The 72,089-nt window shown below is 42.6% G+C and overlaps 1 protein-coding gene, 1 long non-coding RNA gene and 1 other non-coding gene across 10 annotated transcripts; 1 reads left to right on the top strand and 2 right to left on the bottom strand.

The window, feature by feature from the left end:
* Positions 1–1,646: 1,646 nt before the first annotated feature.
* LOC111096109 lies at positions 1,647–3,780 on the top strand. The gene is made up of 3 exons (XR_005358881.1): positions 1,647–1,707; positions 3,240–3,297; positions 3,374–3,780. It is a non-coding gene; the product is annotated as an uncharacterized LOC111096109 (long non-coding RNA).
* Positions 3,781–23,352: 19,572 nt separating this feature from the next.
* On the bottom strand, positions 23,353–44,399 carry ZNF287 (zinc finger protein 287). 8 transcript variants are annotated; one of them, XM_038536994.1, is made up of 8 exons: positions 43,606–43,997; positions 43,150–43,251; positions 42,446–43,046; positions 41,708–41,808; positions 39,804–39,930; positions 39,241–39,327; positions 27,971–29,518; positions 23,353–26,195 (listed from the first exon to the last, which is right to left on the bottom strand). In XM_038536994.1, exons 3-8 carry the CDS (start codon positions 42,846–42,848, stop codon positions 26,185–26,187), a joined length of 2,277 nt encoding a protein of 758 aa, XP_038392922.1. In that variant the 5' UTR covers positions 42,849–43,046; positions 43,150–43,251; positions 43,606–43,997; the 3' UTR covers positions 23,353–26,184. The 8 variants fall into 8 exon arrangements, with proteins under 8 accessions (XP_038392922.1, XP_038392916.1, XP_038392920.1 ...); XM_038536988.1 differs by lacking the exon at positions 43,606–43,997 and adding an exon at positions 44,306–44,399 and having other exon boundaries at positions 23,353–29,518; XM_038536992.1 differs by lacking the exon at positions 43,606–43,997 and adding an exon at positions 44,306–44,380 and having other exon boundaries at positions 23,353–29,518; positions 43,150–43,196.
* Positions 44,400–69,324: 24,925 nt separating this feature from the next.
* Positions 69,325–69,396, bottom strand: TRNAW-CCA. The gene has a single exon. It is a non-coding gene; the product is annotated as a tRNA-Trp (tRNA).
* Positions 69,397–72,089: the final 2,693 nt, after the last annotated feature.

The following is a 72,089-nucleotide window of genomic DNA, read 5'->3' as shown; positions in this document are numbered from 1 at the left end:
CATGAACAAAATAAAGTAGGATGAGCCAGTAGAAATTGGAGAGGAATTAATTGAGATACATGGTAGTTGGTTTATCTTGCTGAAAAATTTCCAACTTTAGCATACAGATTTCAGGAGCCATCATGTTTTATGATTTATCACATCTTACACAGAGAATTTTCTCCTGTCACATTTTGGACAACCCTTGCTGCCAATGGTAGGATTTGTGGGGGAACGGGTTGAGGGAACAGAATTCTCTGAAATGCTCACACCCTGAGGCTGCACCCTGATTCCCTGGCTCAGAGCAGCAGGGATCCGAGGCAAGATGGGCCACTGGGAAGACTTCAACTTAATAGAATGTTCATCTGGCTACGGTATCCTTCAGAGCAACACCCATTACTCACTTCTGATAACATTCTGCTCCAGCCATGGCAGGAATGCTCCACCCAAATCCCTCCTGGGAGTTTTTCAAACTGGAGGCAGGGAGGGCCCTTCTTCTCTGGCCTGGCAGCTGTAAGGATATGAATTCAAGGATGGTGGTACCTCTTTCCTTTTGTGTGAAGCTTAACTGCGGAAAAAGAGAATGAAGCCAACAGTGGAGGTAAGAGGTAGAAAAAGAGTCCTGCTGTCCTGGTAGCCAGGTCTACCATGCTACTCCTGATTTGGTTACTTGAGGCTCTTTTTTTCTTTTCCTTTTCTTTTTTATCTTTTTGCTAAAGCTGCTTCCCATTGAGGTTCCAGCTGATGTACCAAAGTCACACAGAGCTGGGATCATAACACAATTTACTCCTAGAGTCAATGCTACACCAAGCAAAGCAGGGGTCCCTCAACAGTGGGCTTTGACACATACAGCCCTACTAGTTAGAGGAAGTGGAAGCCCAAGCTAACCTTAGAGGCAAAGATCCCCACCATGTTTGCCCCATGCAGAGGTCTCAGCTCCCCAAGGCATGTAGGGCCAAAATGAATTTTTGGGAAATGGCTGTTTATTAGCTGGGATGAGCTAAGTGACCATGACCCAAAGACCCAAAGATATGTATCGGCTCAAATACAAGAAAAGTTTATTTCTCATTCACATACCAGATTGCAGTGAATGTTCTTAGTTGAATGTTCTTAGTGGCTTTTTCCCATATGGTGACTCAGGGACCCAGGATCCAATAAGTGGTTCCAACACAGTCTAGTTGTCATCTACCTTTCACCAGCAGAAGGGGAAAGACAATTCTTGGAAGCCTCAGCGGGCAGTCTCTTCAAGTCACATTCTATTGGTGAGAACTAGTCACATGGTCATAATAGACCGCAAAGGAGGCTGGGAAGTGCAGTCTAACCTTGCACTTTGCTATCACCCCCTTGACTACAAAGAGGAATGATTTTGGTGGGCAGAAAAGTTTGACTGATTTCTTCTTCTTTCTTTTATCTTTATTTCTTCTTTATTTATTTAGTGGGTTTGATATTTTTTGGTTTTTATTTAGTTTATTTATGATTTGAGTTGTCGTTGGATTTTTCTTCTTGTTTTTTCACTTCCTTCCTTCCTTCCTTCCTTCCTTCCTTCCTTCCTTCCTTCTTTCCTTCCTTCCTTCTTTCCAATTTTATTTATATATTTGACAGAGAAAGGGAACATAAGCAAGAACAACCGAGGGAGAGGGAGAAGCAGGCTGATGCAGGGCTCGGTCTCGGGACCCTGGGATCATAATTTGAGCCGAAGGGAGAGGCTTAACCAACTGAGCCACCAAGGTACCCTGAAAGGTTTGATTCTCTGAGAGGACTAAATACTAGGCACTCCAATGTTTGGATTCTAATTCTAGACTAAAATTTCTTAATCTTGACACTACTGACATTTTAGACTATATAATTCTTTGGGGATGGGAGGGAGGCTGCCTTGTAACATTCTATGATGTTTAGCAGCATCCCTGGCCTCTCCCCACCTGATGCCAGTAGCACCCCTACCCTCACTTCCCCCAGCCCCATCATGATATCAAAAATGTCTCCAGACATTACCAAATATCTCTGGGGGTACAAAATCACCCCCAGGTGAAAATCATTGTTCTAGACAATGAAAGCAGGGTCAGAACCTTCTGTCAGTGAGGGATGAAACACAGTGAAATAACCTGCCCACACTTTGTCACATGGAAAGCTCACGAAGTTGCTGCTAGTTTTTGCTTACAAAATTGCTTAGGTGAGGTGCTGACTTCAAGTTGCAGAGGGCACTGAGTGATACAAACCCCAGCCCTCAGACTCTACAGGTCCTGGATGAGAATCACAGCGGAGAGCCTGCAGGTGCTCATCACAGTTAGAGAAGTGCTTAGAGACACGCTCTGTTAATTCTTTTCACTTCACTCAATACAAATCTCAAAACCATAGCAGCTTGTTTGCAAGAACACATTTTCTGGGTTATTTGATGCAGAGTCTCTGAAATCTCTGTGAGAAATAAGGGTTGTTTTTGTTTGCTTGTTTTAGATCTTGCCTAACATGAGACAGTATGTATAAGCATCTGGCAAGTTCTTGTTCTTTATGGACATGGCAAACAAAAGGGGGTTGCCTAAGAAGTATATTTGTTTTCAGAAATGGGCTGTCCTGGAAAACTGGTGAAACTTCCTTGTAGTACAGGAAGTAGTACTACCATCCAGCAAAGCATTAGGATGCCAGTAGTTTGCTTTATCTTCTAGAAACCCAACAATGATGTTCTGACTTCTTGGGAAACAGCTCTTCTGGCTAAGCTGACAGCTATTCCTTCACATTCCATAGAGATCTTTGGGATGAGCCTCAGAGTTTGGGCTGTAGTCCCAGACAATGAACTCTAGGTCTGCGTGTAGCTGGCAGCATGAAGTATTCATTTCCCAATTCATTGGCAGTGGGGCAAGGTTCTTGAACACTATTTGAAGATGGTTATGTCTTTTTAATTTTAAAGCTACTTAAAGAACTAGAGATACAAGGAGATACAAGGTCATAATCAATATAGCCCAGTTTGAAACACCGTGAGGAAAAGGAGTAGAGAAATGTTCTCTGGTGCCAGAGTGGTGCAAAGTAACAGGTTTGTGTCAGACTGAGATTTGTGTGCAAATAGCTAAGTATTCCTTCCGATTATGAGCAATTTGGGTCTGAGTAAGCATTTGAAGATTCACAGACTCACGTGTATCATTCTTTCTAAGCAGGCCTGACAACACCAGACTTTTGGCTATTTACCAGTTGCTATGTAGTCTGGAAACAACAATGAACAAATAAAAGATCACTGATCTTATGTTGCCTCCTGATTGTTCTCATTCCAGTGTAACCGAGTCTGTCCCCTGCTCAACATCTCTCATCGTCTACTTCCCAGTGTCTACAGTGAGTGTCCAAATGCCTCACCAGGCCCAGAAACCCTCTGCGGCTCCATTTTGAGCCTTATTTCCTGCTGTTCCAGGTCTCCTCTGCCACCCAGAACCAGCAGAGCCAAGTGCACCAGGACACGGCAGGCCCCCAGCATTGCTCAGATCTCTCCCTCTTGAACCCCAAAGCTTGATGGCTACTTTTTCAGGGTGTCAGGATTCAGGTCACATTTTATACTTTCTGGAAAGCCTTCCTGGCTTTCACTGTGGCCACCTGAGAGGAACTGGCCATTCGCCCCCTGTGCCCCTCAGGTCATTGATAAATAAGCCTTTATCACCCAGAACTCTGTTTGCACTTTATTTCACACATCCTTTAGATGTCTGACTCGCCCCTGCTCTGAGGGCAGGGCCAATGTCTAACTAGCTCTTCTGGGAAGCAATAGTGCCTAACAGTAGATCTGGAGAATGTTTGTTCAATAGAAGTTTATCGAACAGCAATTTCTGTCATGCGCCTTTTCTTTTTTTTTTAATTGTGGCAAAATACACATAACATAAAATTCACAACATCTTAATCACTTTATTTACTTATTCATTTTCATCTTTTTTAAATTTTTATTTTTTATTATTTTTTACTTGTCATCTTAATCATTTTCTTATTTATTTATTTATTTATTTATTCATTCATTCATTCATTCATTCATTCATGAGAGACAGGCAGAGGGAGAAACAGGCTCCCTGCAGGGAGCCCGATGCGGGACTCTATCCCCGGACCCGGGATCACGCCCTGAGCCAAAGGCAGACACTCAACCGCTGAGCCACCCGGGCGTCCCTCATCTTAATCATTTCCAAGTGTACGGTTCAAGAGTGTCAAGTACATCCACACTGTTGTGCAACCATTACCACCATCCCCTGCAGAACTCTTCTCATCTTGTAAAACCAAAACTCTGCACCTCTTACACACTAACTCCTCATTATTCTCCGCTTTCAGCTTCTGGCAACCACTTTTCTACTGTTTGTCTCTGAATCTGACAGATCCATATTCTAGGTACCTCATATAAGTGGAATCATAGGGGCTCCTGGGTGGCTCCGCTGGTTAAGCATCTGCATTCGGCTCAGGTCATGACCCCAGGGTCCTGGGATCGAGTCCCACATCAGTTTCACTGCTCAGCGGGGAGCCTGCTTCTCCCTCTCCCCTTGCCTGCTGCTTCTTCTGCTATGCTCTCTCTCTTTTCTCGGTCAAATAAATAAATAAAATCTTAAAAAAAAAATAAGTGGAATCTTATCTCTTGTGAGTGGCTTATTTCACTGAGCATAATGTCCCCAAGGCTCATCTGTGTTGTAGCATGTGTCAGAATTTCCTTCCTTTTGAAGGCTACTACTGCATTGTGTGTATATACTACATTTTGTTTATCTGGTCATATATCGGGGGATGCTTGGGTTGCTTCCACTTTTTGACTATTGTGGATAATGCTGCTGTAAACATAAATGTCCAAATACCTGTTCAAGTGTCTGCTTTTGGTTTTATTAGGTGTATACCTAGACATAGGATCAATCTGTGTTTATTAATGTATTAAAGGAACAGACATATTGTTGCAGGCCAGCAGTTTCCACACAGGATTTCACTGAATACCCATGGTAATTCTAGGAGGCACAACAGTTACAATTCCTTTCTCAAGAGATAAGAAAACTGAAAGCAATTGCCCAGTTTCATAAAGCCAACCAGTTGCAGAGTTGGATTGTGACTCACACACTTAGATCCCCAGATCCATGCTTTTGAGTTCTGTGACATATTTGCCTTTCTTCAGAGGGTTGGTGGTCTCCCTCACTGGTGGGTGAAGGTTCTGCCTTGGGTTAGGGAAAAGGGACTTCCTGAATAAGAGGCATCCTACTTAGGGGACGCCTGGGTGGCTCAGTGGTTGAGCGTCTGTCTTCAGCTCAGGTTGTGATCCCAGGATCCAGGATCGAGTCCCATGTCGGGCTCCCTGCAGGGAGCCTGCTTCTCCCTCTGCCTGTGTCTCTGCGTTCTCTCTCTTTGTCTCTCATGAATAAATAAATAAATCTTAAAAGAAAAAAAAAAAGCATCCTGCTTAGGTGCCAAGATTACCAAGGTTAGCTATTAGTGACTAGCTTTACCCTAGTCCTTCAGAGTCTTGGATATTCTGCAGTGAGGCTGTAACATGCTTCTCAGTGTTCTGTATCCTAGGACAACATGACCTAATAAACTCATAATCAAGTTCGGTGATTACAAAATCACTCAAAAACAACTGGGTTGCTGTGCATTCCTCTGAAGTAATGAATGTGGGAGATCATTTAAATCTGGTTGAAAAAAAAAAATAAATAAATCTGGTTGAGATCGCTCAATTTTATTACAAAGATTTCTTGGTGTTTTTTTCCATGAAAGAGAGAGTGGGTTCCTAATCTAATAAGTCACTCAGAAATAATCTACCTATGAGAAGCCTTACCTATTCATCTCGTCAAAGATTTGGCAGTTCATTGAACTATCTGGTAAATGGTGGGTTATCACCTCACACCTAGATATACCACTGTGTCCCTAGAGTCAAAACTGCCTCTGCACAGTAGCCACTGGACATGAAAACCCAGGGCAGAGAAGAAAGGCAAGGGATAAGACAGAGAACTTATGCTTTTTTTTTTTTTTTAAGATTTTTAAAATTTATTCATGAGAGACATAAAGTGAGAGGCAGAGATACAGGCAGAGGGAGAAGTGGGTTCCCCACAGGGAGTCCAATGTGGGACTCAATCCCAGGACCCCGGGATCACGCCCTGAGCCGAAGCAGACAGTCAACCACTGAGCCACCCAGGTGCCCCAGAACTCATACTTTGATGTACCTTCTCTGCTCCAAACATTCAGCAGTGACACATAAAATATTGAAGCAGAAAACCCCAAATACCTGAATAAACTAAAAAATAAGATGAATACTTGAAGATGGAAAAGATCAAGCAGGAAAGAGATGAAATATTCCAAGAGTGGAAATGTAAAGCAGAGAGCACATCAGAGCCCCGGGTTTGTTGTGCTCTGGTTGGAAGTCAGTGGAAATGACTGGGAGCTTGAATCCTATGGGATGAAGAGAACTATAAATGTTCCACACAAGGCTCACTGCTGGAAGTGGAGGGCAGAACAGGTCATGAAAGGAAGTTGGGAAAAAATAAACAACTATGGGTGACCGCCACCTGGGGAGATGGCATTTCATAAGCTGCAGGACTGGGGAGGTAGGAAGTCAGAGAGGAGCTTCACAACCAAGTCACCAGATGGCGCATTACCTTATTTTGCTTAACTCTAAGACCACAATGGGGCAGGAGATCATAAAATGTCATTGTAAGACAATGGCCTCGCCAGGGGGCAGGTGGAAGCAACTGCAAAACCACTAGCTGGGTGGAGGCTTGAGGACAGAGTAAGAGAGAAAGAAAAACAAAAACGTCCAAGGAAATTAAACATCGGAATATGGAACCACTCTACATTCATACTGTGGAACAGACTGACAAAGACTACAAAATAAATATATGTGGCATGCTCAGAGATACAAAAAGGAGTAACTTCTGTTTTAAAAAAGAGCAAGGAGGGATCCCTGGGTGGCGCAGCGGTTTAGCGCCTGCCTTTGGCCCAGGGCGTGATCCTGGAGACCCGGGATCGAGTCCCACGTCGGGCTCCCGGTGCATGGAGCCTGCTTCTCCCTCTGCCTATGTCTCTGCCTCTCTCTCTCTCACTGTGTGGCTATCATAAATAAATAAAAATTAAAAAAATAAAAAAATAAAAAAAAAATAAAAAAGAGCAAGGAATTATTTAAAAAGCAAACAGAGGGGCTCCTGGCTGGCTCAGTTGGTAGAGCATGTGACTCTTGATCTCAGGGTTATGAGTTCAAGCCCCACATTGGGTGTAGAGGTTACTTAAAAATAAAATCTTAAAAAAAGCAAGTCTTTAAAAAAAAAGCAATCAGAAAGAGAGCAGGAACAGGTGACGGTAAAAAGGAACGAACTGAAATCTTCAAATCTTGGAAAAGAAATAGTTATTAAAATTTTAGAAATTATATACAGGGTAAACTTGACATTTGGCAGACAAAGAAAGAAGAGTGGTGAATTGAAAAAGAGAAAAAAAGTGGACAAGAAGATTAATTGCTAGTACCTTTTGAGAAAAATAGACAAGCTCACATTATCTGGATTTTCACAATCCCTGTAGATGACTACAGTTATTTATCCCTGTTTATCCCTGGCTTGGGCCATCGCATGTCACGGTCAGCAGTCCTGCCCACTTCTTAGTGGGAGCTTCTCAGGGCTTAGGACCTTCTCTGGGCTTAGGATCACCAGCCTTTCGACAGAACAATTTCCCTTGGATTCATGCCAGTTTCCTGGACAAGCCAAGGCCTGCAGGAGACCTCAAGAGGTGCAGATATGCAATGATGAATGCACTTGGGACATCTGTGACACCTTTGCTCAGATTCATCCTTTTTTTTTTTTAAGATTTATTTATTTATTTTAGAGACAGAGTGTATGAGCAGGGGGAGGGGCAGAAGGAGAGGCAGAGAGAGAATCTCAAGCAGATTCCATGCCTAGTGCGGAGTGTGACTCGAGGCTCGATCTCACTATCCTGAGAGCATGACTTAAGCTGAAACCAATAGTTGAACACTTAATTGACTGAGCCACCCAGGTGCCCTGATCAGATTTATCTTCTGTGTGGGTCTGAGCACACAGCTTAACTCACTACTAGTATTTTTTATATTTACACATTATGAAGCTTTATTAGTCTTTCTCTGAACTTATTGATTCAACATTATATCTGGAGTAGCCTACAAATTTTTCAAATTCATTTCAGTGAGAGAAAACCCTCCAAATATATGGGTGAAAAAATAAGGTAATTTCCAGTTCCTTCCTGCTCTTGGGCTCTCCCTCTTGTATCAGCAGACATGGAAGAAGGAGCATTGTGCATATTCTAGATTCCCCTTGAGGGTCAAAGGGTGGAAACAGGTATGAGTGCATGACTGTATCCTGTAATAGAATCTATATATACTACAAATACTATATACTATATATACACACTACATATAGAAGGTGAGTGCTCAGGAATTATTTTTGTTAGTAGAAATTTCTGCTCAAAAAGTCTTAAGACCACTTCTCTAAACATTGGTCTAGGGATGCTTGGGTGGCTCAGTGGTTGAGCATCTGCCTTCAGCTCAGGGCCTGATCCCAGGATCTGGGATTGGGCTCCCTGTGAGGAGCCTACTTCTCCCTCTACCTGTGTCTCTGCCTCTCTCTTTCTGTGTCTCTCATGAGTAAATAAATCTTTTAAAAATAAAAAATAAAAAAATAACATTGGACTAATGTAGAAGCTATGCATTTGCTGGCTGTGTATGAACCATTGCATCCAACTGGAAAATGCCCTCTTATCCTGATCTTCTTTGGTTTCTCTTCCTCCAACTCAACACGGAATGCATGACTCCACACCATGAAATCTGTTTCTGGGAGGAAGTGGAAGCTGCAGGGAGCTGTGGGACAGCCATGAGCTACACCTTCAGGTAGTTTGTTCCCCCATGATGTGCGTGTGCAAATCCTATTGCGAAAATAAATCTCTACAATAGAGTAATGCTTTATTACATTATAGATGTTTAATTCTATTCAAGTTTTTGCCTGCATTTCAACCTAGAAAAAGTTGAATCCAAATGACTAGGTTCTTTAAAAGCCCATGAGCTTTATTAGCACCATCTCTTTTTTTTTTTTTAAAGATTTTGTTTATTTATTTATAGAGGCACAGAGAGAGAATGAGAGGCAGAGACACAGGCAGAGGGAGAAGCAGGCTCCATGCAGAGAGCCTGACACGGGACTCCATCCAGGGTCTCCAGTATCACGCCCTAGGCTGCAGGCGGCGCCAAACCGCTGTGCCACCGGGGCTGCCCAGCACCGTCTCTTTAATATATTTTTTAAGACTTTATTTGAGAGAGAGAGAGATATAGCGATAGAGAGCATGAGCGGGGAGGAGAGGGAGAAGCAGGCTCCCCTCTGAGCAGGGAGCCCCATGCGGGGCTCAATGTGGGGCTCGATCTCAGGACCCTGGGATCATGACCTGAACTAAAGGCAGATGCTTAACTGACTGAGCCATCCAGGCAGGCATCCCTATTAGCACCATCTGTAACAACACAGTTTTGCAGTAACATTGACATGTGTTCCTAAAACTCACTGTGCTGTAGAACATTGTGCGCAGTAAGATGGGTTGGGAGACTGTGCTCTGAAACTTAGTTGGTGACATATACAAAGGTGGATAGGAATCCAATAACAACCATGGTAGCACAGTTTTCCATGTGTTAAATGGTTAGGAAACATGTAAACACTACAATAAATGGTTTTACCTTGCAAAAGTTTGCTTGTGGAAGTGGGCATCCAAAAGGCGCATGCAGTTTTTGATTTTTTTGTAAAGTGGTGGAAAGAGGGTTATCTGAATTTGGATGGACAATTGTCGTATCAAGAATGGATGGGCAGGTGATGTTTCAGATGCATGTGCGTGCTGTTGTGCTATACCCAGGATGGCCTGGTTATCCTGGGTGTGTTCTTTTGCATTCACCTAGTGTTTTTTTTATGAATGAAATCACACACAAAAAAACTGTTTGTTTTATGTTCAAATTGTTTCCCATATAGCAATTGTCATAGAACAAAACTGTGCTTTCAAAACAAACATTATAAAAGAACAGACTGTATTGAAAACATTGAAATGTTAAGCAATTCCAGAATTTTCCACTAGTTTCTTCTTCTTCTTTTTTTTTTTTTTTTTTTTTTTTCTTTTCTTTTTTTTCAAGGCTGGTCAAGTGAAACAGCAGGAGTGGAGAAAGAGCTAGGAAATCTGTAACTGGCAGTGATCAATTAATTGCAAATTAATCTCTTATTTAACATTTTAAAAAAGATTTTATTTATTTATTCATGAGAGAAATGGAAAGAGAGGCAGAGACAGAGGCAGAGGGAGAAGCAGGCTCCTCGAGGGAAGCCGGATGCGGGACTTGATCCTCAGACTCCAGGAACACGACCTGAGCTGAAGGCAGATGCTCAACCGCTGAGCCACCCAGGTGTCCTTTATTTAACATTTTGATGAACGTACCCAAAAAGAGGATTTCGTGAGCAATGTATATGATATAATCTAGGAGATTTAGACATTAGGATAAAAAAGTGATTATACAACTTTAACGGACACCAAAAAAAGTTCTGAATGGTGATCCAGGAATTCTTTACAAATTTCCCAGATTCTATGCCCACATTAAAAAAAAAAAAAAAATCAGGGCGCCTGGCTGGCTCGGTTGGTAAAGTATGCAACTCTTGAGCTCAGGGTCATGAGTTCAAGCCCCATGTTGGACCCAGAGATTACTTTTTTAAAAAATGACTAACTTAATGTTGGAGAACAAAGAGGAAATAGATAAAAATTTAGACTACTATATTTTGGGTCAAACACAAGTTCAAAACTTACCAGGAAATTAAAGGCTATTTATTTCTTCAATGGAATAAAAATTTTTATTTTTATTTTTAAGTATTTTATTTATTTGCTTATAAGAGACAGAGAGAGAGAGAGGCAGAGACACAGGCAGGGGGAGAAGCAGGCTCCCTGCAGGGAGCACGGTATGGGACTTGATCCCAGGACCCTGGATCATGACCTGAGCCAGAGGCAAACACTCAACCACTGCGTCAGCCAGGTGCCCAGAATAAAAAATTTTAGTAATTAGATCAAGATGATATAATATTAGTAATGTGGTTATAGGTTAATGTGTGTGTGTATACTTTTTTGCACTAAATATTATTTTTAAGTTTAAGGTCATTAAACAATATTATAATTTTAGTTTTAGCAAATACATTTCTGATTTTATTTTATTTTTATTTTTTATTTTTTTTTAAGATTTTATTTATTTATTCGTGAGAGAGACACAGAGAGAGAAGAAGAGAGAGAGGCAGAGGGAGAAGCAGAGGGAGAAGCAGGCTCCATGCAGGGAGCCCAATATGAGACCCGATCCCGGGACTCCAGGATCACGCCCTGAGCCAAAGGCAGGCGCCAAACCACTGAGCCACCCAGGGATCCCACATTTCTGATTTTATAGGAAGTGTGTATTTTCATGATGGTATGTTATAAAATAGTCCCTCTCTCTCTGATGTATTCAACTTTACCTGGGAGCATGCTATAGAGGAGGAAAATCTTTAAGGATTTCTCACATTTGAAACTATTTTATTTTATTTAAGATTTTATTTAATTTTTTAAAGATGTATTTATTTGAGAGAGAGAGGGAGTGTGAGCTGGGGAAGGGTCAGAGGGAAAGAATCTCAAGCAGATGCCCCATTGATATGTGCAGCCCTACTCAGGACTCGGCCCACAATCCTGAGATCATGACCTGAGCAGAAATCAAGAGTTGAATGCTTAACTGCTTAACCGAGTGAGCCACCCAGGCATCTCTAAAGATTTTATTTTTAAAAAAATATTTTATTTATTTATTCATAAGAGACACACAGAGAGGCAGAGACACACACAGGCAGAGGGAGAAGCAGGCTCCCTGAAGGGAGCCCAATGCAGAGCTGGATCCCAGGACTCTGGGATCGTGACCTGAGTCGAAGGCAGAGGTTCAACCACTGAGCCACCCACGTGCCCCTAATTAATCGTTATTGATATAAAGTTGATCAGCTAATGACATTTCAATACTTAGAGTAAAATCTCTGGAGCCTCATGGTCCCTGAGATTTATTTTCTTTCTTTATCTGAGAAATTTCTCTGCCTCACCACAAGCGGAATTTCTAAGTTCTCATTTACCTCTAATTCCCTTCATTTCATATCAATTATTAAAAGCAAAAAAACCCTTGAAATCATGTGAGTAGGTTAGAAAAGGAAAAGTAGGGGGGGAAATTCCTAAAAATAAACACTCATCTACTTGGAAGCATAAATATCTCTTGTGAATGGAAATGCATAAACCAAACAATTTTCTCCATGGCATTTAGAGTCTCTGGAAGGTTTCATGATCGACGATAGAAAATTTTATTCCAAGATTAATTGTAGCCCATTTATTTGATGAAATAATTGGCAGTAATGTGAAAATCACACATTCTGGTTCTTTTCCTCAAAAGATTGTATTTATTTGAATATTTGTTGAGTTGGCAGTTATAAGATGCCTGGCGTCTGTAAGTTAGAAACATACCAGTTGCTCAGGAGGACAGCTCTCTCTGGCTCGAGCTTACCGGAAATGTCTCTTTGGGGAGCCCTCAAAAAGACACTGATAAATAACACAGAAGAACATCGTTTCAATAAAAACAACAGTCATTTCCTACGACTGCTACTTCTTGCCTGCCTGGATGCTTCCCGAGGGCATGATGCCAAATGCAGTTCAGTAGGAGCGATCCCACAAAGGGGTCAAAGCAGTTTGGTCAAAGAATGTAAGTGTCTGGTAGACTGTCAAATATCAGCAAAAATCAGAGAAGTAGATAGAATGCACATCCTCTGGGTGCTGCTCTCCAAATATTTCTGGAGAGAAAAATCTATGATAAGAGTCAGGCAGCTGAGAAGGAAGAGAGAGGCAGCTATAAACAGAGAGTGGAGTGTGTGGGTGAACCTCACAGCTGGTGGCAGTCCTAGTTGTGGGCGTCGCTGTCATTTTGCTGGAGGTGTTACAGAGGCAGCAGCTGGGAGTGAGAGGGGAAAAGAAATTGTGAGATTTTTCTTTACTATGAATTTCTGATTGTTTAGTAAGGTTATGTGTAGTTTGGGCAAAAGATTTCCTCATAGTTTTGACGTTGGTAAGATCTTTTTCTAGTGTGATTCTTTGATCACAGAATGTTGCATTAGTTTCAGGTGTACAACACAGTGAATCGACAACTCGTATCCTGTGCGGTGCTCACAGGTGTAGGTCATGGTACGATACTATGATAATACCGTTGACTACACGCCCCATGCTGTGCCTTTCGTGCCCGCGGCTTATTCAGTCGGTAGCTGGGAGCCTGAACCTCCCACTCCCTTTCACCCTTTGGCCCATCCCCCTCTGGCAACCACCACTTTGTTCTCTGCATTTATGGGTTTCTTTCTGCTTTTTTTGTTTGTTGATTTGTTTTGTTGATTCTACATATAAGTGAAATCATATGGTATTCATCTTTCTCTGTCACACTTATTTCATTCAGCATAATACCTTCTAGTTCACTTATGTTGTTGCAAATGGCAAGTTTTTTTCTTTTTCATGGCTGTGTGGTATTCCATTATATATGGAATGTATACACACACACACATATATATATAGATCACATCTTCATCCATTCCTATATTTTTTAAGAAGATTTTATTTGTTATTTATTTGAGAGAGAGAGAGAATATGTATGTGAGTGTGGGGGTGCAGAGAGAGAGGGAGAGAGAGAATCTCAAGCAGACTCTCTGCTGAGCATAGAGCCCGATTCAGGGCTCAATCTCCGAGACCATGATCTGAGCTGAAATCAAGAATCAGATGCTTAACCAACTGAGCCACCAGGTGCCTCTATCCATTCCTCTATTGATGGACACTTGGGTTGGTTCCGTATCTTCGCTATTATTAATAATGCTATAATAAACATACGGGTGCATATATCTTTTTAGATTAGCATTTTCCCTTTCTTTCAGTAAATCTCCAGTAGTGCAATTCCTGGGTCGTATGGTATTCCTATTTTTAATTTTTTGAGGAATCTCCATACTGTTTCTATGTGGCCACACTGTCTCTGATCTGATCTTTAATAAGATGTCTACTTTGACAACTATTCCACATTCGGGATATCTATAAGGTTTTCCTTCCATAATAGGACTCCTCTGCCAGCAATAAGGGAAGAGCTATGATTAAGGCTTTTCACAGTTATTACAGCTAGAAGGTTTTTCTCTGGTATGAGCACTCAAACATAGAATAAATTCAATGCCCTAAGTGAAGGCTGTCTCACATATAATGCATTCATAAGGTTTTCCCCATTATAAATTTCCTAATGTTCAAATAAGATTTTGTAAACATGGAGAGACTTCTTAGATTCATGATGATATCCAGAGTTTTCTCCTAGATTGGATTCTCTGATGGAAAGTAAGAGATGATGTTTTACACCACCCCCTGCATTTAGTACACAGATAGCCTCTCTCCATATAAATTCTCTGTTAGTGTAAGGGATGATCTAGGGTTGAGGCATTCCCACAATTCTTTTTTTTTTTTTAAGTTTTATTTATTTATTTGAGAGAGAGAGCAGGGGGAGGGGCAGAGGGAGGAGAAAGAGAATCTCAAGCAGACTCCCTACTGAGCTGGAGCCCAACCCTGAGATCACGACCTGAGCTAAAATCAAGAGTTGGACACTTAACTGACTGAGCCACCATGTACCCCCATTCCCACAATTCTTATACTTGTTTTAGGGTCATATATCCCAGTATGAATTTCCTGATAATTTATGAGAGATGAGCTTTGGCTGAAAGCATTCCTTTATTCCTTATATTTAAAAGGATCCTTGCAGGGCACCTGGGTGGCTCAGTCAGTTAAGCATCTGCATTTAGCTCAAGTCATGATCCCAGGGTCCTGGGATCGAGCCCAGTATTGGGCTCCCTGCTCAGCAGGGAGTCTGCTTCTGCCTCTGCTCTCCTCTGCTTGTGCTCTCTCAAATAAATAAATAAAATCTTTTTTTTTTTTTTTTTTTTAAAGAATCCTTGCCTGTTTGATTCCTGTGATTTGGAATAAGGTATGTATTTTGCTTGAAAGATTTCTGCAGGGATCCCTGGGTGGTGCAGCGGTTTAGCGCATGCCTTTGGCCCAGGGCGCGATCCTGGAGACCTGGGATCAAATCCCACGTCGGGCTCCCGGTGTATGAAGCCTGCTTCTCCCTCCGCCTATGTCTCTGCCTTTCTCTATCTAATTTGTGACTATCATAAATAAATAAAAATTTAAAAAATATTTCTGCATATTTTGTACTGAAAAGATTTTCCTCCAGAGTAGATTTTCTGATGTTGAACAAAATATGAATACAAGTAATTTCCACATTCATTACAATAATAGGATTTGATAATTTGCTAGAACGGCTCATAGAAACTCAGGGAAACATTTACTTATGTTTACTGGTTTATTATGCCACTCAGGAACAACCAAATGGAAGAGATAGATGCATGGGACAAGGTATGTCGATGGGGCACAGAGCTTCCATGCCCTCCCCAGGCACACCACTCTCCCAGCACCTCAGTATTGGGGATCTCTGAGCCCCTATTGTTTAGGGTTTTTATGGAGGCTTCACAGGATTGACTTAATCATTGGCCATTGGTGATTAAGTCAACTTCCAGGGCCTCTCTCCTCCCTAGAGCTCTGGAGGTGAAGCTGAATTAGTTCTTCTGGCAACCAGCACCCCCTTCCTTAGTGGCTTTCCAAAAGCCACCTCATTAACATAAACTCTGGTGTTATTATGAATAACAAAAGACCCTCTTTTTACCTTTGTAGCTCATAAAAAGCAAATATTATAACAAAAGATGCTCCTATATGGCTCTTAACACTTAGGAAATTACAAGGGTTTTAGGAGCTCTGGCCAGGAGCTCGGAATGAAGCCCAAGTATTTCTAATTATCTCCCAATACCACAGACACCATTTGTATTTAAGTTTGTATTGTTGCATCTGGCCAAGAGGCCAGCCGGAGCAATGACATCCCGGGCCACTGTGGACAGACTCATCGCCAGGTCCCTGAGGGCAGGAAATGAACGGCCACCACCATAAGAAGTGTGAAGGTGTTCCATTTGGGGGCTGGACTGTTCCAGTGGAAGTGGTATTCACAAAACTTGGAAATGAGGCTAAATTAAATTTCCAAATCAACAATAAAATTAACTGTATTCCCTATTCTCTTGTATAATTTGGCAGCAGCAGTCATTAGTTGTCAACTCTTTACCCACTCAATGTCAAGTCTTGAACACAGGGATGCCTGGGTGGCTCAGTGGTTGAGTGCCTGCCTTCAGCCCAGGGTGAGATCCTGGAGTCTCAGGATCGAGTCCCACATTGGGCTCCTTGCATGGAGCCTGCCTGTGTCTCTGCCTCTCTCTCTCTCTGTGTCTCTCATGAATAAACAAACAAAATCTTTAAGGAAAAAAAAAAAAGGAAAAGTCTTGAACACATCCACTTCTTCTGAACACTGCTGATTCTTATTTGCTTTGACTTTTTAAAGTTATCAGACATTTCCCCAGAATGTCCTATACTTGGTAAAAAAGATTTTTACAGACTTAACGCTATGCTTTTCTCTTAAAAATATTTCCACCTTGGGGTGCTTCTTGGGTGGCTCAGTAGGTTTGGTTGAGCATCAGACTCTTGGTTTTGGCTCAGCTCATGATCTCAGAGTCCCGAGGTTGAGCCCTGCATCAGGCTCTGCATTCAGTGGGCAGAGTCTGCTTGAGATTCTTTCCCTCTCCCTTCCTCTCTGCTCTCCCCTCTGCCCTTTCACCTGCTCATGCACTCTCTCTCAAAAAAATAAATAACATCTTTTAAAAAATGTTGAGTGATGAGGAACGTGGCTAGCTCAGTTGGCTCTCGATCTCAGGGTTGTGAGTTCAAGCCCCATGTTGGGAGAAGAGATTACTTTAAAAAACTCGAATTATGTGTTGCATAAAAAAATTAAAAATTAAAACAATGTTGGGGGAAGAAAACGCTAGGTTTTCTCTCTCAGAATAGTGAGGGCTGGGAGAGCTGAACAAGAGGGAGAAATTGGGAGGTGCAGAGGAAATACTGAATTCCTTATTTCACTAGAAGGGGTGTTAAAAGTTAATAACTTTGTACTTTTCATTTTAGAATAATTTATATGCATTTTTTTCAAAGCTTTTGCTTTTATGAAAGAAATACATTTCTATGGAGGTAAAAATTCAAACAGTTTAGAAGAGTTTAAATGAAATAGCAAGTTATGCAATTGTAGTAGTATAATTTTATTTTTATTATTTTTTTAAAGATTTTATTTATTTATTCATGAGACACACAGAGAGAGAGAGAGAGAGAGAGAGAGAGAGAGAGAGGCAGAGACACAGGCAGAGGGAGAAGCAGGCTCCCTTCAGGGAGCCCGATGTGGGACTCGATCCAGGTCTCCAGGATCATACCCTGGGCCGAAGGCAGGCACTTAACCGCTGAGCCACCCAGGGATTCCCTAATCATATTTTTTAAATTGTCTATATTATTAGTGAGTTTTTTATCTGCTTATTTTACCAGCTCCTTAGATTCATGTTATGACGCATTATGACTGAGAATTTGTTTCTATCATTGTCTATCATTAAGGGGCTAGTTGAATGCATTATGGTACATCCAAACAATGGAGTATATGCAACTCTAGAAGGAATAAAGAGAACTATCTCTGTGATCTCCAGGAGATATCTATCTATCTATCTCTCTCTCTCTCTCTCTCTCTCTCTCAGAGATAGATGGCCACCCATGTGCCCCAGGATATATTTTGATATAGAAGAGGTGGTGAGACATGTATAGTATGCTACAGTTTGTTGTAAAAAGGGTGTGTGTGTGGGAATATGAATATATATGCACACATTTCCTTATATTAAAATAGTGAGAGAATAAATCATAAACTTTTTAAATGGATAGCTTTTGGGGAGGGAGGAAATTGAGTAGAGGGCATGGGAATAGAAGTTGGATTTCTCTGGGGTGCCTGGGTGGCTCAGTCGGTTATGCTTCCGATTCTTGATTTCAGCTCAGGTCATAATCCCAAGATCATGGGCTCTGGCTCTGGGCTCAGTGTGGAGTCTGCTTCAGATTCTTTCTCCCTTATCCTCTGCCCCTCCTTAGGTAAATAAATAAAATCTTAAAAAAAAAAAAAGTTGATTTCTCTGGGGAGAAGATCTGTTTTGTAGATTTAACTTTGATACCAGCGGAAAAAAAAAAACTACCTAATTATAATACAAAAATACAGTAAAGAGCAATCCCTGAGTTTTGAAAGCAAAATGAAACAAATGAACCTGTAGGTATTAGTTTCCTAGGACCACTGTAATAAATCACCACAAACTTGGTAGCTTAAAACAACAGAAATTTAGTCTCTCATAGTTCTGAAGGCCAGATGTCCAAAATCAGTTTCTGTGGGCCCAAATCAAGGTGTCAACAGGGCTATATTCTCTCCAGAAGCTCTAGGAGGAAACTCCCTTCCTGCCTCTTCCCACTCCTGGTGACTGCTGGCATTGCTTGGCTTGTGACAGCATCACTCCAACCTCTGTCTCTATGGTCACATTTTCTTCTCTTCCGTTGAATCTTCCTCTTATCAGGCATTCGTGACTGCATAAAAGGGTCCAATAATCCAGGATAATAATCCCATCTCATGGTCCTTAATTATTCATGTCTGAAAACTCCACTTGCCTTATATCGTAACAATCAAAAGCTCAAGGGATTAGTACTTGGATATCTTCGGGGGCATTATTTAGCCTACCATACTGTGTATCAAGTTGGTGCTATAACACCCAGAGAGGAATTATTCCAAGTTATTTTAAAACACATTAATTTGACTGTATATCCCTACTAAGGTATACTCTAAGATATTTTTAATCTTAAATTTTTCAACAATATTGTTTGTGGCAGCGTTATGATTATGGTTGTTCTGGACTTGTTTATGCATCATTTGATAAAGCAAATTAGTATTTATATTGGTATAATTGAGAATTTAGATTTTCAGTATGAGAGAGTAGAGATACAGATGGAAGACTCAGGAATTAAGTAAAAATCCTGTTGTCTTAAATTTAAATTGGAAGTATCAATTTGAATTGTAGCTCTATTTGGAAAAGGTGTAGAAACACCACTGTTCACACTAGTGATGAACACTCCCTAGTACCCAGATTGTGGTCTCTAAATACCAGCTCCCACTAAAAGGAATCAAGGCTCCTTGAAGAAACGGTTAAATCCAGGTCTGGGGCAGGAAGTGCGCAAGATGAACCTGGGACACCTTATCATTTCAGAAAACAGAGCAGTATCAAAGATAACCAGTTATGTTAAAGGGCTCAGGCACCAACCTATAAAGACTTTACAGGAACAACCTATAAAGGTCAAAGGTGGGACAATTTGAACATTGGTAACTATACCCACTGTAATAAATTTGAAACACATTAAACAGTTTAAATGCATGAACCCAATGACAGAGAGCAAGCAAACAAACTAAATAAACAAAAACCTCATTGGTGACCTGTGGAGTATCCTAGAGAACACACCATACCCCAGGGGAGCCCAGTAGTTGATGGGAAGTTTCTTTTTATAGGAATAATCCATTTTATAAATGAAAGAATTACTGATTTCAGAACATTACTCTTTTGCAACTCCTAATGAATAGATCCAGGTAATGATGATCAGTAGCTGCTTACATCATAAAAAGAGAAATCCAGACATTATATGCCTTCTGATAGTAGACACAAACCCCCTACAAAGTATTTTTGCCAAAAAACTGAACTTTGAATGAGGTCAAGGTTCTTGTGTTACCAGTTTATAGGAAACACATGAAAGCAGAACATTAAACTAGCTCCCCAGCTAACAAGCAAAATCTGGATTGTAGGAAACTTTACAGGACAAAAGACCCAGTTTCTCCAAGAAACATATTGAAAGAAATAAAAGAGAAATGTCAGGGGGATTTATAGATTGAAAAAGGGACTTTGGGTGACATACCAATTAACTTCAAAGTGTACAACTTGGATCTTGACTCAAACTGTAAAACATGCAAAAAAAAAAAAATTACATCATGCGGGGAAATCTCAACAATTCCTTTGATTTTTCATATTAGGACCAATGGGAAGGCAGCCGCGTTCCTGGAGGGAGATGACGGCAGCTGCCATGAAGGCAGTCCCCGGGGAAGCCTGAGGAAACCGCGTGCACGAGTCCCTGCGTCCCTGCGTCCCTGCGTCCCTGCGGGCGGAGCTTCCTCACGCAGCTCCGGGGAGGCGGCCTGTGGTGCGCCTCAGCCCCCGACCTCCGCTCCCACAGCCGCCTCTGCTCCTCTCCAGGGGAGGGCGCTCACGTGCGCGTTCAGCTACTATGGGCGGAGCCACTGTGACGGGGTGGTGCGCGTGCGCCACGGAGGCTGCGGACCACAATTCCCAGGAACGCTGGCGTGCCTGGCCCCGCCCAGTGCCCCAGAATCCCTTTCAAGCCCGGCGCCGGTGCTGCGTGGGCGTAGCGTGGGCCGCGGAGCTGTGTGGCGCGAGCTCCCGGATCTTGGCTCAGGCGGGGCCGCTCTTGCGCCGAAGGCCGTGTGGGATGAGTTTTAGGTCCGAGCCTAAACTCGGAGGGGAGTGTGATCCTTTGGCTCTCAGGTCCCACTCAGCCAGAGGCGGGCCGTCCCCACCCCGCCGCCGGGGTACTCGCAGCCTTTTGGACGCCGAGGAGGAGGAGGGGGTCGAGGCATTTGCAAGAGGAGTCATTTCCGGGAAGCTTCCCTCCCTGCAGTCCTGTTGCATTGAGTGAGCGGCCGAAGTCAGGGAGAGGAGACGGATGCCCGAGTTACACGGCGGTGGCTCGAACCCACGGTCCCTTGAGCAAGACTGGGAAGCGAGTGCACGAACACTGGCGACTCGGATAAGGAAGGGGAGACCCTCCCCCTTGGGGCCGCTTAGATAAACGTCTGGACTCGCTCGCCCCACCTTCCGGGGGTCTCCGCGGACCGAAGACCGAGGGCTCCAGGCGCGCCGGCGCGGCGCGGCCAGCAGGGGGCGCGTGGCTCGTCCGCCCGCTTCCCCAGCCCCGGGGTTCTGCCCACATGCCTGGGGCGCCCACTCTCCTGCCGCGCGTCCGGAGGACGCTCCTCATTATTTTGCCTGGTGTTGGGCTAAGGCAGTAGACCTCACCCCCAGCCCAAGGTGTAGACACAGTTGGCTGACTTGTTCTGTAGGCTCAGGAAATATTTCAGGCTTTGTGGTCTCTTTCACAACTTTGCGGCTGTAGCAGGAAAGCAGCCAAAGACCATACTAAATGCATGTGGTGGTGTTCCAATGAAACTGTTGACTGAAATTTGAATTTCATGTATCAGGAAATATTTTTTTCCGACCATTTAAATGCAATGTGTTCTACTCCAGTGTCCGATATGAATGAATATAGTATCCCAGGTGTAGTTTTTTCAAGATTTTATTTATTCATGAGAGACACAGAGAGAGGCAGAGGGAGAAGCAGGCTCCTTGAAGGGAGCCTGATAGAGTCAGTCCCAGGACTCCAGGGTCACGACCTGAACCGAAGGCCGACGCTCAACTATTGAGCCACCCAGGCGCCCCCCAGGTGTAGGCTTTAATCAGTGTACAGTGGAGTGAGATTATTACTTTTCAATTTCTGGGTATAGATCAGATTTAGAATGACCTGAGATTTTTCTTCAGGAAAAGATCTCTAAACAACTTGGAACAGGAACTTTATTTGGATGTTTCTGTCTTCTCTATGGGTAAGCCACAAAGGCCCACAAATTTTTGGTGGGATATTTCCAGTCTTCTACACTGGGAAGGACAATTATTAGAGAAGCGATATGCCAAGGGCCCTGAGCATCCCTCCAGTTCCTGCTGGGTATGCCAAGAATGCAGTCTTCATTGTCTCTACCTGGGCCATTTCTCAGCCTTGTGTGTATAGCAAGCAAATATGCAGGGTGGGGGCACCTGGGGGTGAGGAGACAAAGAGCACGTTTCCTCACAATTCACTGTAAAGGTAGTGATTCCCCCAGGCTTTCCTATAACAGTCCACTGTTGCTGCTGGAATCCAGGGCCCACCTGTGTCACCCTCTTGCAATTTGGGGTGGGCGTGCAAGTCAAGAATAATTGGCTTAGATGTGAAGTCTGGCTGCTTTTGCCAGGAGTAAGAAAGTGCTTTGTCTATGACCCAGGAGTCTCATGTCTTCTGTGTCTATGAAATAGTGACAGGCTAGTTTATCAACCCCTGCGAGGTAAAATTCCAGGGCCTTTAAAGTCCTGGACATGTATTTTTCTGAGAATGGAATCTTCTTGATGTGCAGAAATTCCTGCAGAGTTGCACTCATTTACTGAGGGGCCTATTTACCATGTGCAAGGTGCTGTACTTGGTATAGGAGACACAGAAATGAGTAGAATAGCCTCTCCTTTGTTAGGAGCATATTCTCTAGAAGGAAAGATGGCCATTCTTCTGAAGGTCTTAACTTTTATTTTTTAAACTAAGCTCTACTCACGATGTGGGGTTCAAACTCGCAACTCTGAGATTAAGAGCTACATGCTCTCCCAACTGAGCCACCCACATGCCCCTACTCAGTATTCTTGTTTCTCTAACATCCCAATCTAAATCCTTAGTGAGTCCTATACTCTACCTTCAAAACATACTCAGCATCAGGTCATTTCTCACCACCTGTGCTGCAACAACCACTATTTCTCCTCTGAATCTCTGTAATAGCTTCCTGCTTCTGCCCTTGTTGCATTTTAGAATCACCTGCGGAACTGAAGAAATACTGATGCCCAGTCTCCATCCCACGTGAAATAAATCTGCATCCCTTGAGGTGAGGCCCCAACACTGGTAATTTTAAAAGCTCCCAGGTTCATTCCAATGTGCAGCTGAGAGTGAGATCCACTGCTGTTGACAATGAGAAGACACTGTAAGGTTTCAAGCAGATAGTAACCTCGTTGAATGCACTACTCCACCTGTAGAGCTGTGGCGGCCTTAAATGTTTTCACAGGACTTCAGCAAAAGTGTTGGAAGATACATTGAAAGGGGTGAGATTGGGGCAGGGTGAACACTTACTCGTTATGAAATGATCTTAACAAGGGTTGATTAAAAGCCTGAAATGAGGTAGTGGCAGTGGGGATCGAGAAGAGATGGAACTGGAATATATGGCAATAGGCTGTAACTACAGGTAAAGAACAGCGCAGCTTCTAACTTTCCTGCAGTTACTGTGAATTAAAAAAAAAAAAAGATTTTGGGGTGAAAGTTGTTTTAGATTAAATCCCCGAAGGTACTTCTGAGTTACTTCCAGGCAAGAACATTGACTAACCTGGTTCTGAAACTTGGGAAAGATCTGGGTGGGAGACCAAAATTGAAATGGGAGTAGAGAGGAGTGCATTCTTTGTTGGGCTATTCTCATTTTTAAAATGTCAATTTAAGAAACTGTATAGGAAGGGAGACAAAAACAAACTTCCAATGCTCTAATCTCAACAAAATACGTAATTTTATAAAATCATAGGTACATACTGTTTGTGCTCTGAATTTCCATTAGCATTAATCTTACAGGAAGAATTCAACTAAGTGCCAGAACCATGTGTTCCAACTCTTATTGTCACTGTATGACTATAGGACCTCAGGCAAGACACTTCAGCATCATGGGTATCACTTTCCCCATCCATCCAGAGGACTCCGTGTTGCTTGCAAGCTCACACATATATTTATACATATCACTATAGTGCACATGCTCACCAATTTTAATGGCTATAGTGTTCTAAGGGGCTAATAATTGTAGTGAAATATAGCCATGAAGAGAATAACAGAAATAGAGGACTAAGTACATTTACAGGCACATGCAAGTGAATCGATACCAGAAGATATAGTTGAAGAATGAAATCTAACACTCTTAAAGCTGTGAAAACCAAATAAAAGTTTAGCAAGAAAAACAAGCACGTAAATTTGCATGAAACAGATCCTCAGGATTCAAAGCTACATCTTACCAGAAACCTGCTTTGAAGAATGCGATGGGAAAGATGAGATTAGCTTATAAATATGTAAATTATCAGGACATATAACAGTTAAAACATACTAGGTATATTTTAAGTTGTTGTCTTAACTGCTAATTAACCAGAGAACTGACAAGCTCCCTTAAAATCTGCTGGCCTTGGCACAAGACCTCATGTGGTTACACTTGATGCCTTCTAATATACAAACACTTCTGTCCTCTCCAATTTAGCTGTATGCTTCCCAGTTTGTCCCAGTATGTAATTACATCTCTACGATTATTGTGTAAGTGATGAAATGGGTGCAAAGAGTTGCCTTTATGAGAACTTAAGTTGAATGGTTGGAAAGACTAAAAGGCTACTTGCTAATGACACCCCAGAAGCAAGGAGCATGCCTAGTGCCCAGATCTTGGTTTCTAAATATTTGCCTATTTAGTCAAAGATTGGGAAATGGCTCATTCATTCCATATCCAGGGCATTGAACCCAAGTTATGTCATGTCACAAGGAAATGAAGTCCCTAAAGACTAGAGGAGGAATGCCAGAGGATGAAAGAGCTACTTGAAGGGCTCCAACTGGCCAAGTTTGGGACAATTTGATCAACAGAGACAATGGCCATAATTGATTTTGAATACATGGAATCACTTGTCATCACTGCCAACTCCTTACTCTGAAAACTGGTAAGGAAAGGAAAAGATTTTAAGTATGACTTTACCTCTAGTGCATTCCCAGCTGATGACAGAAAGCTCTGTCCTACAGAATTATGCATCAGTAAACACAGAAAGAAAGAAAATTGCCATTTTGCAAACCTAGAATATGTGCTGCCAAATCAAGCACCCTATTTTGCAAATCTTAATGAAATAACTGGTTCAGGGAGTGATCATCCTCACTGGATATTAAAACTACCACATGACAGGTTGTTGGTAAACAGGTTATCTGTATGCTGCCAAAGTAGCAGTCCACAGATGAACCACTACAGGAAAAACATTATCTTCACATTGGTAAGACAGGGTGGTTACCATGTCACCTGATAGTCAACCAAATGTTAATCAGACTTTTGATGTGATGCAACAGGAAACACACCTGTAAAGTGTTAATGTTAAACATGCTGAGCCTGAATCCAGTCAACATTTTGGCCCTAAATGCTAGTTTACAGAAAACCACAGGGGTCACAGGAACCAGATAAACCACATGTAAACAATCAGTTAAATCTTGAATGTGAGACATTCTACAACTGACCTGCTATATTTAAAAGAAAAAAAAAAAGGTTATGGAGAAAATCAGAAGTGGGAGACACTTTGATAGATGAAACGGATATAACAAGTAAACATAATGTGTGAAATGTGACAGCATCAACAGGGAAAGTTTAAACAGGAAGCATTAGATATTTGAAAATTACTATTCATTTTTTGAGGTATGTAATGGAATGTGGTTATATGAAATTCTGTCCTTATTTTTATGAGATGCTGAAGTATTGGATGAAATGTCATGTCTAACTTTCCAACTGTTCAGTAAAAAATGTTTTAAAGCTAGGTGGCAGATACATAGTTTGTTTTATTAACTTTTCTGTATATTTCAACACCTTTGTAGTAAGAAAGTTGTGGAAAATAAGACTGCTAAAAAAAATTTGGATTACAAGTGGCTCAGACAACTGTTAAAGTGGGAAAAGTACAAAGATCTAGGATTCTCCATTCTTCTGATATTTTATAAGGGTATCAATTGCCTCAGTGGATCAATGGAAGACTTTATAAATGCATTATTTACATAAAATTCACAAAGGCAGGAAATACAAATTAAAGCAAAGGTGCTATGGACTATAATACTCCACACATTCATGCCAGGATGGAAAACAGAAGTGGTGTGTTAGGTATGAAGTGGCATTATAAATAAAAGTCGTATCTTAAATACAATGGTTATTTTCTAACATGGTAACTATGGCATAAGCATAACTTGAGTATTATGCAACCTGAAGACAATCTACACTTTGTGAAGAAAGATTCCATGACATCAGGGTTAGCTGATGTGAGGCTAAGGGAAAGCAATAACTTGAAGAAAACACTCAACAAGAAAGCCTTGAAGATGCTAGCACCCTAGGTCTTTCCTTCGGCACGTGTTTGTAGGATGTCCTTATCAACAGTAACATCCAAATGAAACTGCATGGTCTCAATATATGCTTAAATTTATATTTACGGCACCAGAATTTGTATCAATTTTTCTTCATCCAGCTCAGGAAAACTTCCTGTGCAGAGATGTCTGTCCCGTGATCTCTTTAGGATATTCCCCACTGTTAAGATGTAGAATTCTGATTCTTCAATTTTAAGTAGTTCCTATTACCCAATAAATAACAGTATTTAACATTTCTGTGCACATACGTACAAAAAAAGAATTTAAATTCAACCAGCTTCACTCCATATCTGTTAATTCTTATTACTCAATTCTAACTTACCTACTCATTAATTCAACAAACATATATTTGACCACTGTCCATATGCAAGGCACTGAAGAAACAAATTGAGCAGAATGAAATCTCAGCTCTCAGAATACAGTCTTATATTCTGGTAGTGGAATGCTGTGGATATGAAATTTATAGTATTTTACCTAGAAATAGGTAAAATTTGCATTTCTGCCAGTTTTCCTTTTATGTTTAGAACCCCCCCCCACAAACTTAGTTATTATTATTGCAACAATGATAGTTTCTGCATCAGTGCTTTTCCCAATAAATTTGTTTTCTGACATTTTAAAAGCAATTCCCAGTTATACTTATATATATGAAAAAGTACCAATTCCAATTATTCCTTTTTAAAATCAGTCACTTCATCTTTAGTTTCTTCTTAATAGGCTGGATTTTGTCTTATTCCATTAGCTGCTCTTACTTTTTTAAGTAAACCAGGTTAACAGCTCATGCTCTAAGTTACCTGTGCATTCTTTCTTCCCTGCTAAGTATTCACCCTTTTCTCCCTGACCCTCTTTCTGTAGTGCACTTAAATCTACTTTCTATTACTTATCTTTTCCTCACACTTTGTAAGTAGCTGCTTTCACTACTTCTTTGTCTTGGGATAGGGGGTCACATTCAGCAACCCATTTTAGTAGGCTTATGTTCATTCTGTGACATGTCCTTTGTCATCTTTCACTTTAGAAAGCTTTCTGTTGCTTAAAATAGCTGTTTTGTTTTGAACACAATAAGCCCTGAAAAGATCCAATTAGGAAGATTGGGCCTTGAGCACAGTAGGCACTCAAGAAATGTGTCTCAACAGAAACGGGCTTTCTGTGGTAAAATAGCCAAAGGGGAACCTTAAGGAATGAATTTAGGAATCAGGTGAAAAAAATGGGAATTTTATTCTTGTTTTTCCTTCAGGACAGATGTCAAAACCTAGTGAAACTAAGGCTAATAGGTTTTAAAGATGAATTTAAGGTTGGATGTTTAAGTTTTGCCTGTTTAACTAAATTTGTACAAATGTCTAAGGATTATATATACATTAGTTTATCCTAACAGATCAACTTCCCTTAAGTTCTTCCTTGAATATTTCAATATTTAAAGGAAAATGTGACTAAATGGTTGTCACATAAAAATTAAGATACTTTCGACTATATATATTTTGCAAATCTACTGGCTCCGCATGGCAGTTATGGCATAATAGGAAAAGGGAAGGGAACCCTTTATATATTTAAGGCTTCAAAGCTGGGAAGAAATAAAGGTCTGAAAGCAGCTTCTTCAATTATCCCAAGATCACTCACTAGTGTGAAATCCCTACTTGATGGAAGCTTCTCCAAGTTACATTCACAAGGTCTCATTAAGAAGTACGTGAAATACACTAAGAGTTGATGAGTTACAGATTTTTGAGTACTCTTACTGGGTTTCTTTCCGGAACTAAACTGATATCAAATAAAGGTTAAGAAGTGAATAAATTTTTCTCTTCAAATTTCACATTAAATTTAAATAGCTTATATCCACATTACTAATTCTGACACTTCTGCTGAAGGACATCTAACATATATTGCACTTCTCTTCAGTTTCTTTTGAATGTTTTAACAAAGTACAAAATAAAATTTGGATGAATTGAAAAACCTAAACCGAAGTCTCATTAATTATGATGTTTGGCACCTGTATGAACACGCTGATGCTGAATGAGGTTCGTACTCTGGGTGAAGGTTTTACCACAGATACGGCAGGCATAGGGCTTCTCTCCCGTGTGAATTCTCTGGTGTTGAATAAGGCATGTTCTCTGGCTAAAATCTTTATCACATTCATTACATTTATAGGGTCTTTCTCCAGTATGAGTTCTCTGATGTTGATTAAGTGATGAGGAATAAATAAAAGCTTTCCCACATTCGTTACACTTATACGGCTTCTCTCCAGTATGAATCCTTTGATGCTGAGTAAGATTGGCACCCTGTCTATATGCCTTCCCACATATATTGCATTTGAAGGGTTTTTCTCCGTTATGAATCCTTTGATGTTGAGTAAGGTGTACACTCTGGCTGAAGGCTTTCCCACACACACTGCATTTGTATGGTTTCTCCCCAGTATGTGTTCTATGATGTTGAGTAAGATTTGCACTCTGGCTGAAGGCTTTTCCACATATTTTACATATATAGGATTTCTCTCCAGTGTGAGTAGTCTGGTGTTGAATAAGAGTTGAGGAATGAGCAAAGGCTTTTCCACATTCATTACACTTATAACACTTTTCTCCAGAATGAATTCTCTGATGTCGAATAAGGTAAGTACTCTGACTAAACACTTTCCAACACTCATTGCATTTATATGGTTTCTTTCCAGTATGTATTTTTTGATGTTGAAGAAGGTGTGTACTCTGGCTGAAGGTCTTTCCACATTCGTTGCATATATAAGGTTTTTCACCAGTATGAACTCTCTGATGATTAATCAACGATGAACTGTGGCTGAAGGTTTTACCACATTCCAAGCATTTATATGGTTTCTCTCCAGTATGGGTCCTTTGATGTATAGTAAGGTGTGCACGCTGACTAAAGTCTTTTCCACAGTCATCACACTTATAGGGTTTCTCTCCAGTATGAATTCTTTGATGTATAGTAAGGTGTGCACGCTGGCTGAAGGCTTTACCACACTGGTGGCATTCATATGGTTTCTCCCCAGTATGCATTCTCTGATGTGCAATAAGGGATGAGATATGCCTAAACTCTTTCCCACATTCTTCACATTCATGAGATTTTTCTTTGGCATGGGTACTTTGGTGTTTCACAAAGGATGGGTTTTTCCTAAACTTTTTCCCACACACATTACATTTATAAGGCTTCTCTCCAGGATATATCTTTCTATGTACAATACCATAGGAGACATGATTGAAGGTTGCCCTGCCTTCATCATACATAGTTTTATTATCTGATTGGGGACCAAACTGAATAACTAGGTTTGAATGCTTTTCAAAATTATTTCTATATATATCATATTTACTAAAACACTCTTCCATAGGGTCATCTTCTTTTGAGATGACTGACTTCAAAGTGAAATTTCTTTCATTAGTGGGTATTTTCCTGAAGGTATCTGCTGCTTGCCTCTCGAATCTTTCATCATAGTCACAGGGTTCTTCCAATTTGATGGTCTGAGTTCCAGTCTTTGTGACTTTAGAAATATTTGTAACTGGAATACACTCTTGGGGTTCTGTTTTCCATTCTGGATTAAAAAGAATATAGAATATAGAAAGTTTTCCTCTATTTGGAGAAAGGAAACTGTCCAAACAGAAACAATATATTGAACATGAATAAAATGCCTAAAAAGACTATGGCTCCAACAACTTTGTAACATGGTACTCAAAGTTTGGGAAAAGAGAAGACAGGGGCAGAAAACCAGAGGGCAAAACTGTTGAAAAAGGAGAGGCTCCTCACTACTCAACAGGGGCACAGATTAATAAAATAGGCTTGGTCAGGTGACAGCACTAAGAGATGTGAAAACACCGTTGGATAACATGAGAGGACTTCCTGGATTGATTTATAGAAAGCAGACACTAACTCTCATTGAATCCTTCCAACCTACTCTGCACAATCCACACAGCATTCCAAAAGCAATTTCAAGGACAGCTCTCCATGCCCAAATATTCCTGGTAAATCTCTCACAGTAATAATACTCAAAGTACAGTCCCGAGACCCATGCATAAACACACTCTCACCTGAGAATGTGTTAAATTACTGGACAAACTGAATCAGAAACTTTGAAGGGAAAAGACCCTGAAGAGCCAAAGGAATGTTGAAAAAGAAAACCAAGGCTGGTGGCATCATAATTCTGGACTTCAAGCTGTTATAAAACTGTAAACATCAAGACAGCATGGTATTGGCACAAAAACAGATGCATAGATCAATGGAATAGAGAATCCAGAAATGGACCCTCAACTCTATGGTCAACAAATCTTTGACAGAGCAGGAAAGAATACCCAACAGAAGAAAGACCATTTCTTCAACAAATGATGTTGGGAAAATTGGACAGCCACATGCAGAAAAATGAAACTGGACCGCTTTCTTACACATGCACAAAAATAGACTCAAATGGATCAAAGACCTAAATGTGGAACAGGAATCCACCAAAATCCTAGTGGAGCAAACAGGCAGCAACCTCATGGACCCTGGCTGCAGCAAATTCTTGTTAGATGTGTCTCCAAAAGCAAGAGAAGCAAAAGCAAAAATAAACTATTGGGATTTCATCAAGATAAAAAGCTTTTGCACAGCAGAGGTAAACTGTCGACAAAACCAAAAGACAACTGACAGAATGGGAGAAGATATTTGTAAATGTCTTATCATATAAAGGGCTTACCTTCAAGATCTGTAAGGAAGGCAATTAAGCTCACCACTATATCACCAACGCTGTACTCCAAGATCTATAAGGAGTTTATCAAACTTAACACCCAAAAAACAAATAATCCAGTCAAGAAATGGGCGAAAATATGAACAGACATTTCTCCAAAGAAGACATATAAATGACCAACAGACATAAAAAAATGCTCAACATCACTTGGCATCAGGGAAATACAAATCAAAATCACCATGAGGGATGCCCGGGTAGCCTTCTTCTCCCTCTGCCTGTATCTCTGCCTCTCTGTCTCTCTCGTGAATAAATAAAATCTTAAAACAAAACCACAATGAAATACCACCTCACACTAGTCAGAATGGCTACAAGTAACAAGTCAGGAAATAACAAATGTTGGTGAGGATGCAGAGAAAAGGGAACCCTCTTACACTGCTGGTGGGAATGCAAGCTGGTGTAGCCACTTGTAAAACAATATGGAGATTCAAGAAGTTAAAAATAGAGCTACACTACCACCCAGCAGTTGCACTACTAAGTATTTACCCCAAAGATACAAACAGCGATCCCAAGTGATACCTGCGTTCCAATGTTTATAGCAGCAATGTTCACAATAGTCAAACTATGGAAAGAGCTCAGATGTCCATCGACAGATGAGTGAATAAAAAAAATGTGGTGTGTATATAGACATATATACGTACACAATGGAGTATTAGCCATCAAAAAATGAATCTTATCATTTTGCAATGACATGGATGGAACCAGAGGATATGCTAAGCAATATAAGTCAATCAGAGAAAGCATTATCATATGATTTCACTCATGCAGATTTTAAGAAAACAGGATCATAGGGGAAGGGAGAGAAAAATGAGACAAAATCAGAGAGAGAGAGACAAATCATAAGAGACTCTTAACTATAAGAAACAAACTGAGGGTTGCTTGAGGGGAGAAGGGTGGGTGGATGGGGTAACTGGGTGAAGGGCATGAAGGAGGGCACGTGATGTAATGAACACTGAATGTTGTATACAACTGATGAATCACTGACCTTGATCTCTGAAAATTATAATACACTATATGTTAATTAAATTTAATTAAAATAAGATTAAAAAGAAAAGAAATTTTGGGGGCACCTGGGTGGCTCAGCCAGGTAAGTGTCTGCCTTCAGCTCGGGTCATGATCTCATAGTACTGGGACTGAGTCCCACATTGGGCTCCCTGCTTAGCAGAGGATCTGCTTCTCCCTCTCCCTTTGCCGCTCCCCCTACCTGTGCTCTCTTTCAAATAAATAAATAAAATCCTTTTGTTTTTTTTAAGCAATTTTGGAGATAGGGCTGAGCAATCTGTTCTAGGAAGCCCTCCAGGGGGTTTTGATGCTCACTATAGTTTGAGCACCAGTGGCTTAAAGGAGAAAAGTTTAAAAAGTTCAAAACACTTCCACTTAACATATTCCGTCCCCAAATAATCCAGACTTTCCTATCCTGCTGTATCTTCTAACAAGTTACATATTTAACTTAAAATTTAAATTTATCCACATAATTTCAAGCTACTTCCTCAGAGCCTTCTATAGGTGCCACACAAATTCCAGACTTAGGCATTCTCTCTCTCTTTTTTAAGATTTTATTTAATTGGGGATGCTTGGATGGTTCAGATCATGTCCCTGGGTACTCGGATCAAGTGTCACACATCAGGTTCCCCACAGGGAGCCTGCTTCTCCCTCTGCCTATGTCTCTGCCTCTCTCATGAATAAATAAAATCTTAAAAAAAAAAAAGATTTTATTTGAGAGAGAGAGCACAAGCTGAGGGAGGGACAGAGAGAGAGGGAGAAACAGACTCCCTGCTAAGCATGGAGTCAGACACGGGGCTTGATCCCAGGACCCTGAGATCATGACTGAGTGGAAACCAAGAATTGAGTACTTAACTGACCAAGCCACCCAAGCACCCCAGACTTAGACACTCTCTTAAAATAACTTCTCTACCTATTAAAAAAATATTAAGGCTCAGCTCTTGCTTTTTTCTTTTTTTTTTTTTTTAATATTTTTTTATTTATTCATGAGAGATACAGAGAGAGAGAGAGAGGCAGAGACACAGGCAGAGGGAGAAGCAGGCTCCATGCAGGGAGCCCGACGTGGGACTCAATCCCAGGTCCCCAGGCCAAATAAAATCAGGCCCTGGGCCAAAGGCGGTGCTAAACCGCTGAGCCACCTGGGCTGCCCAGCTCTTGCTTTTCTTTCTTAGAATCCTAAAGTACAGAATCATATGAATTTGCCTTTTTGTAGGTCAATATGGCTGAAATATCAGCAGTCTCATGTGATTCAACCTAACAAAATGTTGGGGCCATGACAGCATTGGCCTTACATTAGTACTTCATAACTTTGTGTGCTTCTTGTATTTCCAACTTAGATGCAAACTGAGAATAGAATAGCTTGTGTTTCTTTTCCATTTCCTTCAGAAAATGGCCCAAGACTCTGGATATGGTGGCCACTCAACTGTTAAAACAAATGACAATAATTCATTGTAAAAAGGAGAACCAAATGAAAGCATACACGTACAAATAAAGGTGAAGAAACAAACAGAAAAATCCTTGTCTTCAAACCTGGCTGCAAAGCAATCAAATATGTATTTATTGATGCCTATTATGTTTCCAGTATGACGGTTTAAAACAAATTTAAATTATAATATCTTCCGTGAAATTAGGTTGAAAACACAAGACTTTCAAATATTAAGAAAATTGCTGATAATGAAATATAATCATATATGGAATTTATAATATAGTGAAAATGGTACTGGACAGTTCAGATATTTTCTAAGATGCTGATCTAAGTATAAAAACCTTATATCCATTCCACAGAATCATGTGCAGTCATTAAAAGTGATAGCTGCCATTTATCAGTAAAGGACTAGAGTAAGGAATAATTGAATAGTGATAACATAAAAATAACTAGGTACATTGATATAAGAAGTTGTGTAGGACATATTACTCGGAATAAATGGTATTTAACATTATATAGAGCAAAATGCCATGATATGCCATAGGTATCATAGATACACATACATAAATAATAATCTAAGGGGTGAAGATTCTGGTAATGGAGGAAGAGAGGGAGACATACATTTCATTTTCCTTCCTTATACTGACTGAATTTACAAATGACTTTTATTACTTTGATTCAGATACAAAAATCAGAGCTGACATTAGAAAATAGTTGGGAGTAATATTAAATGAAAAAAGTAGTCCCATAAAACTAGCATGAAAGTGCACTGGAACTAGACAAGTGGACATGAACAGACATTTCTGTTCTGAGAGACTAGACAACTAGTCAACTAGATCATGACCTGAGCCAAATGTCATCAAAGTGCTAAGAAGATTATAGATTTTTATTATTTTATTATTTTTAAAGATTTTACTTATTTATGCATGAGAGACACACACACACAGAGAGGCAGAGACACAGGCAGAGGGAGAAGCAGGCTCCATGCAGGGAGCCCGACATGGGACTCGATCCCCAGTCTCCAGGATCAGGCCCTGGGCCAAAGGCAGGCACTAAACCACTGAGCCACCGGGGCTGCCCGAAGATTATAGATTTTTAAAAAATACTTTCTAATTCTCAATATGTTGGCCATATAACTTTTTGCTACTTAGTACTAGAAATGTAGTTGCATTTTTTTGTTGTATTATTTTTATATAAAAAAATATTTAAAAACTCTCTCAAACCAAGATCTGTTACTCTCCCCTCCAGAACGAAATGACAATGTTAATGAATTGTATAGGTAGATGTATGTGCACAAAATGAGACAGTACCAGAAGCTGAGTTTAAATCTTTTTTTTTTTTTTTTTTTTTAAGATTTATTTTTGGGATGCCTCGGTGGCTCAGGGGTTGAGCATCTGCCTTTGGCTTAGGGCATGATCCCAGAGTCCCGGGATCGAGTCCTGCATCAGGTCCCCTGCATGGAGCCTGCTTCTCCCTCTGCCTGTGTCTCTGCCTCTCTCCGTGTCTCTTATGAATAAATAAAATCTTTTAAAAAAATTAAAAGATTTTTTTTTTTTTGAGAAAGAGAACACTCTCTCATGAGAGCAAGCATGTGAAAGCGGGGAGGGGCAGAGGGAGACAGAGAGAGAGAATCTTAAGCAGGCTCTGCACTGAGTGTGGAGCCCAATGCAGGGCTCAATCTCATGACCCTGAGATCATGACCTGAGACAAAATCAAGAGCTGGATGCTCAACTAACTGAGCCACTCAGATACTCTGTTAATTCTGATTCTATGTCTGGATGCTCAACTAACTGAGCCACTCAGATACTCTGTTAATTCTGATTCTATGTAATCATGGCAATTCTATGTATCTATGGCAGTGTACTATATACCTAAAAAGGAAGTACTAAAGGTATAATGAGCTTAAAATAACACGTATAAACCTTGATGATGAAGAAATTGCTACCATAAAGACAGATGTTTAAACCAGTTTACTGGTAATTCAAAAATTAGTATTATTAAGCAGTGCTTAAACATATAGATTTAACAAGAAAAGGAGTAGTTGGAAATATAAGTGTCTACTGGTCAACAGGGCCAAAAAGCGGCACAATACTTCTCATAGATGAAATCAGTATCGACTCAGCTACTCAAAAAAAGCTTTACTTGGGGTGTGGGGGGTGGGGGTGAGGATGATTTGAGTTGAACCTGAAGGAATGGCTAGGTCCTTTCTTTTTTTTTTTTTTTTTTTTTAAGATTTTATTTACTTATTCATGAGAGACACAAAAGCAGAGAGAGAGAGAAACAGAGACACAGGCAGAGGGAGAAGCAGGCTCCATGCATGGAGCCTGATATGGGACTGGATCCCAGGATTCTGGGATCATTTCCTGAGCTGAAGGCAGATGCCCAACCATTGAACCACCCAGGCGTCCCCCCACCCCCCTTTTAAGATTTATTTATTTATTCATGAGAGATACTGACAGAGAGAGACTGAGACACAGGCAGAGGGAGAAGCAGGCTTCTTGCAAGGAGCCCGATGTGGGACTCGATCCTGGACCCGAGGATCATGCCCTGAGCGAAACGCAGATACTCAACTGCTGAGCCACCCAGGAGTCCCTGGCTAGGTCCTAAATAAAGAACTAGAAAAGTTCCGAGACAGGAATGGCCATTGAGGACCAATACTACTATTCTATGTGTGAATTATCAAAGTTTCCACTTCCTGAAATATGATTAATTAGATATCCTACTCAAGATTTGGCTTATTATGTATCTCTAAGCTGGTAAGAAAGGAAAATCTTCAGAGGCCAAAAATCAAGCAAAAGCAGGACGATAGAAGTCTCCAGCAGGAGCTGATTGAGATAGCTCCTCATTCTGGTTAATGGCCTTAATGACCTTCCACTTCCACTTTGAGGATGCAAGGGGTCCAGGGGCCAGAAAGCAGAGCCTGGTGCTTTAACAAGGAAGTGAGGCTGACAAGACTCCTCAGCTTAGAGGATTATCATCTGCTTTAGGGACTGGTTAGAAAAACACAAGGGTAGCCCTGGTGGTGCAGTGGTTTAGCGCCGCCTGCAGCCCAGGGCGTGATCCTGGAGACCCTGGCTCTCTGCATGGAGCCTGCTTCTCCCTCTGCCTGTGTCTCTGCCCCTCTCTCTCTGTCTCTATGAATAAATAAATAAAATCTTTAAAAAAAAAGAAAAACACAACAAAGCCTAAAAAAAAATCTCACTTCTATAGAAGGCAAAAAGGAGCTTGTCTTTCTCAGTCTTGATGCTCTTTAGAGGCAGAATATTCTCCCCCTACGATATGTAACCATAAAATGCCCCCTCTTGCAGACTACAGCCCCAATGCCTGTTGCCCGAATGATCTAAAAAACTACTCAGGGTCAAATTAAAGTAGTCCCAGACTGGCAGTGCCTTTCAGAAGCCTATCCTGACATTAGTCCAGGCTCTTGTCCGTTATATCATGCATGTTTCTTCAGTGTTTAGAGTGCGCCAAAATCATTCCACAGAGAATTTACTGTGCTGTAGGTATAGTCTGTGCTACAGGTACATATAAGTCATTCTGCTATAAATTATTAAAACAATTAAAAAATAAGCTTTTCAAGTAGTATTACCCAAACTTGGGACAACTGAGCATGAAAACAAGCAAACAAAACAAACCTGGAATTAATGGACTAATAACACTGAATTTTGAAAAATTCTATTGGTCCATAGTGACATGTTCACATAAGACATGAGGTTGGAGGGATCCCTAGGTGGCTCAGCGGTTTGGTGCCTGCCTTCCGGCCAGGATGTGATCCTGGAATCTCCAGGATCGAGTCCCACATCAGGCTCCCTGCATGGAGCCTGCTTCTCCCTCTGCCTGTGTCTCTGCCTCTCTCTGTCTCTCATGAATAAATAAATAAAATCTTAAAAAAAAAAAAAAAAAAGACATGAGGTTGGAGGAAGAACTATTTTTTTTATAGGAGACACTACTGATACTTTAGGAAAGAGGAATTCTGAATCAGAAAATCTATCCTGCAATCAGCAATGTAATAATGTAAGAATCAACAGGGGATGCTAAAAGTCCCTAAATAAAATAGCACCAGGGAATCCCTCGGTGGCTCAGCGGTTTAGTGCCTGCCTTTGGCCCAGGGCGCGATCCTGGAGTCCCGGGATCGAGTCCCACATCGGGCTCCCGGCATAGAGCCTGCTTCTCCCTCCTCCTGTGTCTCTGCCTCTCTCTCTCTCTATGTCTATCATAAATAAAAATAAAAAATAAAATAGCACCAGGGAATGGAATAGTCAGGTGGCCTCATCACTTGTTGATTATAAAGACAAAAACGCACCTTTAAAATGGAGAGATCTGGTCAACAGCACCTCAACTAAAATGAGTTTCACCAACGATGAGATGAAGGGCAATGGAGAGTACACACCTGTGATGTTTTATGGTAAACCTATTTCATCTGGATCTAAACATACGGAAACAATCAGGCAAATCTAGATTGTGGGTCATTCTGAAAAAACCTGGCCTGGATCCTTCAGAAAATGTCAGAAGGAAAGAAGAATGGAAGGAGAAAAAGGAAAGACAAGAGGCTGAGGAACAGTTCTAGATTAAAAGGGGCTAAAGAACCAGGATAAGCAGCATAGGATTCCTGACTGGAGAGAAAAATATCTATGCAGAATATTTGGGGACAGTGGGGAAATCTGAGTATTTGACTATACATCAGATGATGTTACTGTATAAATGTTAAAAATATTTGGGGTGAGACAAGGATGCACCAAAATAGAAGAATGGTCATGGTCTTAGGAGAGAACGGGCAGAAATATTTAGGGGTAAGATGTCACAATCCCTGCAACTAACTTTCAAATGGTTCAGACAAAAACAAAGTGTGTGTGCGTGTGTGTAAAGAGATAAAGCAAAGGGGTGCCTGAGTGGCTCAGTCAGTTAAGCATCTGACTCTTGATTTCAGCTGAGGTCATGATCCCAGGGTTGGTGAGATGGAACCCTGTGTCAGGCTCCAAGCTTAGAGGGGAGTCTGCTTCAGATACTCTCTCTCCCTCTGCCCTCCCTTCTCCCAAAAAGAGATAAAACAAAGGTGACTAAATGATGGTAGCTGGTGGTTCCAGGTGAAAATTATATAGGCGTTCGATGTACCGATTCTCTAACTTTTCTATATGTTTGAAGTTCTTGTGGAGGAAAGAAGAAAGGAATGCGAACAATCAAAAAGTCCATCAATAGGGAACAGATTCAATAAATAATGAGATACACAATAAAATGTGATGCATATATTAAAAAAAGAGAACAAGGAAGGTCTTCATAATCTTATTTGGAACATCTCTCAAGGTATGTTTTTAAGTAAACAAAAGCAAAGTACAAAACTGTATGTACAGTTTGCTACCATTTCTGTTAGAAAATGAAGGAGGCAGGGCACCTGGCTGGCTTAGTCAGTAGAGGTTGATCTCAGGGTTACAAGTTCAAGTCCTACGTTAGGGGTAGAGATTACTTAAGGAGGAAAAAACATTTTTTCCCCCAAATGATATAAAGAAAGCACCCCAAATATAGGATTTTTTGGGAAAAACATCTTTATATCAGCTTTATATGCAAACAAAACACTCAAACAGAAACAACTAGAAATAAGCACCAGTGGTTAGGTGCTGGGAGATACAGGAACTGGGTGAATGCACTATACAGTAAGAGAACATTTTTGAACCTTTTGAAGATTTTTTTTTTAATTAGAAAATAAAAGAATGAGTTAGAGAAGTGGAGATTGGAGGCTGGAAACTAGAGAAGTGGTTTGTTGGTAAATAGAATAAAAGAAACCAACAAAGAAGAAGGTCTAAAACTTAAAATTTTAGAGACATTTATGCATGCTTAAAAAAGAAGGAGGGGGCCATGGCACAGTGAAAGCCCCTGACAAAGCTGGGGATGGGACCCAGGGCTCACAGAGAAGGATAAGATGACACACAGAGGAAAAGGTGGAACAATGGTGTTTGGGAACTCTTCCTGAAGGTGGCCTCTGTTAAGGAAGCAATGCCAGTTCAGTGTTCCTGACAAGCACGGTGTCATGTGGAGAATGACTTGGCCATATTTAGAAAATATTATCTCACTGCTCTTACGCTCCTAAGTGCAAACAATCTCATGACAGTTATTCTCTCACCTGGACTAGGGCCTTCTAAGATTTCTTTTATCACCATCCATGGTTCTTCCAGTATGGGAATCACAGTTGGCCGGTACACTGTAAGTCCTGTTCAGGAGAAATATAAGGAGTTTTATCTTGGAGATAAATAGTTGTTCAAATTTTATCGCCTGACTTCTACCTATCTGTGAGGACAGACTTCTATGGGAAAACAATGGTGTGGACATCATATAGTGGGAGAATAGGTCAGTCCTTCTCAGAGCTAGGATAAAAATTTCCTGCTACTCTGGAAATATGCACAAAGAGATCATGGCAGAAGGTGATCACAGGAAAAGTAGGGAGTGGGCAAGGTGCAGTGTTGTGTGGAAGCCCTGGGAAACTGTGCATCAGTTTTCAGTGATCTTTCACTTAGAAACCTTTTATTTGGGAAAATGGAGAACACAACATTTCTATGCCCAAATCTGAGGAGTACACTCACACCTCCCAGGCCCCATTCTTCGCAAAGTGCTTCAGAGGCCACCATAACAACAGAGGAAAGGAAGATGGAAGGTATGCTGGCAGGAGAGGATGCAGAGGACACTTACCCAGAGAAACCATGTTCCAGTAGTTCTGTAATGTCACAGTCTTATACAATTCCTTCTGTACAGGACGCATTATCTCCCAGTCCTCCTGGGTGATATCCACAGCCACATCTCTGAATGTCATTGATTCCTGAAACATCAAACATAACTTGGTTCAAGAACTGGTAGGAGGAGGGTAGTGACAACATCAGAACCCCAGGTACATGTGTGGTGGTGGTGGGGAATCAGAATCTTGAGTTTTTGTGGTAAGACCTTAATGGTTATAGAGTTAAAACCCTCACCCAAGTTATGGGTGAATTGTCCTACAGGAAATCTGAAAATACAGAATTTATAATTGCTTTTTCAGCTGATACAAGTGTATTAGTGGCTTCGTCTTAAAGAAGAGTTTCATACAGATGACATAGTTGAATGGCTGTGCTTTTCAAGCTTTGCCTTAAGAATTCAGTGTGTTATCATTTGAAATTTTAAGATATATTTGTGTGCTCTATGATGAAATGCAGAGCCCTTCCTTCCTTTTTAGCACTTTTTTTTTTTTTAAGATTTTATTTATTTATTCATGAGAGATACACAGAGAGAGAGGCAGAGACAGAAGCAGGCTCCATGCAGGGAGCCTGACGCAGGACTCGATCCCGGGACTCTAGGATCACTCCCTGAGCCAAAGGCAAATGCCCTAAGCGCCAAACCACCCAGGCGTCCCTTCCTTCCTTATTAAAATAAAATTGGGACCGAAACCACACTGATGAACTGTTAGACTTTTCAATACATTTCAGTCTGGTAAGGTTAGTATGCCTCTTTGCTCCTTTTCTTTCCTTTGTTTAAAAAAAAGAAAAAAAGATTCCTCTTACATATTTTTCAAATAAACTAAGTTCCTTAAAAAAATTGTATTGGGTTTTCAAGTTCTATTGTTTATAATTTAGGGAAAATAGACAATTTTACAACATTCAAGGCTTTAGTATGATACACAACATGGATGTACCGCAGAATTTATATTATTTTTAGTCCTAGATGTCTTAAATTTTGGGGGTCGGGAAAACTGCATGGAACCTTTTATTGCATTTTACCATTTGTCTGACTTTATTTTTTTAAAGATTATTTATTTATTTGAGAAGGAGAACATAAATAGGGAGTAAGGGCACAGGGAGAGGGAGAAGCAGAATCTGTGCTGAGCAGGGAGCCTGATGTGGGGCTCAAACCCCAGGACCCTGAGATCACTGACGACCTGAGCTAAATGCAGATGCCTAACTGACTGGACACTCCCATTTTCCTGATTTTAATGTATAGGTAAGAAAGTGCTTCTCTTCTTTTTTTAAAAAGTAAGCTCTATGTCCAACAGGAGGCTTAAACTCATGACCATGAGATAGAGTCACATGCTCTACAAACTGAGCCAGCTACCCCTGAAAATGATTAATTTTCATGTCATTTTCTGTAGTAATCACCTTACTCATATTTTCTACTACTGTTCCCCAGTTTTTCCCTGGATTTTCTTAGGGTTTTCAGCTAAACAATCATATCACCAATGAATATTAATTTTACTCTACCCATCTCAGATGTATATTTTTATCTGCGAGATGAAAGTAAAACTTTCTCTGAAGCTGGCCTGATAGAACACAATCAGGCACCGAACCTGATTCATCTGGCTCTTGAGGTCAATCCCTTAACCTCTCTGCAATGCTGCTGCCTTAAAATCAGTGAGGAAAGGTCTGTTGGGGGAAGGCAAAGGGAACCTATTTCCTATAAAGGGCAGTCACTTACCTTAACGGGCCAACATGGATTTAAAGACAGAAACTGATGAAGTCCTAGATTGGGCTTTTGGGGGTGCAGAAGTTTTAGGGCCAGGACATAAAACGTCCCTCATACAAATACCTCCAAGAAGCCATTTTAAAATCATAGAAGAAACTAACACTTACTTTGGTCACCAAGTCATTTAACCACCCTGCCTGGAAAGCAGGTCTTCCTTTGGGGTCTTCCTCTTGGGTCTCTTGGGGAAGGGCAGAGTTCTGAGGAGCAGCTAGGGAAGGGAGACCATGATGATTAGTCCTGTTTGAATAGCCAAGGAAACTCTTCACCAAATAGATGCCTATACTCTCCTATAGTGAGGAATGAGAAAGAAACCAAAAATAGCACCCCTACTTCAAAGAACCAAAGTGAAGGACCAATGACTTATCCTAAGATATCTGTGTAGACCTCAAAGATAAGTCTGTTCTGGGACTGCTAAGGAAACGTACAAATTCCCCATTTTCTACTAAATCTTCATGTGATGTCAATTTTGGATGATGTCTCTTAATAAGGAAACATTCTCTGGACTCTCTTCTACCTTCTTGGAAGCATGTTATTGTAACATCTAATTCAAAAAGGAAATGATTTATTGACAGACTGGTTCAAACCTTTGCAGGTGAAATTCCTGAGGGCTCACACGGGGGTAACTGGATTGTAGTCTGGTCACTGTTTTAGGGCACTAGGTAATGTGTGTTTGGTCTCAAGCAGTCTGGAAGGAGCACAGCATGCACGATGGGGTTCTTGTTAAAGCCTGTTCTCACTCACTGTCCTTTGCTCTCCCCAATTTCTTTAAAGGGCTGCTCGGTGGTATGCTGGTTGTCTTCTCTAACCACCCAGGATTCCTCCCCTTGCTGCCCTACAATTCTCACCTTCCTCTTCTAGAATCTGAGTCAAATCCTCCACCAGAGTCACCACTTCCTCACTGCTCTCTGGGTACTGGGACTTCACCCAAGTCCTAACCTCCCCAGGCAGGATGGTCAGGAACTGCTCCAGCACCAGCAGATCCAGGATTTGCTCCTTTGAGTGAATCTCAGGTCTCAGCCATTTAAGGCAAAGTTCTCGGAGTTGATTCAATGCCTTTCGAGGACCAGCTAGGTCTGGATATGGAAAATTCCTAAAATTCTGTCGACAGGTCTCAGTGTCACGCAAGATTCTTGATGCAAGGGTTTCCTTCTCAACATTGTGGGGTCCACTCTGAGCCTTGTCTGGCTTCCACATTAGAAGGACTTGGGAGCGTGAAGAATTGGTCATCCTCTTGCACGAGGCTAACATGGCTACAGACAGGAGAGTCAATCTGGCAATATCCTTTAGATCTCCAGTAGTGAGCCAGCCGCTTGAAGTCTCATGCTAGAGCCACAAAGACATTATATCAAGGGCTGCTGCAGTCAGGGGCACAAGAGGATCAAGGTAGAGTTAGCAGCCGCAGTTACAAATTCTGAGCCCAGAACTTGCAGGGATGGTTAAGAGACTCTGAAACACAAAAACAGACCATAAAGTCAAGAATTCTGATGCTCTCTGCTATACACAAACAGAAACAGCTTATTCAGTGTGTACAGATAAACACAGACTTTACCTTGGTCTTCCTCTCCTACATCCTCAGACTTGTGAGATACATGCAATCTGTTGGGGACAGGGGTTGGGACTGCCATCAAAAGGTAGTAATAGAAGCAAAGACCTGAATCATGAGCAAAACAACAGATCAAACTTCTAACTTGTTGAAAAAGAAATCAAACTTTTACGGGGGTGGGGAGGGGAGCTTCAGTATTTTTCTGATGTTACAGAAGCTATTCAAGGACTGACTCTCAGTAACAAGAGTGAATCTATTAGGTACTTAGAACAAACTGGGTGGAGAATCTTTCTTTCTTTCTTTCTTTCTTTCTTTCTTTCTTTCTTTCTTTCTTTCTTTCTTTCTTTCTTTCCCTTCCTTCTTTCTATTTATTTATTTATTTATTTATTTTGAGAATCTTTCTTAATCAAGCGCTCAAGGTTCCCAGGGAAACTGTCAAGGAAAAAAGGGCGAGCCATTTACCTCCTTTGCATATTAATGCCAACCTATTCTAGCTTTTCACTATCTGAGGGCTGGAGAGACAAGCCGGTTGAACTGGAAAAAAAGTCGACGAGGCTGATGATTTGAAGCCCTCTTAAATGCTTCTATGCAGACAATTCTTTATGAATAAATGTGAAACCAAGATTCCCGAAGAAAAGCTTAGAACAGGCCAGTCCCGGCGACCTGACACCACCTGTCCCCAGGTTCCAGCTCCGAGCCGGGCTCAAGCTCAGCCGTGTAACCAAAGCCAACCGTTTAGCAGGCCCTGCAGAGGAGATGCGCCGGCCTCGCCCGCCGCCTCCCCTTCCCGGGCCGGTGTCCCTCGCTCTTCAGTCGGAGGGTCTCGGCCGGCGGGGGAGTGGGGACCCGGCCGCCACAGCACCCTGCACCCCGTGCTCGCCTTCTCAGCAGGCCGCGGGCGCGGACGGCCGCACGGGGACGGGCTGGGGCTCCGGCCGGGGACCGCGCGGACACTCGCCCCCGGCGCCCTCGACATCGTTACCTGTCGCCGGGAGCCGGCGGACGCGCACCCGGAGCGGCCCGGGAGGCCCGGGGCACGCAACAATGGCGGCGGGGGCGCGGGCGCCTGCGTGGCGAGCTCAGCCCCGCGCCGCACAGGGGCCTCTGGCTCCGCCACTTCCCTAGCCCGGGAAGCACGACGTGTCTCGGCCGGGAGCCGCACCTTCCAGCCGGGTCCTGAGAAGCCTGGTCCGGAACGCACCGCGCCTCGGCTCCGCCGCGACCTCGCCTCAGCGCCACTGCGCATGTGCGCAAGGGGAACGCTGCGCGCCCGCCCAGCCAATGGGAAGCCGCGTCCCGGCCCCCCTCCCGCGGAGCCTCATTCCTAGGACCTGTCTCCATGGTAACCTCCTCCACCCATCACTGCGACTTGCTCGTTAGCCTGCAAGGTTCTAAGGGAACTTTAAAGTTTCCCGGGCCAGAGGCAGGTCTGGTGGATGACCTGGAGGTCGGGGAGCTACTGGCATCTCGGGGGGGGGGGGGGATGCGGATGGGCGGGGGGCGGTTAACGCTCCGCCCTAATTAACCAGAGAAAACCTGGGGCCAGAGTTCTAGAGGAAGGAGGGGCAGGGAAGATGCGGGCCCAGAGGCCAAACAACCCAAAGTGCGTTTTCCGGCTTTACTGTACTTACACATCGACTACGAAAGGTTCTGAGTCCCTCCCTCAGGAATCTGATTCTGACTGGAAAAAGGGATGACATCCGATAGCACGCTGTTTACAGGGATACAACTGACCCACATAAAACGCTTGAAAATAAAAAGAACAACATTCTAGGCGCTCCTGTTATCTACTGCTGTGTTGGCAAACCACCCAAAACTTAATGGTCTTAAAGAACAACCACCGTATTATGCTCCTGGATTTTGTGGGTCAGGAATCTGGAAGGGGAACAGTGGGCATGGCTCTTAATTTGCTCCATCGTGTCTGGGGGCTCAGTTGAGATGATTTGAGGGCAGGGAGGGCCCATTTCCAAGATGACCTGCTCACTCACATGTCTTGTGGGTGGGCTGAGATGGCTTAAGGATGAGCTCAGCTTGGATTTTAGCAGAGGGGCCTTTTCCACGTGAGGGACTCAGGCCAGTTGGATTTCTCACACGGCATCTCTGGGGCTTCAAGAGCAGATATTCTAGTGAATAGGAAAGAAGCTTCATGGCTCATGACATAGCTTTGGAAGTCACAATGCATCATGCCATCATACATTTGATCAAAGCACTCACAAGTCTGTGCAGAATCAAGGTGAGGCAAATGTTGACTCTCTTTCTTGATGGGAGGAGTGTCATAGTCTTAATATCACTACAATAGGCAAATTTGAACAAAAATAAATTGGGCAGTGTGAAGGTCTTTGATGTGTCCACTTGGCTAGGCGATAGTGTCCTGCCATTCAGTGAAGCATGAATTTAGGTGTTGCTGGGAAGGTATTTTCTAGATATGGTTAAAGTGCATAAGCTCAGTTGAATTAAGTTGGGAAGATTAATCCTAGATAACTTGGGTGGGCCTGATTCAATCGGTTGAAAGTCCTTAAAAACAGAATCAGGGCTTCTCTGATGAAGAAGAAACTGTACAAAGCTTCCAGCCTGCTTCCTGACAGATTGCCCTATGGATTTTGATCTTGCCTCGTCAGCCCTCACCATTAAGCCAATTCCTTGTAAAAAAATTTTTTTAAGATTTTTTTTTATTCATGAGAGACATAGACAGAGAGAGGCAGAGACATAGGCAGAGGGAGAAGCAGGCTCCCCACTGGGCAAGGAGCCTGATGTGGGATGCGATCCCATGACCCTGGATCGCCACCTAAGCCAAAGGCAGATGCTCAACCACTGAGCCATCCAGGTGCCCCCCCCCCTGTAAAAATCTAATACATACGTTCTGCTGCTCTGGCTGAACCCTGACTGATACAGGTAACCCTCCTAATATAATGGACAAAATGGATTTTTAAACAATCAGGAGGGAATAAATAAGCATAGTATCCACTTATAAAAAAAGAAATTGACAAAGACTATATACATCCTCCATAACTATGTATCCCTAATAATAAGGCCTCAAGAAATATTGAGTAATAACTGATAACTGCAGGGAGTAAAACAGAAATTAACTACTGAAGCTGGAAACTTTAATAAACCCTCTAGAGCACACTGTGCTGAGCTGCTGGGATCCCTGTCAGGGCTGGGCACCTGCTCCCTCATGCTTGTGTTTGCCTGCTGACAGCTCCTGTCTAACTACTTCCTTGGGAATTGTCCTGGCTGAAGGGAGCTGCCTCTCACAGATTTCTTCTCCTCCCCAGAGCTGTCCATATCCAGTGGTGTCACTGCAGGCATTCAAAGACCTAAGACCCCTTGCTTCAACTTGCAACTTTTCTCAAGGGATGTCCTGACTTGAATTCCCCGTACGATCAGATGAGGTCTCTGTTGCAAATGTACAGCATTTCAACTTTTTCCTGGGTTCCAATCCTCCTTACATCATTCATTTACTGGTACTTTTCTAGAGAATACTACCTCACAATACCCCTATAGAACCCTGAGACTGAAGATGGGACATTTGGATTGATACAGGCAAACACCTTGAAACACTACTCCCTCTGAGTTCTCTGGGCCTGCAAAAGTGGCCCACTGTCCAGTTCTGCTTGAAGATGATGCACACAGAGGCTTCTCCTTTGCAATAAATCCTGAGCTCCTCTGAGGATTCATTCTTTCCTTCCCTCCCGACCATTAGATCGATTAATAGGGTCAAGTCACCACAAAACCCAACAGGAGAAATGCTGGTTCTGATAAGGTAGGATAACGAATATTTCCTGAATTTGCTGCAGGCCTTTGCCAACCTGTCTCTGCAGGAACAGGAGAGTGTATGGGTCTGGATCCTGAGGATGCTGGAGCAAAGAGAACAGAACATATAGTGAGTACTGGAGAATTTCTTGAAAAGGAGCACACACATATATGGTCAACTAATTTTCAACAAAACAGCCAAGAATGTACAATGAGAACAGAAAAGTCTGTTTAATAAATGGTGTTGGGACAACTGGACAGCCACATGCAAAAGAATAAAAGTGGCCACTATCCGACACTATACACAAAAATTAACTCAAATGGATTAAAGACTTGAACATAAGACCTGAAACCACAAAACTCCTAGGAGAAAACATAGATAGTAAGTTCTTTGATGTTGGTCTTGACAATGATTTTTTTTTGATCTGATACTAAAATAAAGGCAACAAAAGCAAAAACGAACAAGCAAAATGACATCAATCTAAGAAGCTTCTGCATCAGCAAAGGAAACCATAAGCCAAATGAAAAGTCAACGTAGTGAATAGGAGATAAGGTTCCCATTATATCTGATATAATGGGATATTATACTGGCAAATCATATATCTGATAAGGACCTGATATCCAAAATGTGCGAGGAATTAATACAACTCAATAGCAAAGAAACAAACAATCCAATTAAAATATGGGCAGAGGACCTGAAGAGACATTTTACCCCAAGATATCCAGATAGCCAACAGGCACATGAAAAGAGACTCAACATCACTAATCATCAGGGAAATGGAAATCAAACCCACAATGAGATTATCACATCACACCTGTTAGAAGGTTCTATCAAAAAGACAAGAAATAAGCATTGGCGAGGATGTGGAGAAGAGAACCCTTGTGCTCTGCTGGTGGAAATATGAACTCGTGCAGTCACTATGGAAAACAGAATGGAGGTTCCTCAAAAACTTAAAAGCAGAGCTACGACATGATCCAGCAATTCCACTTCTGTATTTACCCAACAGGGGGATCCCTGGGTGGCTCAGCGGTTTGGCGCCTGCCTTTGGCCCAGGGCGTGATCCTGGAGTCCCGGGATCAAGTCCCGCGTCGGGCTCCCAGCATGGAGCCTGCTTCTCTGCCTCCCTCTCTCTCTCTCTCTCTATGTCTATCATAAATAAATAAATCTTAAAAAAAAAAGAAATGAAACCACTAACTCAAAAAGATATATATGCACCCAGATTCATTGCAGCGTTAATTACAATCACCAAGACACTGGAACAACCTAAGTGTCCAATGGATAGAGAAGTTGCAGTATATAGGTATACATGTGTATATATGTTATAAACATAGAAAACAGTGGAATATTTTTCAGGCATTAGAATGAAAAACCAAAAGAGTGAAATCTTGCCATTTGTGACAAGATGAATGGATCCTGAGGGCATTATGTTAAGCAAAGTAAGTCAAACAGGGAAAGACAAATACTATATGATTTCACTTACATTTGGCATCTAAAAAAACAAAAACAAAAATCTGAACTCATAGATACAGAGAACAGATTGGTGGTGGCCAGGGGTAGTGGGTGGAGGTGGGGATGGGCAACATGGGTGAAGGTGGTCAAAAGGCACAAGCTTCCAGTTATAAAATAAACAAGTCCTGGAGATGTGAGTACAGCATGGTGGCTGTGATTAACTATACTGTGTTGTATATTTGAAAGCTGCTAAGAGGGGAGCGCCTGAGTGGCTCAGTTGGTTTTGGTTTTGGCTCAGGTCATGATCCCAGGGTCTGAGATCCAGCACCATTTGGGCGTGCTCAGTAGAGAGTCTGCTTGAGATTCTCTCTCCTTCTGTCCCTCCCAGCCCCTGTGCATGCTCTCTTTATAATTTTTTTTTCTCTCTTTCTAAATTTTAAAATAATATATTAGTTTCAGGTGTACAACATAATGATTTGATATTTGTATTTCACAAAAACTAGACAGTAAGTCTAACATTCATCACCACAAAATTACAACCTTTTCCTTGTGATGAGAAATTTTAAGATCTATTCTCTTAGCATCTTTTTTACCTTTTTTTTTTTTTAAGATTTACTTATTTATTTTAGAGAAACAGCAAGAGCACACTTGCAGGGGCTGGGAGAGCAGAGGGAGAGAGAATCTCAAGCGAGCTATATCAAAGAAAAGAAATGCTGTTTTGTTATTAAAAGACTAAGAAAAGGAGCACACTCTTGTGGTACAGGATTTAAATACTTGGGCATGGATGCAAGGAGATGGTGCTAACATAATGCTGGAAGGATTTTTGGAGGTAGGAGAAATAGAGCTACACACTGAGCAGAAATGCCAAATTGCTTTGGCCAAAGGTGAAAGAAGGGTTTATGAAAGGCTGGAAAATGTACCAGTTGACTGCTTCTTTGCAAGGCTTGGAAGGCCCTCTGTTGAGATAAAGGATGTGCTGGTGGGAGGGAAGGGGGGCATCCGTATCATTGAGAAGCTCAGTGGTGGCCGTCCTTGAGGGGCTGAGACAGACAGCAGGGGATCTGGTACAGAACTGGGTTCCCTGAGGGTAGCACTTGACCTATAGGAACAGCGTGAGCTCAATGAGCATAATGAACCGGAAGATCAAAGCGAATGGAGGAAGGGGGAGAGCTCTGGAGACAATAGGATGTGGTGTCTCTAGGCATGACACATATGGGCAGACCAGAGGAACTGGTGCTCAATCTATGAAATAAATGATGGATCAAATTAAATAAAGGATGGATGATCAAGAGGCTTGGTAAGATTTTTCCAGCGCTCCTCCCTAAGGGACCTATGGTTATTTACTCAGAGGCGCTGGTAAAAGGGAGGTTCTCACAGGTTTCAAGGCTGTATTTAGGGATCTGCAGCATCAGAATGACCTCTGTGTTAGAATGGAGGAAAATGGGAGCAGGGCAATAAATGGAGGTCTGCGTCATAGCCAGTCTACAGGATTCGCGGTCCCATTTTATGATAGCTCCTCGAAAGCACTGAATATGTAATTGGAGTAAACGTATTCATAGTTGTCAAGTCAAATTTACTCCTTGGCTTGTATTTTTATTTTATTTTATTTATTTATGATAGTCACACAGTGAGAGAGAGAGAGGCAGAGACATAGGCAGAGGGAGAAGCAGGCTCCATGCACCGGGAGCCCGATGTGGGATTCGATCCCGGGTCTCCGGGATCGCGCCCTGGGCCAAAGGCAGGCGCCAAACCGCTGCGCCACCCAGGGATCCCACTCCTTGGCTTGTAGAGTAAGATCTATACAAACAGGGAACACCACATGGGATGCTCTGAAACTGCCTCCCTAACCTATCCCTGGCTAAGACAAAAATCATGAAGAGCATCACTTCCCAGGAGGAATGGCAGAGATTCATGCCTCTCTTCATTACCTAAAGGTTACAGGTTGAGGTCCTCATCACATTCCCATTTAATTCAGCCATCAGCTCCCCGCCAAAACCAGATGGATTGCACACGATGACCATGGACTACATTTATATAGTAAAAAGCTCACTCAAATTGCTTTGCTAGAGCAGATTAAGATAGCATCAGGTGCGTAACATTCAGCCATTGTTCTGGCAAATGTGTTCATCTGCCAGAGGAGCAAAGAGTGGCAGGCATGTGGGAGGCCTTGGTAAGACAAAAACACCACAGAAGGTGAAGATTAATCCTACAAAGTTTCAGGGGCCTGCCCCAGAGGTAAAATGTTTAGGGGTCCAGTAGTATGGGGCATGTCAGGAATTCCTCCAATGTAAAGGACAAATTATTTTATCTCACACTCCCATTTCTTAAGAAGGAAACCCAATACCTATAGGACTCTTTGGGATCTGAAAGCAGAAGGTTCCACCTGGGCAAACTGTTCCAATCCATGTACAACATGGCATGGAAGGTTGTCAGCTCTGCGTGGAGCACAGAACAGGGAAAAGGCTCAGCAGCAGGTCTAGGCTGCAGTATGAGCAGCCCTGCCACTTGGGTCATATGACCCACTAGATTTCACAGTATTAGGAACAGCTGGGCTGGAAACCATCATCATGGTGAAGATATATCAGGCAATAATATCTTTACCACGATGGTGGCAAAATATCCGTTTTTCCAACTCTAACACTAGGTGGCTTGTAAACAACATATATATTTTTCACAGTTCTGGAGGCTGGAATTCCAAGATTAAGGCACCAGCCCATTTGGTGTCTTTCGAGGAAGAACCTGCTTTGTGGTTCATAGATGGCCATTCTGTGTGTGCTTCCCCATAGACAGCTTATTAATTATGGGGAGGCAAACACTGATTACGTATTGTAAAAATCAGATAAAATCTTGACTAGTGGATCAAAATTGACATTTAGTGGGGGGATGGATGGATATTTTGTGCCTCCAAATATGAAGCTCTGAATAGGATATGGGATTATCTTGTATTGCAACTGAGAGAGAATAACTTGAATCTACCCATGAGAAAATTAGATAGGTTACTGTGGAATGTTCTCAAACATAATGAGGAATGTGGGGAATCGGTATACTAGCAAAATGCCAATACCATAAACCACAGAGAAAGGCATGAAAACGTTCCAGATTGAACACTTTGTAATTGGCTGGCATAGCTGACTACAGACTAGATCTTGTAATTGAAGGGCAAAAAGGGCTTTTGAGTCACCTGACAATTTACACAAGGGGTAGCAGAACAGATGCAAGTATTGTATGGAGACTAAAGCTGCAAAACTTGCTAACAGCACTGTGGTTACAGGAGAGAATCTCAACTTTTAGGATAATCTCTTCGAAGTATTTAGGAGTTAAAAGCCATAATATATATAACTTAACTTCAAATCATTCAAGGGACAATATTGTGTGTGTGTGTATCTACATCCTGAAGGAGAAATTAAGCAGAGACAAATAGAGAAAACGGAGAAAAATAAAGGCACCTGAATGGCTCAGTCAGTGTGTCCAACTTGTGATCTGGGCTCAGGTCTTAATCTCAGGGTCGTGAGCTCAAGCCCTGTACTGGGCTCCAGGCTTGGTGTGAAGCCTACATTATAAAAAAAAAAACCAAAAACGATAAAAATATTACAAATGAATGGATCTGAGTAAAGATTCTATTAGTATTCCTTATCCTTTTTCTTGCAAACCTTACACTGCATAGTATCTTGCATTCCTAGATGCTTCAACATTTTTTTTCTCATCTTTTCCTAGGAAAGGATTTCAATCTTATATCCAAAGAAAAAGTTAGGGGCACCTGGGTGGCTCAGTGGTTGAGTATCTGCCTTGGGCTCAGGTCCTGATCCTGGGGTCCTGGAATCAAGCCTCGCCTCGGGCTCCACGCTTCTACCACTGCTTTTGTCTCTGCCTCTCTCTCTCTGTGTCTCTCATGAATATATAAATAAATAAAATTAACAAAACAACAACAAAGGACAGAGAAAAAGTTAAAGAATGAAAACAATAATAGGAACCTAGGAACGCATGAATAAGATACTGTTTGTGCAAATGCTTTTACAGAGAACATGAGTCAATGATTTGGGGAAACATTAACGATTATCTTAGTAACAGAGCAAAGCCTGTATGGTATTTTAAGGAGCCCTTTAGTTCATCAGAAGAACACAAAGAGGGGATCCCTGGGTAGCTCAGCGGTTTGGCGCCTGCCTTTGGCCGCAGGGCGTGCGTGATCCTGGGGTCACTGGATCGAGTCTCGCGTCGGGCTCCTTGCATGGAGCCTACTTCTCCCTTCTCCCTCTGCCTGTGTCCCTGTCTCTCTCTCTTTCATGAATAAATGAATAAAATTAAAAAAAAAAAAAGAACACAAAGAAATTATAGCCAAACCCTCCCACCGTGAACATAAAGTTTCAAGGTAGTATTACTGGAGTCGGGTTCTTGTGCCCTACGACAGAGGCGAGGCTGGACCTAAATATCAAATGCACAGGTAAGTCCTTAGTGGGTTCAGCTCAAGCCGCAGGGAGACGCACGGCCAGCACAGAGCAGGTAACACTAGCCCCCCCCTCGCGCCAAGACGATGCGCCACTTATTTTTTTTTTTTAATTTATTTTTTATTGGTGTTCAATTTACTAACATACAGAATAACCCCCAGTGCCCGGATGCGCCACTTAAACAGCGAAAGCGCTCGCTCAGGTTCCCAGGAGGGCCCAATATGCTAATGAGGAGGAGGAGGGAAGGAATGCCTCGTGCTGATTGGCTGGAAGGGCCTCGTTCTGATTGGTCAGAAGGGTCTCACCCTGATTGGTTGACATCGCAACCCATTCAGGCAGCTCATTGGTGAGTTTTGGAGCTGGGTCCTCCCTTTTAAGTCCAGCTTATGGGCGGACCTGCTCACATCCTGCTTCTGCTCTGGAGGGAGAGTCGTTGCTGGGCCGCTCCGGGTGCCTGATACTTCCCGCTTGGCGCGGGTTCCGCTGGTCCCAGCTGTCTGTAGGTCAGGGCAATGTTTCCGCAATAGGAAGTCTTCACACCCTTCGCTCTGTAGTGTTTGCTTTCAGGGAGCATGTGCACGTATTTCAGTAGAGACCTCGTAGGATGAGATTGGATGGAGGTGCGGTGGAAATGGGGTGCACCCTTAGCCCAACTCCCAGGAGGGAAGCTCGAGACCAGGGAGGTGAGGCTACCTGGGCACAAAGTGTTTTCCCTCTGAGGTCTGCGCAGTAATGAGACTGATTCCATCCATGCATTTTCTTCCATGTTCTAGGCCGAGGGCACTGGTCCCATTCGTAGATGAGGAAAGGAACACTCGGAGAAATAATGTGACTTAGCCAAGGGCTCCAGGGGTTAGGGGCAGAGCCCGACTTTGAACCCTGCAGTACTACCTCCAAGCATAGCCCTGTTCTGTTTTTGGTTACCCATACTATACAAACATGATGGCCTTGGAATCTTCACACCTAGTCATCATGTCTTCAGTTGGAAGGGGAGGTAAATTAGCACTCATGAAAAGAGGGGTCAGAGGAGATGCTAGAATACTTGGAGAGCAATTAAAAAAAAAAAAAAATCCAGGGCAGCCCGGGTGGCCCAGCGGTTTAGCGCCGCCTTTAGCCCAGGGCGTGATCCTGGAGGCCCAGGATCGAGTCCCAGGTCGGGCTCCCTGCTTGGAGCCTGCTTCTCCCTCTACCTGTCTCTGCTTCTCTCTCTGTGTCTCTCATGAATAAATAAATAAAATCTTTAAAAAAAATCCAGGGGGCTCTGGAAAATGATGTAATGATGAAAAATGGAAATATTCCAACTCAAAAGTCAGTTCAAGTGAGGCTTTTCCAGTCCTGCTCTCTTTTAAAACTGCCTTTTAATATATTAGGTTATGAGCATCACCCTGGATGCAGTGGGAAGGCTTCAGCTTGACTGGCTCAGGTGGTGGCATTTGTGCCTCTGCCAAGTTCTCACTAATGGTTTTCCTTATTCTGACATCAACCCTGCAATGTGGGTGGAATGCTCACCGTTTCATACAGGAGGCCCAGAGAGGTTGAGGACTTTCCTATGGCCACACAGCAGCAGTGGCAAGGCCACCAACCAGTCTGGGGGTGTCTGGAGCCATGGTCTCTTGCCAGCTGTGTACAGCCGTAGGAGGGGGTCTGTGTTCCTGGGTAACCAGGATCCAGGGGCTAACAGACAGCCTGAAACAGGAAAGGGCGAAGAGTTAAGATATCCTTACTGCTCTCAGCAATTGTTTGTGGAGTGACCCCAACAGTCACGGTGTTGAAATTTGTTTTTCTAGGAAATGCTTCATTATGCTGATTTATGAAGACTAAGTTCTAAAGTCAGCTCAAATAGCAACACTTCCGTTTTTGTTTTTGTTTTTAAGATTTTATTTATTTATTCATGAGAGACACAGGCAGAGGGAGAAGTAGGCTCCCTGTGGAGAGCACAGTACAGGACTCCATCCTGGGACCCCAGGAATACACCCTTAGCCAAAGGCAAACATCAACCACTGAGCCATCCAGGTGGCCCTAGCAACACTTCCTTTACAGAAAATCCCTCAAAGTGGTCACAGCTGTGGAGAAAGTACTGGCTGCTGGGAGTTCAGGCTCCCTGGGGGCTCAGTAAGTTTCCCTCCCACTACTCAGGGGAGGACACCCAGGGGTCTGAATTGGCTTTGCCCTATAAAATTATCTTTCTTCATCTTGTTTTTTTTCCCTGAGAATAATTATTTATCTTTTATATAAACACATCTTATGTCAAAATGTTCATGAAAGTGCCTGCTATGAATGATCAGCAGATCTGGTGTGAATTTTTAAAAGCCAGATTTATCGAGGTACCCTTGCCACACAGTGAACCTAATATACAGGCCTCTCTCTGTCTCTCTCTGTGTCTCTCATGAATAAGTAAATAAAATCTTTTGTAAATAAAAGTACATACAGGGGTAAAGGTGGGGATGGCGGCAGGAGGGAAGTGGGTGTGGCTATGAAAGACACGTGTGGGGCACCATTTATTCATGAGAGACACAGAGAAAGAGGCAGAGACACAGGCAGAGGGAGAAGCAGGCTCCAGGCGGGGAGCCCGACGTGGGACTCCATCCCGGGTCTCCAGGATCAGGCCCTGGGCTGAAGGCGGCGCTAAACCACTGAGCCACCCGGACTGCCCTAATAAAATCTTAAAAAAATAAATAAATAAATAAACAAAATTGACAAACTTTACGTTGACAGCCCAAAGAGGAAAGACACCAAGTAGTAAAATTGGAAGTGGAGACCTTGTCATCCACTTCACAAAAAGATAAGGGATTATAAGAAGAAGGTGAACAATGCGCACCTACAAAGGTAATCTAGAGGAAACGGAAAATCCGCTTCCAGTGATTCAGCAGACGGCCAGTAGGGGGCACACGTGAACGGTATAAACTCCGTGCGCTGCTCCCCAGTGACCACAAGAGGGCGCGCGAACCTGCCGTCCTGATCCGCGTAGCGCGCCTGCGCGTTCGACCGGGGACTCGGCGTGGGGATTGGGTGGCGGGAAGGAAAGCGCTGGGTGACCCGGGGGGTTTTGTCCACAGCGTCTCCAGGGACGTTTTTCTTAAATAGCGGAGGCAGAAGCTTTCACTTTCTGGAGTGCCCCCGTGTGTTCTGTTGTTGACCTCCCCGTGTAATGCTTGACCAGTATTGCTTTCCCACAGCAGCCGCTCACCGAGCCCTTTGAAATGAGCGAGTGTTTGCAAAATGCAGAGGGGGGGCGGGGGCCGCGTGGGTGCCTTGCGGTCCCAGGTGGGGCCCAGCCAGAGGGGAGCCGAGCCCTCGCAGGGCATGGGTCGCTGCAGCGGCTGGAAACGGATGGAAACATTGCAAAGATTTGGGGGGTGGGGGAGTGGTGTTAAAAAAATAACATTATTTTAAGTTCAGCTTATAGCAAAAGAAAATGGATTATAAGTGGACTCTCCTGGCTTTAATGGAAGCAAAGTCATCAACGCATACTTTAAAAGTATGCTTCTGGGTTGCTCAGTGGTTGAGCGTCTGCCTTTGGCACAGGTGGTGATCCCGGGGTCCTGGTATCAAGTCCTGCATCAGGGAGCCTGCTTCTCCCTCTGCCTATGTCTCTGCCTCTCTCTCTCTCTCTCTCTCTCTCTCTCTCTCTCTGTGTCCTTCGTGAATAAATAAAATCTTTAAAAAAATGCATCTTACCTGATCTCGTTTTCACTTGAGATAATTGACATGTTTGATGATTGCTCATGACCCAGTGGCAAGTCTTACTTTACGCTTGTTCATTAACGTCAGCTTTCTCTCTTGCAGGGCCCCATTGCCATAGGGTGGTGGCTGGAAATTACATTATTAAGTCTATTTCCTAATGTGAAAAAGAAGTCAGTGACGTTTGTCAACTGGTTTTTGGAGATTGAAATATTATCTCTTATATTTGAATACCAACGATTGCACTGTTTGAGGAACTGACATTTAAATCGAGGGGGAAGGCTTATGTCTATGGGGTGGGAGTACTGTGTGGGTGTCCTTGTGGAAATGAATGGTTGATAACAGGGCTTTGTGTAGAGGTAACAGCAGTGCTGGATTGTATTTGTGTAGTTTGAGGGGTTGGGCAAGCATTAATTTACTGGACATCTTGGGCAGCTATTGAGATTGGACACGAGGAGAAGTAACTCTGATTTGCCAAGAAAGTTAAGGGTTTTGGTTTGAGATACATTTCACTTTAACTTCTTGTAACACGTGTGAATAGAGATACTACTGCTGGAATGCAATATAGATGTGAGTTTTTATTTTTTAAATTTTAAAAAATTTTTATTTTTTTAAAAGATTTTATTTATTCATGAGAAGGACACAGAGAGAGGCAGAGACATAGGCAGAGGGAGAAGCAGGGGAGCCTAATGCAGGACTTGATCCCAGGATCCCGGGATCATGACCTGAACCAAAGGCAGACACTCAGACCCTGAGCCACCCAGGTGTTCCGAGTTGTAGAGGTTTCTTACATATTTTGGATATAAATCTCTTATCAGAGAAATGGTTCGCAAATTTTTCTCCATTCAGTAGGTTGCTTTGTCACTTTTGCGATGGTTTCCTTTGCTGTGCACATGTTTTTTAGTTTGATGTAGTCACACTTGCCTATTCACGATATTCCAGATATGGAAACAACCCAAATGTCCATTAACGGATGAATGGATAAAGAACATGTAATAGATACACACAAGGGAATATCATTCAGTCTTGAAAAAGAAGGAATTCCGTTTGTGACAACATGGATGAATTTTGAAAATATTATACTAAGCAAAATAAGCCAGTCTCAGGAAGACAAATACTGTATGAGAGTATATGTAATTCTGTGAATATGTATGGAAGGCAGATGCCAGGTCAGGAGAGAAGGATTTGACTAGAAGCCCAAACCCAGATGGAAACTCCCCACGCAAAAGAATGAAACTGGACCATTATCTTACACCATATACAACAATCAACACAACATGGATTAGACTTTAATATAAGACCAAAAACCATAAGGGGCACTTGGGTGGCTCTGTCAGCAAAGTGTCTGCCTTCAGCTCAGGTCATGATCTCAGGGTCCTGGGATCAAGCCCACATTGGGCTCCCTGCTCAGTGGGGAGTCTGCTTCTACCTCTCTCACCCTCTGTGTTCTCCTCCCCCCTCAATAAATAAATAAAATCTAAAAAAAAAAAAAAAAAAAGACCAGAAACCATGAAACTCCTAGAAGAAAACATAGGGGGTAACCTTCTTGATATTGGTCTTGGTGATGATTTTTTGGATTTACACCAAAAGCAAAAGCAATAAAAGCAAAAACAAACAAACAGGACTACATTAAACCAAAAAGCTTCTGCCCAGCAAAGGAAACCACAAACCAAATGAAGAGGTAATCTACAGAACGAGAGAAAATATTTGCAAACCATATATCCAATAAGGGGTTAATACCCCAAATATACAAGGAACTCATACAATTCAATTACAGAAAAACAAATGACTCAAAAATGGGAAAGACATCTTTTCATGTGTCTGTTGACCATCTGTATGTCTTCTTTGGAAAAATGTTTTTTCAGATCCTCTGCCCATTTTTAATCAGATTATTATTGGGGGAGGTGGGTGCTGAGTTGTGTAAGTTCTTTGCATATTTTGGATCTTAACCCCTTATTGGATGTATCACTTGCAAATATCTTCTCCCATTCAGCAGCTGCCTTTTTGTTTTCTTGAAGGCTTCCTTTGGTGTGTAAAACCTTTTTACTTTGATGTAGCCCCAATAGTTGATATTTTTAAAAAGATTTTATGTATTCATGAGAGACAGAGAGAGAGAGAGAGAGACAGCCAGAGACACAGGCAGAGGGAGAAGCAGGCTCCATGCAGGGAGCCTGATGCGGGACTTGATCCTGGGACACTGGGACCATGCCCCAGGCCGAAGGCAGGTGCTAAACTGCTGAGCCACCCAGGGACCACCCCCCCCCCCCCCCGTAGTTGATTTTTGCTTTCGTTTCCTTTGCTTTAGGACATATAGCTAGAAAAATGTTGTTATGGCCTCTGTCAGAGAAATTACTGCCTGTCAATCACTGTGTTATACACCTAAAACTAAGATAACATTGTGTGCCAACTATACTAAAAATAAAATAGGAAAAGGATCTGAATAGACATTTTTTCAAAGAAGACATGCAAATGGCCAACAGGGTCATGAGAAGATGCTCAGAGTCATCAGGGAAGCGCAAATCAAAACCACAATGAGGGATCCTTGGGTGGCGCAGCGGTTTAGCGCCTGCCTTTGGCCCAGGGCGCGATCCTGGAGACCCGGGATCGAATCCCATGTCGGGCTCCCGGTGCATGGAGCCTGCTTCTCCCTCTGCCTGTGTCTCTGCCTCTCTCTCTCTCTCACTGTGTGCCTATCATAAATAAAATAAAATAAAAAATAAAAAAAAACAACAACAACAAAAAAAAACCACAATGAGTTATCCACTTTATACCCACTGGGATGTCCATTACCAAAAAGACAAAGGACAGCAAATGCTGGTGGCAGTGTAGTGAAAAGAGAAAGTAAATCCGTTCAGCCACTCCGGAAAACAGTATAGACCTCTCTCAAAAAGTTAAAAATAGAAATACCATAAGATCCAGCAATCTCACTTCTAAGTATGTATCCAAAGGAAAGAAAATTACCATATCGATGAGCTATCTGCATTTGCATGTTCATTACAGCATGATTTGGAAAAACCAGGGTGTGGAGACAGCCATGTGTCCACACATACATGAATGGACAAAGAAAATGTGGTACATATGCATCGATGGAATGTTATTCAGCCTTTAAAAACAAGGGAATCCTGCCATTAGCAACAATATGAATGAAACTTGAGGGCATTAGTGAAATTAGCCAGACTGAGAAACCACTGCATGGTGTCACTTATACCTAGGATATTTACAAACTCACAACTGAACTCATAGAAACCCAGAATAGAATGGTGGTTGCTGGGGCTGAGGGGTGAGGAAATAGGGGACGGCTGGTAAGATGATCCACATTTGGAGTTATGAGATAGATATGGTCTGCAGGACATGGTGACTGTAGTTGATGATACCGTATTGTATGACTGAAATTTGCTAAAAGTGTAAAACCCAAGTGTTCTTATACACGCAGTAAAGAGGTGAGGTTGATGGACTGATACGGGGCTCCATCCCAGGAACCTAGGATCCTGACCTGTGCTGAAGGCAGATGCTTAACCAACTGAGCCACCCAGGCGCCATTGATGTACTTCTTAATTAATTAATTAATTAATTAATTAATTTTCATTGATGGACTTCTTAGCCATATATTTGACTTTGACAAAATAGTTTCATATATCCCACTATCCATATTGTAATTTTATCAAATGACTTCAGGTATTTTTCTTCCTCCTCTCTATGGTATAGGACCTAGCCTACTTTTAATCACTAAGTGTCTTTTGTTTTCTTTAGTCTGGAGCATTTCCATAGCTCTTTGGTGTCAATTTTGGCATGCACATATTTTAATAATACACACCCTTCTCCCCACTTTTAAAAAGAAGATTGCATGATTTAGATTTCTTGCAGGTCACTCGTAATTTGATTCAGTTTATTCATTTTTAGTAGAAAGACTACATGAGGGATCCTGTGCCTTTGTCAAAGTTTGACAATTGGAGGTGAAGGGGGGCAGAATAATATGCTGCTTTGGCATATTTTGAGCTAAAGACACCTAAATAACATCAGGTTTTGTCTTCCTAGAAATGGATGATAAAACCCATGTGAAAAATATCCTCCTTATACCAAGAGGAAAGAAACATTTTTTTTTTAAATTTTATTTATTTATTCATGATAGTCACAGAGAGAGAGAGAGAGGCAGAGACACAGGCAGAGGGAGAAGCAGGCTCCATGCACCGGGAGCCCGATGTGGGATTCGATCCCGGGTCTCCAGGATCGCGCCCTGGGCCAAAGGCAGGCGCCAAACCGCTGCGCCACCCAGGGATCCCGAAAGAAACATTTTGATCACCAGAGACTGGGAGTCAAGGCTGCAAGAATTCTGTGTCAACAGACCTTGTTATGATAATTCTTGTCTTTCTTTGGTATCCCCATATATTTTAGCTACTTTTCCACAATTGCTTGTCATTGTTCAACCTGGTTAAGCAGCATTTAGGTTTTGCCACTTCTTTGGTCTTCATTCCCTTATGAGAGCTTTGGCACCATGTGAAATTTACATTACGAGAATCTGTGGGGGTTTTCCTCCTGCTAATTTGTCTTGTGTAAATTTAATTCTCAGGCTCAGCCAAAGAAGCTAAGAGGGTAGAGGTAAAGTTTTGCCTCCCCTACAGAGGCCCACAATGTCTGCCTGTTCCTTATGGTCTTTGATAAAAAGAAAAACAAATCTTTGGTAATAATTTTGATTACCCAGTGAAGGTTTTATCCCATACCTATAAGATATAATGTCTTTTTTACCCTCAATTAATAAGAAGTGTGTGAGGGAGATACTTGAAAACAATACAAACATCAACGTTCCTCAGTATAATTTCCCCCAATTCCCTAATGTTTAACATTCATGGATGGATTCTAGCATGACTCATGTTTACTGTGATGATGGCAAATGATAATTTTCCAACATTAGCAATCTCCTCACCTTTAAAAGTTGGCCCTTGGTATTGTCCTTTATTTTATTTTATTTTTTTTAAAGATTATTTATTTATTTATTCATAGAGACAGAGAGAGAGGGTCAGAGACACAGGCAGAGGGAGAAGCAGGCTCCGCGCAGGGAGCCGGACGCGGGACTCGATCCTAAGTCTCCAGGATCACACCCTGGACTGAAGGCTGCGCTAAACCGCTGCGCCACCAGGGCTGCCGGGTATTGTCCTTTATGTGGGAGCCACTCCCCATCTCCTATCTATCTGTCAATATATTATGTATCATCTTATAATCATTAGTATTTTTTTGGAAAGATTTTATTTATTTATTCATGAGAGACAGAGACATAGAGGCAGAGACACAGGCAGAGGGAGAAGCAGGCTCCATGCAGGGAGCCTGATGAGGGACTTGATCCTGGGACTCCAGGATCACACCCTGAGCCAAAGGCGGCGCTAAACCACTGAGCCACCTGGACTCAGTATTTTTTTTTAAGATTTTGTTTATTTATTTGGTAGAGAGAAAGAGAGAGCACAAACAGGGGGGAGTGGCAGGCAGAGGGAGAGGGAGAAGCAGACTCCAGCTGTGTAGGGAGCCTGATGGGAGACTTGACCCCAGGACCCTGGGACCATGACCTGAGCTGAAGGCAGATGCTTAACCAACTGAGCCAACCAGGCACCCCTCATTAGTTTTAGTTTTATGTTCAAATTGTTCTAGCTGAGGCTACTACATGTCCCTTTAAGCTGGCTGGCTTCCTTGCCTTAATAATTTTTTTCTTCTCTAAAGAAAACATTTAGAAATAGAACGTTTCGAAACAGAAAACAGGGCTATTACCCACTGTGATCTAGTTCTGAAATTAGCCACACTGTGTTACTGAGTTGCATCCCCCTAAATTCACAGTTGAAGCCCTAACCCCAGTGAGACGATTTTTAAGGAGGTAATGAGGTCCTAAGGGTGTCCTTGAGATGTCCTTGTAAGAGGAGGAACAGACAGTAGATCTTTCTCTCACAGAGGAAAGGCCATGTGAGGACACAAGAGGAAAGCAGTTGTCAGAAAGCCAGGAAGACAGTCTACACCAGAAGACTTGAGCCTGCTGGCACCTTGAGCTAACTAAGACCCTTGACTTATTAGTGAGAACTATTACAGACCACAATCTGGTCACTAGGTGTGCTCATTGCCACTGGGGTGTGTTTGTGTGTCATCCTCTACAGTGAGCAGAGCTAGGAAATATATACACATGCATGTACAGACACATGTATACAAATATTCATGCATATATGCATATACCTGTTTGTGTAGATGATGTGCATAGATGTGCACATGTATCTGCACACTGTACATTTTTTAGATCTGCACAGATGTACATGAATACATATGTCTGTATACCTCTTTAACATAAGAGTCATACAAATGCTTTTTAAAAAATATTTATTTACTTGAGAGAGAGTGAGTGAGCATGAGTGGGGGGAGGGACAGAGGGAAAGAGAGAAGCAGACCCCCCCGCTCAGCAGAGAGCCCAATGTGGAGCTCCATCCCAGGATCCTGAGATTATGATCTGAGCCTATGACCTGAGCTGAAGGCAGACGTTTAACCAACTGAGCCACCCAGGTGCCCCCATACAAATCCTTTTAAATGTTCTGTACCTTAGAGTCTTTTCTTGCCTTCGTTTATTCCAACTTTGGAATCTTTGGAAAATCCGTTCTTCTCAGTGACAGTCCTGGCTCCCAAAAACATCCCACTACCCATTTGCTCAATCCTTCAAGGCATCTAAAATGTTTTTGAGTTTTCTTCACTCTTAACACTCCACAGAACAAACTCAATAAAATGTGCTGAGAACTGTTGCACCGTAAATCAGCATCTAGCATTGCAGACTGCCGAGCCATTCCCACAGGTACCAAAAATGCATGTGAGGGCCCTGGTTCCATCCTCTTAGCCAGGTCTGTGAATGTAGTGCACCTGTTGGCCTGGTCTGGTCTTTTCTTTTTTTAGAATTTATTTTTAAGTAATTTCTACATCAAGTGTGGGGCTCAAACTCACAATCCTGAGATCAAGAGTTACACACATGGTTGGCTGAATCAGCCAGGCACCCTTGGCCTGGTGTTTCTGATCTACAGACCCAGACACTGACAGGGGTCAGGGTTGGTAGTTAATATACCAGAATCTAGAAACATCGGGACCACAGTGAACTCACTGCATGCAAGGAACAAACTCAGAGTTACATGGTCCTGCCCATCTCAGGCACCCTATCTCTATAGCAGAGTGCCTCCAGATATCCCAAGAGAAATTTGGGGTACAGAGGGGATGATTACACCAGGCAAAACCAAATTGAAAGGAGTAGAGATACTTTAAAAAAGAAGAAGCCAGGGCAGCCCAGGTGGCTCAGCTGGGCAGCTTGGGTGGCTCAGCGGTTTAGCGCCACCTTCAGCCCAGGGCGTGATCCTGGAGACCCAGGATCAAGTCCCGTTGGGCTCCCTGCATGGAGCCTGCTTCTCCCTCGGTCTGTGTCTCTGCCTCTCTCTCTTCTCTGTGTGTCTCTCATGAATAAATAAATAAAATCTTTAAAAAAAAAAAAAAAGAAGAAGCCAAACCTTAGTACTTAATAAAGTGTTGATTTACTAAATGCCATTTCAAACTTTAAAATCCTTATAAACCAAGGAAAATGAAACAAAACAGTGATGGAAATACCACTATAGGCATATTTCATTTCATTGCACTTCGTGATACTGTGTTTTTTTCACAAATTGAAGGTTTGTGGCAACCCCACACCAAAGCACATTTAACAACATCACTTTTCCAGCGGCATTTGCTCATTTTGGGTCTCAGTGTCACTTTCTGGTAATTCTTGCAATATTTCAAACTTTTTCATTATTGTTTGTTATGGTGATCTGCAGTCAGTGGTTATGACTTGCTCAGATGATGGTTAGCATTTTTTTAGCAATAAAGTAGTTTTAAATTAAGGTATGTACATTGTTTTTACTTATTTTATTTTATTTTTTAGAATTATATGTAATTTTTATTACATCAGTAAGAGTCAAAAACAAGATTGTATAGATAATACTATTATTATATATTGTTTTTAAAGACAATGCTATTGCACACTTAAAAGGCTACAATATAATAATAATAAAACTTTTATTTGCACTGGGAAACCAAAAAAATAATTTGACTCATTTTGCTGCTGTGGTCTAGAACAAAACCCGCAACATCTCCAAGGTATGCCTGTTTATGTTAATTTTATTTAAATTTTATGGTTATTCATGTCATGAAATTGCTGAATAACATCGCCAAGCATTTAACTAAAATTGCTGTTAAAAACTTGGCTAGGGGCACCTGGGTGGCTCAGTGGTTGAGCGTCTGTCTTTGGCTCAGGTCCTGATCCCAGGGTCCTGGGATTGGATCTCACATCGGGCTCCCCACAGGGAGCCTGCTTTTGTCTCTGCCTCTCTCCCTATGTCTCTCATGAACAAATAAAAAAAGATCTTTAAAGGGGATCCCTGGGTGGCGCAGCGGTTTAGCGCCTGTCTTTGGCCCAGGGCGCGATCCTGGAGACTCGGGATCGAATCCCATGTCGGGCTCCCGGTGCATGGAGCCTGCTCCTCCCTCTGCCTGTGTCTCTGCCTCTCTCTCTCTCTGTGTGACTATCGTAAATAAATAAAAAATTAAAAAAAAAAAGATCTTTAAAAAAGGGGATCCCTGGGTGGCTCAGTGGTTTAGAACCTGCCTTTGGCCCAGGGCGCGATCCTGGAGTACCAGGATTGAGTCCCATGTTGGGTTTCCTGCGAGGAGCCTGCTTCTCCCTCTGCCTGCATCTCTGCCTCTCTCTCTGTGTGTCTTTCATGAATAAATAAAATCTTTTTTTTTAAAGGATCTTAAAAAAAAAACAAAAAAACTTGGCTAAATGATTTGTCAATGATACCTCAATGAAGCAGGGGAAAACAAGCCAAAATTTAAATTTAGAACTTTATAAGTGTACCACTATCGTCCTGTATATTAAGGTGTAAAAAGTCATACATTGCAAAATAACCATCTGGCAATGGAGAGATATCAAGGTGTTTTTCCACAGAGACAATCCTAGATCTTGATTCAACACAGAGCACCCAGCTGAAATAAACATATATCCATCAGGGCTAAGGGAAATGCAGAAGGATCCTCGGTGCTGAGGTGTGTGTGGGGGGAATCTCTCAACATCCCATGAGTCCTCAAGAGTAGGATGATCCCGTACTGATGATACTGCCTACCACGAAGACTTTTCTGCCCCTTTGTGTCTCCTCCTCCCCTGCTCTGACTCTGAAGGGATCAGAGACACAGTTAGCAAGTTGTGGGTAGGGAGGTAGCAGGATAAGGGCAGGAGGAAAGGAGAGCCTCGACTTGAGCTCATGTTCAGAGACTTGACTATTACACAGGATGGATGTTGTGATCACAGCCTGGGGAGCATCTCTCATCAAAAAGCGACCAGGAAAAGTCCTAGGAACTGTCCCTGTCTCCTCCCACCCACCCCCTTCAGCTCCCTCCTCCATGAGAAGGAGAAGCAGCAAACCATACCTATTTTAAGAGTTGATAAGAAACAAAGTCACTTTCCGATTTCATCTCATACTTGTATTTGTTTAATGCTCTCCAACACAAACACTGGGCTCCATTTGATTCCAGTCCAAATTCCTTGGAGATAAAAAGCAGTTGGCTCAGGTTCTATCAGGAGAACATCTCTTTGGCATGAGAAGCAGTCTGGAGTCCTAGGCTGCCTGGAGCTAAGGAAGCACCCTGGGGCGGGGGGGGGGGGGGGGGCGACAATGAGGTCACAAATTGTATCAAGTGCTGTGTGCAGAGCTCTGCCATCTTTAACTTTTATTTTCCTTAAAAAAAATTTTTTTTAATATTTTATTTACCCATGAGAGGCCCAGAGAGGCAGAGACCCAGGCAGAGGGAGAAGCAGGCTCCCTGCAGGGAGCCTGATGCGGGACTTGATCTCAGAACCTGGATCATGATCTGAGCCAAGGCAGATGCTCAACCGCTGAGCCACCCAGGCACCCATCTACTTTCCTTTTAAAACAAAGCAATGCCACCAGTTTGGTGTGGAGCAGGAACATGCAAATCAATGACTAGAACAGATTAATCAATAAGAATTTTAAAAAATATATATATATATAAAATCTGATACATTGGCTCAGGTGGAACAAACCTTTGAAACTAACTATAAGGCAATTACCCTAACTTTGCCTTTCTACCATTCCATTACTTTTCTTTCAAAGTGATGAAACTTTGCCCAGGACAAAAAAATACTCGTCTTGGTTTCTCTAAAAAGGTATGCTGACTTCGTTTCTTCAGCGTGGGAAGAACAAGTGCTTATTTATCTGAAATAAAGGAGCTGAGGGTTCAAACTGATAATTGAAAATAAAGATAAGGAGATTGTAATGGTAAAATATTATCTCACAGGGAGAACTTTAAAAATCTGGTTTATGAATATACGAAAAGAGAATTTTATTAAGTCACATAAACTCAAAGGACATTATTAAAATTTAAAGATTAATAAAGTTTGCACAGGACTAATTTTTAGGCTGTCACACCTCACAATAGATTCTTTGTGAAATTTTTGAAAGGTGGAAGAATGTAAGGGATTTCCAAGCTTTGTTCGACATTACATTAAAATGTTAATTATAGGAGGGACACGATCCCTGGGTGGCACAGCGGTTGAGCCATCTGCGTTTGGCTCAGGGTGTGATCCTGGAGTCCCTGGAGTCCCTGATCGGATTCCCTGTGGGGAGCCTGCTTCTCCCTCTGCCTGTGTCTCTGCCTCTCTCTCTCTCTCTCTCTGTGTGTGTGTCTCTCATAAACAAATTTTTAAAAAAGGAAAAAAATATTATAGGAGGGACGCCTGGGTGGCTCAGTGGTTGAGCATCTGCCTTTGGCTCAGGTCGTGATCCCCGGGTCCTGGCAGATCAAGTCTCCCATCCGTTTCACGTGAATAAATAAATAAAATCTGGGCAGCCCGGGTGGCTCAGCGGTTTAGTGCTGCATTCAGCCAAGGGCCTGATCCTGGAGACCCGGCATTGAGTCCCACGTCGGGCTCCCTGCATGGAGCCTGCTTCTCCCTCTGCCAGTGTCTCTGCCTCCCCCCCTCTCTCTCTTTCTCTCTCTGTGTGTCTCTCATGAATAAATAAAAATCTTTAAATAAATAAATAAATAAATAACCCCAAAGCGTTAATTATAGAAGATTTAAGTGACTAGAGAGGTGTTTTCTGTCCTAGCCAAGGAAGTAAGATCCATTTCAGACATTCAAGTTGGAACTCACACTGAAATGTGGGATCTCTAGTGTTGAGTACTGATTTCATGGTTGTGCATCGGCTCACAACAGCAAGGGACCGGACCACATAGGAAATGGGGAGAAAATGTCATTGCTTCTAAACTCTGGAAATGGAGGTGAGAGCTATGCCCCCAACCTGTCTGGCTAATCAGAGAAAGGATTTGACCACCAGTGCCTGGAGAGCAGGACCAGGCTACCCCCATTCCCAGCGGACTCGCTGAGTCGAATTTCAGATGAGGAAGAGGTAAAAGCAAGTTTCATTTGTTTTTGATTTTGTTTTGTTTTGAATTCTGCAGAACCAGGAAGAGAGAAGCATTCTGGCAGAAGAAAAACATACCACTGAAAATGATCAAAGGGTTCAGATTTTTTTTTTTTTCCAGAAAAGTAGTATGAGGCATCCTCCAAGACATAGCCTCTTTGAAATGAGGCGTGAAGAGCTTTATGGAGCAAGTGGCTGCATTTGAAAGAGAGGAAAATACAAGGGGAACTAAAAAGATGCCAGTGGCAGGATTTATGATGACCTCTATTTAAACTTTTTTAAAAAAGATTCTATTTATTTGAGAGAGAGAGAGAGAGAGAGAGAAATAGACAGAGATAGCCAGAGACTATAAGCAGGGGGAGAGGGAGAAGCAGACTCTCCACTGAGCAGGGAGCCTGATGTGGGGCTTGATCCCAGGACCCTGGGACCACGACCTGAGCCAAAGGCAGACGCTAAGCCCTCGGTGCCAACCCAGGTGCCCCTGCCATGCCCTCTATTTAAAGAGCAGGACTGAAGTCCTAGACAACGGAATCCCACATGATGGACAAACTTGAGAACATGCCCCCAAATGCAGGGAAAATGGGAAAACACAGGAAACAATTTGAGAGATTATAGATGCAGGGTACAGAGAAGCATAATTATCCATCCACTTGGTGGTAATTATCCACCATATGGAAGGGTACATAGCAGTCCTGGAAAAAGTCTAGAACCAAAAGAACCGAAGCAAGATTGAAAAATACACCGGAAAACTTTTCTAAAGTGCTTGAGTGAAAAATAAACTTTTATAACTATTTCAGTTTCCTCCATTCCTGGGCTTATAAACTGGTTCTCCTTCACTGCTTTAAGGCCGTGAGCAATGCAACTTATTTATTTATTTTACTTTTTTGCTTCAAAGATTTTATTTATTTACTCCTGAGAGGCAGAGACACAACACGGGCAGAGGGAGAAGAGAAGCAGCGTCCCTGCGGGGAGCCCGACGTGGGCCTGGGTCCCAGGACCCGGGACCCCGCCCTGGGCCGAAGGCAGACGCTCAACCGCTGGGCCACGCAGGCGGTTTTAGAAACCGCTCCTCTGGCGGCCGGTTTTGCGACCCACTGCGGGGTGGGCGAGCTGCCGGGTAGGTGGGCAGGGCCCCGGTCGCGGCGAGGGGGTGGGAGCCCCACGCAGGCGCCCAGGCTGGAAGCAGCGCCCCCTGGTGCTCCCCAAGTCGGCGCCGCCGGCTACGAAAACGACAGCGCGGGTCCCCGCAGCTCCGCTCTCTCCGGCTCGTTTGCCGCAAGGGTCGGAGCGGGACGCGGCCCAGGCGCCCTCGCCGGGGCGAGGCCAGGAACGACCTCAACCTTCCCTTCCCTTTGGGGGGAGAGAAAACGGGGGACCGTGACCCCGACGTGACTTGAACACGCAACCTTCTGATCTGGAGTCAGACGCGCTACCATTGCGCCACGAGGTCACTGGGCCCAGGGCGACTTTTGATCTTTTAAGACTCTTCCATCCTGCATCCCCGCCGCGTCCTGGCCTCGCTCCGGCGCTGCGCGCGTGAGCCGCGGGGCGGGGCGGGGAGGCGGGGCTGCGCCCCCGAGGCCCCGGGCTCCCGCCGCAGGGCCGCTGCCCCCCGCGCCGCCGCCAACACCTGCGGGACGCGGGCGCCGGGCGGGCTCCAGGCCGGGCGCCGCCGGAGCGGCCCGAGGACGCCGGGGTCGGGGAGCCGGGGGCGCTCGGTCCGCGGGAGGCCGCGGCCGGGAGGAAGCGGCCGCCGACCCGCACCCGGATCGCGCCAGGCGCCAGGGACTGACGGGTGGGAGCATGCTCGTCCCCACGGACAGTAGTCGAGGGGAAAAACCCAAGTGACTTTGGAACCTCGCATAAAAATAGAATGATCGTGAGCCCCTCCCCCAACCCCCCCCCCCCGCCCTCGGTTTTAAAACTAAAACAAAATTTTGAAAATGTGGATATTATAGAAGAATAAAACTGGAAATCAGTGATTTCTTTGATTGGATTTTGGTGTATGTCCACATTTCCCTTCCTCCCGGGTATTCACAGGTGTCCAACTATAAAGCTTAGTGACTGTTAAGAACAACACAGTTTCAGAAAAAAACTGCAGAAAACGAAAAGGTATAAGTTCCGGAATCTTCATTAGCATAATGAGCCACCCCCAGCCAGGTCCAGGAACAGAACCTGCCCACCGCTCGCCCCCACCCCCGCCCTGGCCCGCTGCCCTCCTCCCCGCAGTGGCCACCACCCTCCACCTTTATGCTAATGGCTTCCCTGGGTTTCTTTCTTTTCTTTTTCTTTTTCTTCTTTTATCTTTTCTTAAGTAGGCGCTGCCTGAGCGTGTAGCCCAGTGGGGGGCTTGAACTCGGGACCCTGAGATCCACGCGTGAGCTGAGGTCAGAGTGGATCACTTGACAGACTGAGCCACCCAGATGCCCCCCACTCTTTTCCTTTTTTCTTTTCTTTCTTCCTTTTTTCTTGTCTTCCTCTCTCCCTCCCTTTTTAAAAAAATAGTTTTATCACCCAAACGTGCATCCATAAACACTATAGTTTCCTTTTGTAAAAGTCACTTGTCATCTGCTGGTGGTTCTCCATTCTTCTCTTTTTCCTTCACAGCGTCTCCGCAACCCCAATGAAATGATGTGACCTTCCCAGGGTGATGTCACCCTTGGAGGTTCCTGTTGTCAGAGTGTCTTATGATTGGTGATGTTAACTTAGATCATTTACTTGACATGGTTTCTGCTGTTTTTCCTTTGTAATGCTGTTTCTTGCTTTGTAGTTAATAAACATCTGGGGGTAAATGCTTTGAAACCATGCAAATATCCCGTTTCTCCTCAAACTTGCACCTACTAATTTTAGCATCCATCTTGCCTGCAACAAGTATTACTGTAGTGTTTGGCTTATGGTGATTTTGTTTCCTTTTTCCTTCTACATTTATCATCATAATCCTTCTGTAGGAAAGAGCTGGCTCTTCCAATTTATTTATATATTACATATTTAGTCACTCATTTGCATCAATAGAATCATGCGTATTTTTAAATTCTATGGATTTAGTCCATAGAATATCATTTATTTTTTTAGATTATTTATTTTATTTTATTTTATTTATTTATTCATGAGAGACACACAGAGAAGAGACACAGGCAGAGGGAGAAGCAGGCTCCCTGTGGGGAGCAGGATCCCAGACTCTATCCCAGGACCCCAGGATCATGACCTGAGTCAAAGGCCCACACTCCACCACCAAGCTACCCAGGCACCCCTAGATTATTTATTTATTTTAGAGAGAGAGAGAGAGACAGCATGAGGGTGGGGAGGGGCAGAGGGAGAGGGAGAGTCTCAAGCAGACACCAGGCTGACCTTGGAGCCTGTCACAGGGATGGATCCCACAACCCGGAAATCATAACCTGAGCTGAAATTGAGTCCTATGCTTAACTCACTGGCCACCCAAGCACCTTTCTCATAGGTATTTTTTAATTATATGGGTTTAATCCATAGAATATAATTTCTTATATTGTTTCCAAAATTGTTCCAGCTTTGGCCATTATGAGCTCCTTCAGATTAGCTCATGACATTTTTGACATTTTACCATCTTCTTTCGAGCACTTTCTTACCTTCTGGCACAAGATGTACCAGGTTCATCTTGTATTGTTCCCATGTGGGTCCTGGAATCAACCATTTCTTCAAGGAGCCCTGGTTCCTGTTGTTGGAAACTGGTGTTTGCAATCAAGATCTGGATGTTAGGTGTGCTCATTCCAATCTGGTGTCATTTCCCTTTTCCTTATCTGTAATTTCTCTCTCGGATCACTAAAAAACAAACTCTCCATAGTTATAATATATATATTTGCTGTCAATATAAATGTAGCATGTGTATAGTATGTGTGTGCATATGTGTGTATCTGTGTGTGTTTCAGAATTACTAAACTATATACTTGTAAGGAAAGATTCATTAAGAGGATTACATGTTTTATTTTTGTCTTTGGCTTTATAGTCAGAATATTGTTTTTGCAAAAATAATTTAGGTTAGATCTCTTCTCCAAACCCCTCACTCTTGGTTATGCCATTTATTTGTAATAGTTAGGTGGTTACTTTTTTTTTTTTAAAGATTTATTTATGATAGACACAGAGAGAGAGAGAGAGAGAGAGGCAGAGACA

The sequence above is a fragment of the Canis lupus genome, chromosome 5 (genome assembly GCF_011100685.1).
Source record: "Canis lupus familiaris isolate Mischka breed German Shepherd chromosome 5, alternate assembly UU_Cfam_GSD_1.0, whole genome shotgun sequence".
Taxonomy (NCBI): domain Eukaryota; kingdom Metazoa; phylum Chordata; class Mammalia; order Carnivora; family Canidae; genus Canis; species Canis lupus.
The sequence above is the reverse complement of the archived record's forward strand: the minus strand, read 5'-3'. Positions and strand labels throughout refer to the sequence as shown.

Excerpts from the sequence above, each read along its gene's own strand:
- ZNF287 (XM_038536988.1), bottom strand. The coding sequence starts at position 42,848 with ATGTTAGCCTCGTGCAAGAGGATGACCAATTCTTCACGCTCCCAAGTC. Across the intron at positions 39,328-39,803 it reads CTGGAACATGGTTTCTCTGG|GACTTACAGTGTACCGGCCA; the intron begins GTAAGTGTCCTC and ends TCTCCTGAACAG. Across the intron at positions 29,519-39,240 it reads CTTAGAAGGCCCTAGTCCAG|AATGGAAAACAGAACCCCAA; the intron begins GTGAGAGAATAA and ends TTTTTAATCCAG.